The sequence below is a fragment of the Poeciliopsis prolifica genome, unplaced genomic scaffold, assembly GCF_027474105.1.
Source record: "Poeciliopsis prolifica strain line A6 unplaced genomic scaffold, Auburn_PproV2 SCAFFOLD008, whole genome shotgun sequence".
Lineage (NCBI taxonomy): Eukaryota > Metazoa > Chordata > Actinopteri > Cyprinodontiformes > Poeciliidae > Poeciliopsis > Poeciliopsis prolifica.
In genome coordinates, this window is record NW_026562383.1 from 13,336,106 (window position 1) to 13,397,053 (window position 60,948).

General features: G+C 37.4%; 3 protein-coding genes across 4 annotated transcripts; 1 reads left to right on the forward strand and 2 right to left on the reverse strand.

Moving 5' to 3' along the window:
- The first annotated feature begins 3,265 nt into the window (after nt 1-3,265).
- dsg2l (desmoglein 2 like) lies at nt 3,266-13,112 on the forward strand. The gene is made up of 14 exons (XM_055033448.1): nt 3,266-3,535; nt 4,637-4,759; nt 5,437-5,592; nt 5,682-5,823; nt 5,912-6,075; nt 6,178-6,312; nt 6,400-6,585; nt 7,203-7,480; nt 8,262-8,404; nt 8,502-8,723; nt 9,067-9,297; nt 9,603-9,724; nt 9,823-10,134; nt 11,028-13,112. Exons 1-14 carry the CDS (start codon nt 3,482-3,484, stop codon nt 12,030-12,032), a joined length of 3,273 nt encoding a protein of 1,090 aa, XP_054889423.1. The 5' UTR covers nt 3,266-3,481; the 3' UTR covers nt 12,033-13,112.
- A 2,661-nt stretch (nt 13,113-15,773) lies between these two features.
- Nucleotides 15,774-22,589, reverse strand: LOC129362158 (tubulin beta-2A chain-like). The gene is made up of 4 exons (XM_055033538.1): nt 22,404-22,589; nt 21,945-22,053; nt 20,480-20,590; nt 15,774-17,164 (listed from the first exon to the last, which is right to left on the reverse strand). The coding sequence occupies exons 1-4, from the start codon at nt 22,458-22,460 to the stop codon at nt 16,092-16,094; spliced, it is 1,350 nt and encodes a 449-aa protein (XP_054889513.1). The 5' UTR covers nt 22,461-22,589; the 3' UTR covers nt 15,774-16,091.
- Nucleotides 22,590-23,947: 1,358 nt separating this feature from the next.
- On the reverse strand, nt 23,948-58,889 carry LOC129361583 (solute carrier family 22 member 23-like). 2 transcript variants are annotated; one of them, XM_055032506.1, is made up of 11 exons: nt 58,813-58,886; nt 58,166-58,714; nt 50,500-50,603; nt 50,260-50,414; nt 37,407-37,575; nt 36,326-36,453; nt 32,830-32,932; nt 32,005-32,240; nt 30,833-30,865; nt 29,675-29,801; nt 23,948-29,020 (listed from the first exon to the last, which is right to left on the reverse strand). In XM_055032506.1, the coding sequence occupies exons 2-11, from the start codon at nt 58,577-58,579 to the stop codon at nt 27,568-27,570; spliced, it is 2,922 nt and encodes a 973-aa protein (XP_054888481.1). In that variant the 5' UTR covers nt 58,580-58,714; nt 58,813-58,886; the 3' UTR covers nt 23,948-27,567. The 2 variants fall into 2 exon arrangements, with proteins under 2 accessions (XP_054888481.1, XP_054888480.1); XM_055032505.1 differs by having other exon boundaries at nt 58,166-58,889.
- Nucleotides 58,890-60,948: the final 2,059 nt, after the last annotated feature.

Genomic DNA, 60,948 nt, shown 5'->3' on the forward strand with positions numbered 1-60,948 from the left:
AACCAAATAAATTAAGTTGAATCAACTGTCTTTATTTGCATTGTAAAGTGAAGCCAGATGGAATTTAGATGCAAGATTGTATACACACTGTGTATACAATCACATACACTGTGTAGAATGTTCAGTACAATAAGTCCCTAAATACACAAAGGCATTGTGTACATCTCCGCACAAACAGGCATGAACAAAAACAAATAGTGGAAATATTGACTTGCAGTACATTGATTGTGTTATGATTTAGAACATTCTCTGCCAGCTTTATTAAACCCTTTCCTCATTTTAATACGCATTTTGATTCTGCAATTGGATTGAAAGGTGACCTGCAAGTGACACCACACTTTCCAAATTTAATTTGAAAAATATAAAAAATAAAAAAATAGGGATTTTTTTTGTGTCATTTTACAATTATGTGCACTTCGAGTTGCTCCAGAGCATAAACTTTAAAAAACATATAAAAAAGTTTGCGGTTGTAACATGACAAAATACAAGAATGTCTATCAAGTATGAATACTTATTGAAGGAACTGTGGCATTCAAATCTTCTTCAGCTGTTATGTACTGCTTAAAAGATGTTTTGCAACAATCATAATGACATTTATCAACTTTTGCAATCAGTCATTGCTCAGTACATAGAGCACATGCCACAACACTGCATGCCATACCTAAATTTGTGTTGTGTTGCGCCACCTTGTTGATATGAGTTAACTGGAGTGAAGGCCTCTGCAAAATCTGCATTCACAAACCAAAAATGAAGAATAATGGATCCATCTCAAGCACAAAATAAAGTGGGCTTTTAAGGCAAACTAGTAACAGTTACTGAGTGTGTCTTTGGAATGCATTAAGTTTAGTTAAAAGCTTTTAGCATTGCAAAAAAATGTGGTTTGGTTCCTTCCTTTAACTTGAATGCCTTGAAACACACCTATTGCATATGATAGGTTTGCTCAGCTGGATTATAGTAGCAATGTGAAATGCCGTCCAATTAACCCGTTCTAAAAGGTATGCCTCATTACTATCTAATAAGTTTCTGTTTGCCACTTTTTTGTGACTTTGTCACACACTATGGCTCCACCAAAGCTATCCTTCTAATGGAGATTAACTTGATTGAGAAATACAATGAAAAACAAAATTTTCTTAGTGACTAAAATGATTAATTGTCTGAGGATTACACTGAAGCCATCTGCTCAATTAAGCAAGAAGAAACCGATTTTGTATTTCCCATAGCATACCTTTTGTCATGGGAGGGTGTGTTCTAAAGCATTATGAAATGCTCTGTGAGTAGTTTTCTTCTTCTTTTTATAAATCTCAGCTTGTACACTAAAATCAAGAACACTACAGCTGCACAAGCTCAAACGTGCATATAGCTTGGTCCAGCGCTGCCAAAATTGGTGACTCAACAATCTGTGAATCTCAGATTTAGAATTTCATGAACTCTGGTGACATTTAACAGTCTAGTGAGAAAATGTTGCTCAACCAAACTCAGTTCTTTTCTCCTTTTTGTTAGTCTAACCATGATCTGATAGTAAGTAAAAACTGAAAGGACATATTTCTACTTTCATTAAAAAAAAGAAGTAATTTTACACCATATGAGTAATGAGATCAATTTTAATCATGTACTTTAAAAAGATTTCCAAAAGAAGTTATGAATCCCTTCAGATTTTAGAGGACAATATTAAAACAATGCTTCATTGTCAAAACAGAGGTAGTTTAATATTCCACAATACTAAAAAGCTGTGTAATACATTTTATCAACAGAGGATTCCAGGAACGTCCTAAAGTAGCCCAAGGCACTCTGCTGGCAAGTTTGCGAAATGAATTCGTTCAACCGATGCTAAGGAAACTTTCACTATTTGAAAGATATGTTGATAGAGGTACGGTATAAAAATAGTTCAATCTACCACTTCTCAAATTGATCAAAATTTGTATCTACTTTAGAAAAGATTAAATAAAGTTGTGTCAGTGGAAAGGATCAAGCATGGACAATATCTTAAAATTCCTTTTGGTTTAACTAAAGAGTGGACAAAGGGGGCAACGGCAACATCCATCCATTTTCTGAGCACCCTTCTCCCTAACGGGGTCGGGAGATGCTGGTGCCTATCTCCAGCTGCGAGAGGTGAGGTACACCCTGGACAGGTCGCCAGTCTGTCGCAGGGCAACACAAAGAGACAAACAGGACAAACAACCATGCACACACACTCACACCTAGGGAGAATTTGGGAAGGCCAATTAACCTGAGAGTCATGTTTTTGGACTGTGGGAGGAAGCCGGAGAGAACCCATGCATGCACAGGGAGAACATGCAAACTCCGTGCAGAAAGACCCCGGGCCGGGAATTGAACCCAGGACCTTCTTGCTGCAAGGCAACAGCGCTACCCACTGCGCCACTGTGCAACCCAGCAACAGCAACATTTAAATATAAAACAATCAAAAGGTATCCAAGGACTAAAGTTCAAAAGGACCAGGAATTACTAAAAAAATTAAATATGCCACATTAAAAACAATCATCCATTCTTCAGTCCATCTATGCATTGTCCACACTGTTTATCCTTGCAAGGTGCAGAGTTATCAAAAGCGAAATGCAAAAACAAACAAACAACAACAACAACAACAACAAAAGAATTGAGTGTTCTAAATTTCAAAACAGAAATGTAAAATTAATACATGAAAAATACAACTGTTACATTTTTGACCCAGTTACTAAATCATCTAAATTTTTGACCTGGTGTTAAACAAGGGCGGTCATTTAACTTTAAGGTTTCAGGTTTTATTTGACAGCATTTCATTCTGAAGTCACTTCTTTTGATTTTGTAACATGGATTTGGCTATTTGTAGTAAGCTTTAAGTCTCACAAAGTAGAAATGGAAGTTCCGACCCTTAAAGCTATGATTGAAGGCTCCTTACAGACAAACTGAGAACAACCAGGGCAATTTAAAACCACTAAAAAACACAGGAACGGGCATTTTATTTCAGTTTTTACAGCGTTTCTATGCAGCTTTTCCCTTATTAATACGTACAGAAGTGGCAACATTACGGGATACTTGTGGGTAGCGGAAAAGCAGCATTCTGTCGCGTCTTACAGGCGGCAGAATGAAGAACCAACGCAAACGATACTTCAACTCTTTGGGTCAGTAGAGATGGAGCAGACGAGTCTTGACTCATTTCGTTACCTCGCCTAAAATGGTTTCCTCCCTCTTCCCCACCTTGATTTTCTATTTTTTTTAATTTTTTTTTTCCATTACCGTAGAAAAGAAAAATGCTGTCAAGCTCTCCACAGCAGTCTGGTGTCACTTCTTATCGAGAGCTTTCTAAAGAGAGAAGTCACGCCCAGAGCTGATATTCAGCTCATTCCTCCTCCACCGGGTCAAAGTCCACAGCAACTCACAAAAGGCACCACACCGGATCGCAAACTTCACTTCCATTCGAGGACAAAAAAGAAAAAAGAAAAAGAAAACCAAAGAAAGAAAACCCGTTGTATTTTGCTAACAGATGGATCCCCTGCTCAGATGCAGTCTTTCCTGTCTCCTCATATCCTTCCTCATAGTAAGTAGCGGCATTTGCTCTGTTTTTTTTTTTTTCCTTCACCCAAATATGTCTTAGTAAAAGTAATGGAGAGACGAGCTTTCAACAGGTGTGGCTCTGCTTAATGCGAAGGCTTCGGTAAAATCATTACAACGCGAAGTGTGTACGTGTGTGTTACGAAGAATTTCACTTTTTTTCCCTTTCCGATCGTTTTGGAAGAGAAACGAGGTTTTCTTTTCTTCCGTTTCTTTGTAACGCAGCCGTCGCTCATACATACTGGATGTTGAAAACCGAGAGCTAAGCAAAGTTTAATTAGGTTCTGGTGTCATATGTCAGCAAGTAAATAATTAAATAAAGAAAGAAAAAACAAGAAACAAAAAAGAAAGGATGAAAGAAAGGTAAATAAATAAATTCCTTTCATTGTTAAGAAAGAAAAACATGGATGAGTGGAGGTTTTATCAAGCTACCATTGTTTTCTTATAGAAAAGCACATTTAAATTTTGAGTTTAAATGTAATCCGATTAGACATTCTTATAGGAAGCTTGGTTAAATAAACGGAAACAAACAAAAGCCAATTCCATATCTTGGAAAAAGTCCATATATTTCTTGTCTTTGTGCTATTTCTCTGCATTATTTCACAGCAAGCGAGATTAACGGCTTTGTTTCACTGTACAACATACTGAACACAAATTACAATGTAATACCTATTTTATTTTGAGAATGCATTTGTGCAAAATGACAAGCGATTAAAATAACGTGAACGTGGTGTTTTCAAAGCTCCTGTAATGTTACAATAATTCATATAGTTTATATCTGGTGGAAGAGCCCATATTTGTTTTCACAATGTCTTTCACAATGCTGCTGGGTTAAAGCAATCACCCAACCAGTGACTCATAAAGTAGAATAATGTGTGCTTGTGCTGTAATTTGATAGATCTGAAATGGAATCGAATGGAATCGCAGTATTTTGCAGTACCGATTTTTTTCCAGAGCTGTATGTTTACAAATGGATGTAAAACAGCCGCTGTGGGGTTTTCTGTGACTTAGTAATTATTGTATGTGGATCTCTTGTTTTTATGCTGATTTTATTTTGTTTGTTTGTTGTTTTTTTGTTCTCCTGAAGTTTGGTCCAGCGTCGGTGGAAGGTTATGGCGGAGAACTGAGGAGGCAAAAAAGAGAATGGATCCTAGCTCCCAGAAACCTTACAGAGGGACATGACTACACCACTTTTGACTTTGTTGCTAAGGTGTGCACCTATTTGTACTCCCTTTTCACTCAAAATCTTGTTAATAATGCTACCCCATAAGCCAGACTTCGAAATCAACACAGAACACACAAATATATACCTGAAAAACTGAGAATCTTCAGATGTGTTTGGTTTGAGGCAATGAAAGTTTCCCTTGAACATTTTTGAAATTTTGCAGAGGCTATGTGGGGAATTGACTTGGCTAGCATCAGAAATGGGTGGGGCAGCCACTTTCCTCCCCATGTTAGAGCAAACTGAACAAGTTTTCTACTATATATATATATATACGTGTAGTGGAGCAAGTTTCCCTACTTCCTGCTGAATGCTGGGACATTACATTACCTATACTGTACACAAAATAAAGCAGATACTTGTATTTTAATTCGTTGGAGTGTGGGAGAAGGCGGGACTTGCCCAGAGCACCATACCTACCAGAAACCCATCTGCATGCATATCTATATTTCAAGCTGACAAAGTTAGGCGTAGTGATGTTTAACTGCAACAGTGCCAGAGTGTAATTAAAGTTTTTAGTCTATTGGCAGCCCTGTTATATATAATGTTGTTTATAATAATGTTGAAAAATAAGGGTGAAGGACATTCCAGTCACAAATGCTTAAAATGAGTTATGCTAAATCTATGTTGTTGTTTTCATCTTCATCTCTGCATCTGTGTGACAGATTCGCTCAGACAAGGAGACATCTCAGGAGATAATATATTCTTTAACTGGTCATGGTGTTGACAAACCCCCACAAGGCAGATTTTCTGTTAACCAGAAGACTGGCTTTGTTAGGGTCCACTCCATTCTGGACCGAGAGGAAATTGCACAGTATCGTGTAAGAACACCTAAAAATTGTTTTGTTGTCATTTTTGTAAATATAGCGAAAATGAATGAAATCACAAAATACATTCTCCTTTTTTTTAGCTTCTTGGTATAGCAAAATACCATGATGGGTCACGTGCGGAGAACGACATTACTCTCGTCATTAATGTTGTGGACATTAATGACTGCATTCCTGTCATAAAGATGGCGCAAGTTGGACAAGTCAGCGAACACAGCAAACCCGGTATTAAAGATCTGCAAAACATCTTTGATATGGGTTACAAAAATGGACCAGCTGTTGTGTTATAACTATGTTATATTTATTTTGTTAGGTACTGTTGTCATGAAAGTGATAGCAACAGATGATGATGATCCGAACACTAACCATGCCAGGATCTTCTACAGAATAGATGAGCGCACTAATGCTGCCGGGATGTTCACCATCAACTCGCGAACTGGAGAGGTCCTGGTTGCAAAGACCACTCTAGATAGAGAGGTGAGTCACTGTGCCATTTTCATTTGAGCTTTACAAGTAAATACAGATTCATGATTGATTTAAAACTCAGTTTCATTATGTTCAATGTCTTTTTTCTTTAAGATCAAAAGCACTTATAAGTTGACCATCCTTGCTTCTGACATGGATGGCAGAGCAGGAGGATTCACAGGAACTGGTGAAATTGAGATTAAACTCACAGACATAAATGACAATATACCAACTCTGGCACAGGAATCGGTATATTTAACACAACAAGCATCCAATTATTCTATTTAACACAGTATTGACAATGTCCCAATCTGAATGTTTTATTTTGTTTTTTAGTATGAAGGAAGAGTGGAGGAGAACATAATTGGTGTTGAAGTTATGAGGATACAAGCAGTTGACCTGGATATGATCCAAACGGAGAACTGGTGTGCTTTGTTTGAAATAGTTTCTGGAAATGAGGGAGGTTACTTTGAAATCAGAACTGACAAAACGACCAACGAAGGAGTCATCACGATTGTTAAGGTCTGTTTAAATGAAAAAAAAAAAAAAAAAATGTTTAATGTACATCGTATTATGTTTGTGGCACAAATATTACAGTTTTTTAGGATTAGTCTGATTCTGAGATAGATTTAATAACTCACCTCCTCAAGCCTCTCACACCCAGACAAAAAACCTCCCAAAACATTACACCTGTCTGTCACTATATTTTGAACTAGACTTTACTTTAGGATAGGAAGGTATGAAGCAGATACTAACGTTAATGCTATTAGTGGCTAACTCTTAGTTAGTTGTAGTATTCTTAGATTGCTAATAAATTATTCCAAATTGACTTGGTACACACAAACATTTTTGAAAATGCTGACAAATGAACAATTTAGTAGTTGTGGAAGCATATCTAAACATTTTTGTATGAGTGTGCATGAGTGTCTTAGCACAAACTGAGGAGAATTCTTATTTTTTGACACCATCAACACAAGATGGCAAGTTAAGAATCTCTTCAGGTCTTGCAAATATCCAAAATTCCCAAAAATGGCTTTAACCTCTCTTTCTGACAGCAGCTGGAATCTTACAGCACAACATTTTGTTGCTAAATATTGAAAGCTTGCATCTCTTGTTAATCATTTGGTTTATATCTTTAGGCTCTGGACTACGAGGAAATAAAAACATTAAGTCTCGGAATCAGAGTCAGAAATGAAGCAGAGTACAACTTCGGCAGCAGCACGGTGATCACAGGCGCTTCATCCAAATCGTATCCCATCAAAATAAACGTTGTCAATCAGAAAGAGGGGGCTCGATTCCAGCCAAGTGTAAAAGTGGTGACTGTCTCTGAGAAAATAACTTCCACGTCCCTGAACCAAGTTATAGCAACGTACGCCGCTATCGACAGTGACACTCTGCTGACTGCCACAAATGTGAGGTAATGTCTCTAACATAGAAGATATTCCTGTTTTACAATCTATGCTCTTCAAACCAACCTGCTTGTTCATGCAACAGCAAAGGGTTAATTATCTTTCAAACTATTTACACAAAGATCTGTCTTTGAAGTGCTGTATTTTTAAAAATGTTTATTCTTCCTCAGTTCACAAATAGTTGGTACAATTGCAGACAGTCATTTATTCATTATTTTATTCTAAGAACACCCTAAACTGGCTCTCCTGCCTTTTATTAATATTTCAGTGATGTGAACCAATCTTGACATAGAGAATTATGTAAACTATTATATCATATCCCATTGTTTTCAAATATATTTGAGTGAAAAACACAGAACTGTCTAGATCCCCATGTTCCTTCATTTAAAATTCTGAACATACAACATTATTAAGACAACAATAAACTCTGTAGCATATACCGTTTATGTAACAAAGAAGGCTATAAAATGTAGAACCTTTTATGAACTAGCCTTTTAAGTTACTTCCTCTCAAATAACATTATAAGATCAATTGAATTTGATGGTATTGTATTAATATTATAAGATAATGTCACAGTTATTGACTGTTCAGGTATTGGATCTAAATCCAAAAGCACATAATATGATTATTATGTACTGGAGTGATATAAATTTAATATAGATCCATTTTGATTTCATATAATTGAATGTGGATATGGGTCTGTTGGTCTTGTAAAGTTTCTTGAAATTAATTGGAACTACATAAATAAACCAAAATAATCTGAACTGAATCTTGCTCTTTTACTTGCAGGTATGCAAAGTTGTATGATGCAGACAACTGGTTTTCAATTGATGCAAAAACTGCAGAAATCAGGTTGAATAAATATCCCGACCGAGAGTCGATATATTTGGTCAATGGAACATACTATGCCAAAATTATTTGCATATCTGACGGTAAGTTGTTGAAAATATGGCACTGGTTAATTTTTTACCTAAAATCAATGTGTTTCACAAAAAAGCATGACTTATTTTTGCTTTATCTGGTTGTTAGACACTCCTGCAAAAACTGCAACAGGAACCATTGCTATTCAGGTGGAGGACTACAACGACCATTGTCCACAACTGACCTCGACGGCTCAAACCACGTGCTTTGGTGAAAATGTCATTTATGTCACGGCAAAGGACGGAGACATGTACCCCAACGCAGAACCATTTACATTTGATTTGATTCAAGAGGACAGCAAAGAGAAGTGGACTTTAGAGCCCTTTAATGGTATTATTTCCTTGTCTGCTTTTGTTGAATGGTGTTCTTAATTTTTTTACAGTAAAACAGACTTCCTTTTCAGGTTTGATTATTCCATAATAATTTAGATGAAATAAAACTCAAACTCAGTTTTCTTACAGCCAATGTCACCCAATGTATTTTTGTAAGGTTACGAGTGGAATGTTGCAGTATCAGGAATAAAACAGGAAAAATAGTTATTTTTCAAATAAATGTACTTTGGTGCTGAAATAAAATAGAACCTTTTCAGTTTGCTTTTATTAAATTAAGGTAGTAGAAAATAAGCTTCCCTTTCAGGTTACAAATCTTACAATCAGGTGTCGTCTTTCTTTAGAAACTACGGTCATTCTTCGAAACGAGAGAAAGTTATGGCATGGCAACTACAAAGTGACCCTGAATGTCAAGGACCAGCAAGGAAAGTCGTGCGATGATCTCCAGAAACTCGATATAACTGTGTGCACATGTGATGGAAACTCCAAGGCCTGCAGTTTACGCAGGAAAAGCGATGTAAAATTTGGAGTTGGCGGTATCTTGCTCTTGCTGCTGGGACTCTTGCTCCTTCTGTGTGAGTAGAGACTTTGGGATTTTTACACTCATGGAAAATTCTGATAAGAATCATTATTGTTCCATCACAACGTTACTTAACAGAACAAGTTGTTGCATGAACAGAAAGATTAAAACAAATGGGTTGGGTCTTAGGTGGCTTATGAAGAGATGTGTGACTTATGCCTATTTTCCACAACTATGACTTAATAAGTTGCTGTATTTTTGACTAGTTAAACCTGTTCATTGAAGAGAGGGAGTATCTTAATCAAAATTGTTTAGTAAGTATGATCACTGTTTAAACATTGTTGTCAATGTATTTTGTAGTGATTCCTCTTCTTCTGCTCTGCTGCCTGTGTGGAAATGCCGCAAGAGATTTTAAGGCTATTCCCTTTGAGGCGAGCGAACATCTCATCTCATATCACACTGAGGGGCAGGGGGAAGACAAGGTGCAGAGAGATTTCACCATCCAACGGCAATGCTAATATTTCTTGGGTTGTATAATGCATTGTCACTGACAGAAGTTTCTTTGTTTTCTAATTCACAGGACGTCTCTCATGTCCAAGTTCCAGTGTGTGTTGATGGTAGCACCATAAATACAAAGAACATCAACATGTCTGGGGGAGCTGCGTACCTTGATAATTTAGCTGGTGCAGGAATGGTTGGAGGTGGAACCCTAACAGGAGAGGAGATGTGGATGGACAACAAATACAACTATCACCATGCAAACCGAGATCAGATGGGTTTCATGGGCACAGGGACTATGACGGGGAAAGAGATGAGCTTTGCCAAGAAAAGATTGACAGCCTTCGATGGACTGGCCCTGCCAGACCATTATCTGGAGCAATACTATTCAGTTGTAAGTTTATCAACTCGTGATTGGGACACAAGCCCATCATCCAGACCCAGGTCAGACGTAACTAGCACAAACATAGATTTCAGACTTGACTCGGCAGCACGAGGTTTGGAGCTCAAGTTTCATGAGCAATGTTAATTTTATGTAAAGCACAAGTAAAGTAAAAGTATGTTTTTTAGTGTATATCATTCGATTAATTGAAAAAACTTCCCAGTAAAAAAATAAAAGGAAAAAAAGTAGTTTTTAGTTTGTCTTATTTTAAATAATTGCTAACATTTAACTAGCATTTACAAGTAAATGCAAACCTGGTGAAGAAAGAAAAAAATGTATCCAAGCACTGCTAAGGTAAACATTGCTCAGTCAGGTTTATTAATATTCTGTGCTGAATATGAGACCTTACAAAATCATACACTCTTGAACAGGTCAGTGTAAAGTTCAGTCAAAGGCAGACTACCTCAACTATAAAAGAAGGGTAAATAAAATCATAAACATTTTGCAGCTACAGAAGTGCTGAAGGTTATTACTCTAGGAAAACGCCTTCAAGCACTGCTAAGGTAAACGTCGCTCAGAAATTGCCTTTGCTGGCTCAGGCAATTTCATTGTGTGCAGTTTTATAAACCCTGGAATAACGACATAACATGAGTCATAAACTGTTAGCCTTTGATAAAATGTTCCCACCACAAGTGCACAGCGATATGATTCTGAGGTGGATGTAAATATTACTAAATTATTATCCAGAGATGGTTTAAAGTTAACTAATATTGTAATAATGGTTTATAGCCATCGGTTATTTTGGTGTGGCGACATCCTATCTCCTACAGATATCCCACTTTGGGTAATTGGGAAACTACATTACATCCGTGTAATTGATCTAATTTACTCTCATTTGTTTTCAGAAAACAAGACAAGCTCCACAGCAATATCTGGAGAAGGACAAGGAAGTGAACTATCAATACGAGGAAGAAGAGTCGAAGGGAGCTTCTGTGGGATGCTGCAGCCTCCTTGAAAATGATGACGATCTTGCATTCCTCAATGACCTGGGGCCAAAATTCAAAACCCTGGCTGAAATCTGCAATGGGAAGCCCCTGGAGAGTACTTCAGTGGATGTGGGACTTTCTAATCTCTCCAACCAAACCACATTCACCTCTATGCCAGCCACCTCGATTCACAAGCAGGTCCATACCCACACGGAAACAATTAGAGACAGAGAGCCAGTGAATGTCAACACCCTCAATGCCTTCAGTAAAGCATCTGGGTCTACTACCCTCATCCAAGAGGAGCACATTACTGAGCGCTCCAACAGTTCAGCAACTCTTCCTAAAGTCAAAGAGACAGTTGTCATCCCTAACCAAACACTTCTCATACAGCAGCCTACTATGTACTACGCAGCTGCTCCCATGTATGTAGTTGAGTCAAATCCCCAAATGGTGCTTGTGTCAGGAGGAACTCAGCAGGTGGTTGGTCAGGTGAGTCAACCTGGGCTCAGTCAAGGATTAATACAGGTTGGAGGCCTCCAAAGTTCTCAGGGTGTGGTGCTAGTCGAAGGGCAAGTGGGAATGAGTGGAGTGTCTGGGCAAGTGGCACAGGGCTCCTCACAGAAAGCCGTCTCAGGTACAAACACTCAAATGTTTGTAGTTGAGAATGGATCTTCTGGTGGAAAGCACAGTAAACATTATTTGCAGAGCTCTGGTCATGTGCAACAGAGGTCTTCACAGGCAGGATTTGAGGTGGGAGGAAAAGGAGTTCAGGCGAAGTCATTTTCTGCGGGCTCACGTGGTTCTGCAGGATCAAAGGAAGACTTTACACTAGCAACCACACCCAGGCTCCAAGGAGGCCAGAGAGTTGTTGTTCAGCATAAAAAAGTCTCTGTGACTGAGAGAAATATCGAGTCAAGCACATAAATTCCTGCCTTGTTTTGCGTATCCACTAAGGTCACACATGTATATGCTTGTTAAGAAATGCACTACAGCAGAGAGAGATTGAATAAGATGTTAAACTGCTTGGCCTATGGCTTTATTCAAGTACTGACTGCTTTCACACAAGAAAACATCTTGTTAGCTAATGTGAATGCATTAACTGACTTCTTTGATACATAATTTTCTTCACCCCATACTGAGTGAAAGTATGATATATACATGCCATACAATAGCACTGAAAAGCCTATATTTATTTTAGGTAAAGTAAAAGTCAAGAATTTTTTTTTAGAAAAGGTTTACATTTGTGACTTAATGTCTATTATAGCGGGCAGAGTTGCATCAGATTCTGTTTTCTCTGAAGGTGTAATTTTCCTGGAAAAAAAAATATATATACATATTTTCAATATTATTAAAAGGGAATAAATTCAGCTTACCAAAAATATCTATATTTTTTATTAATAATCTGTGTTTTGTTGTTGTTCCTTTGTATCACACATAGGTAGTTTTGCAATTATTTGTACATGAAAACTGATAAGTGCCAAAATGTTCATCGAGTAGTTGTTTGTTCCAAGGTGTTGTGCTTTTTAATTAAGGATCTCACATTTTGTAGGTTTTCTTTTTTTTTTTTTTTTTTTTTTGTATGTAACCAAATGATTTTGGATTTCTTAGAATAATCTAGAATTACAATGGAAAATAGTAACCTATGCCAGGGTGATTTGGTTTCTTACTTACTGCTCTTGCTGCTTGTATTTTTGTATTTTATCTTGGAATGTAGCATTGGAGCTAAACTGACCTGAAAATGAAGATTTGTTTCTGTTATTTGCACTTGTTGTCAGAATAAAATCAAACAATAAAGCAATACTTGTTTAGTCTAAAACTAAATTCTTACTTTATCTTAGATACGAATACATGCTTGTGTATATGTAGCTTATCTTTAACTTAACTTTAATTCTAAAGGTGTGAGTTAATTTGGGAATTTTACTAGATTGATGGGTATGGATCACATCTGACAGAATGTTATACTTTTAAAAATCTTGTTTTTAATAAAAACATTTTTGTCAATAAGGCTTTCTCTGTGTCTCTTCTATAAATTTGATTTTGATGCACTGCGATCAAAATGCAACAGGAATTATGCAGTTTGAGAAAATTCTTGCAAGCTCTCATACAGAACATTTTCATGTTCCGGGATTTTTATTATTATTATTTGTAATATTCAATTAAATTGAAAATAGGAAGCTTTAAAATATTTGAGTGCTCAAAGACTTAAATACAATGTATTTGCAATGTGTTTTGTGTGACAAATACAGTCAGGCTCTGGGGAGGAGCTGGGTAAATCCTCCTCCATTAAGCAGGGTTCACATTCAACCAAGCACACAGTAGCATTCTTGTGTAGAACAAAGGGTTGCCTTGTGAGACTGCTCATTCAAAAAGGTTCTCAGTGTAGGTTTCACAAAATGAGGATAATGCCAGATCTAGGTAAAGCCAAAAAAACTAAACAAAACAACAAAAAAAAAAAAAAAAAAAAAAAAAAAAACATTTATACCTGTTAAAAGCTTTGCATGCCCAACTTATGTATATGTTTTAATCAGTTAATTCCAAATTAAAAACGACTGCCTTCTTGAGTCACACGGTTCATATGGAGCCTGTCTGTGTGTAAGGTAATTCAATCTTACTCGTCTACAGATATTCTGTTAAGGCCTCACAGATTTGTTAGAGAGCATTAGTGAATAGACAGTTTAATGAAAACCAAAGACCAAAACAGACAGGGCACTGTGTGGAAAAAAAACTCTGGATAATGTTACAAAACGATATCCAAAGCTTATTTAATTATTTAATTCATAATCAGGAAATGGTTCATGTTTGAGGTATTTTGCAAGTAGGAGAAGGTGAACAACCTTTGTGTCTGAATATGCAGTTTGTGAGAAGAGGAAAGTTAGTAGAGACTAACATGAAATGAATTGCAGCTGCAAAGTACTGACTTCTTATTTATCTGTAAAATTGTTTAGTACAATTTTCATTTTCCTTCCTCTTTTAAATTATGCTCTCTTTTGTGTTGGTCCAGCATAATGAAATCTAATAAAATACAAATGAATATGTAGCTTATTATGTGACAAGATCTCTAAAAGCTTAGGGGAATACATACGTTTGAAAAACAATTTATTCAAAATGAATACAAGGACAATTTACGACAACTTATTTGTATGTTGAACAGTACTCCATTAAAACAGATAAAAAGCTGTTTTGTTTTGAGATGAAAAAAGATTGTCTCAAACTAAAATGCAAACTAAACAAGGACCTCCCAAGAAGCTGTTGTCTTTTCCTTTCTCAGAATTCGTCTTTACAGAATCATATCATCAGAAAACTGGATTCAGTTTTCCTTGGTAGATTTACATACTTCGGTCTTTTCTGGTTGGCTTTGTTTATTTAAAACCAACAAGATGAATTTTATAAGTACTTCTTCAAAAGGAAATACCAAAATGAAAGTTGTATTGCATTTGTTATCCTGGCCTATTGTAAGTAAACACTGCATTGCATCTGTGTTTTTAACCTTCCCACAAGTTATTTCCTCAGGCCATCATTCATCTTGAAGCATTTGTTTTCAGTCAAACTGTCAAATGAAAGAAAATGCTTGGTTTCCCCGCATATCTCTGGGTGTGACCTCATGTACAAAAACTGTTCTAGAGCCTGTTTGACTGTTTCTCTGTGCATGCTCTTGTTACTATGTTCCCATTCTGGGACGGACTGATCATATCAGTTTTATCTATCGTTATCTTTGGATTTGCATGGTTTATTTCACTTTCTCCACACTGCTACTCTCTAACAGTGTTTTACTGTGTGAAACATTGTTTCACACAGTAAAACAATGTGTGAAACCAGTAAAACACTAAGTGTTCGGGGAACACTGTTATTGTTATGTTCGGGGAACACTGTTATTGTTATGTTCTTCCCTGGTTGCTCAGATGAGTCAGTTCGATACCTTAATGCAAAATAAGGTGACACAATATCAGGAGGATGTTACAAGTGGTGTCTTTGTTTGAGATACAGTCTTCTAAAGAATTCCAACACATGGATGTTTCAAGTGTTTCTCAGAATGATTGTTATAAATCATCTAGAGATGACAAGCTTGTACACATCCTAAAAGGTGTGTATAGGTGTGAGAGAGAGAAAAAAAAAAGGTTAATTGTTTCTCAGAAAATAAATTTTGGCAAGGATTATTTGTATTTTGTATAGACAAAAAATAAAAGTCTAAATTATATGTCAACTTTTTTTATAAACTTACTTTCTACCATTGTATGTTGTTTAAGGTATACTTAAATAGGTGGCATTTGTCAAGGGAATATTCACATGGATGATAGGACAAACAAGTTTGTTACGATAACACAAATCATAATAGTGCCTCCATATGTTTGACTTGTTTCTATTATTTATCCCAATAATGTATCCTAGTTACAGTTTTTCTCAGTACCTTTGGTGCATGTCTTGAGTCATTTTCGCCATCTGTGAAACAGTAAGTACATTTCTCAAAACAATGTGTGAAACCAGTAAAACACTAAGGGCAAATCCAGTTTCTTTCTTAAAATCCTTAATTCAGGCCTTATTCTGCCAGTTGTCAACTATCACAACAGTAACAAAATATGGGAAAAAATACTTTAAAAATGTGCTTCAATGTATATGTTTAAACCTTTGCGCACACATTTTATTCATAAAGAAAAAGTAAACATGAGGTGAAGTTTAATTTGAATTGTTTATTGTACATTGTAGACCACAGATGCTTGATGAAGTGTTTGTTACAAAACTGTGTAAAGCAAATGTCTGAGCTTGTTCTTACATTGGCAAAGCATTATTGTGGAAACAAAATACATCATCTCTCACTTTTGTCAGGTCCTAACACCACTAATTAGCTTTGGCAATAGCAATGTGTTTCAGCAGCATTATTTAGAATAAGCATTTAGTTTTTAATCTGCACTCTGCAATATTAAATTAAACATTTGTATCTCAAGCATACTACATGTATTCTAAAACAAGTTCAATGCCGATGTCTAATCAGTGCCGCACATCTTCCTCATCTTCTATTTCGTCTTCCTCATATTCACCCATTTCATCAGCAGTGGCATCCTGGTACTGCTGATACTCTGACACTAAGTCGTTCATGTTGCTCTCAGCCTCAGTGAACTCCATCTCATCCATTCCCTCTCCAGTGTACCAGTGAAGGAAGGCCTTGCGACGGAACATGGCAGTGAACTGCTCCGAGATTCTCCTGAAGAGCTCTTGGATGGCTGTGCTGTTCCCGATAAAGGTGGCAGACATCTTGAGGCCACGAGGGGGAATGTCGCAAACGGCTGTCTTGACATTGTTGGGAATCCATTCCACAAAGTAGCTGCTGTTCTTGTTCTGGACGCTCAACATCTGCTCATCCACTTCTTTCATAGACATCCGCCCACGAAATATGGCTGCAACAGTAAGGTAGCGCCCGTGGCGGGGGTCGCACGCTGCCATCATATTCTTGGCATCAAACATTTGCTGAGTGAGCTCTGGAACAGAAAGGGCACGGTACTGCTGGCTGCCACGGCTCGTGAGGGGTGCAAAACCTGGCATGAAGAAATGTAAGCGAGGAAAGGGCACCATGTTGACTGCCAACTTGCGGAGGTCGGCATTGAGTTGGCCAGGGAAGCGGAGGCAGGTGGTCACCCCACTCATGGTGGCTGACACCAGGTGGTTTAGGTCTCCATAGGTTGGTGTGGTAAGCTTCAAGGTGCGGAAGCAAATGTCATACAGGGCCTCGTTGTCAATGCTGAACGTTTCGTCTGTGTTTTCCACAAGCTGGTGGACAGAAAGGGTGGCATTGTAAGGTTCCACCACGGTGTCAGACACTTTAGGGGAAGGCATGACACTGAAGGTGTTCATGATCCGGTCAGGGTACTCCTCACGGATTTTGCTGATGAGCAGTGTGCCCATCCCTGAACCTGTGCCTCCACCCAAGGAGTGTGTAAGCTGAAAGCCCTGAAGGCAGTCACAGTTTTCCGACTCCTTTCTCACCACATCCAGAACCGAGTCCACCAGCTCAGCTCCCTCTGTGTAGTGACCTTTGGCCCAGTTATTTCCAGCTCCACTTTGACCTGCGTGACAGAAAAGGTTAAAGACAGTTCTTGTTGAAACAATATTTAACAACAAACTATTTTGAACAAATGAGCATGATCTGCAGAGGGCTCTCTCCACACTGTTGCACTCAAATACTATAGTTTGCAGGCTCTCAATGTATTCCTTCTCTTAATAACAGAACATTGGTAAGTGCCCATACACAAAAAATCTATTTTAGAAATAAGGTTTATTACTTTATTTGAATTTTATTTGTGAAAATATGTGCCGGTGAAGCTTTTTTATGATTTATGGGAAAATCCTACCCCTTAAACTTTGCTACATTTCAATACTTACTCATTACAACTACACAAAATGTATAAATGGTCTTCAGTATTTGTATAAATAAACATCCCCCTTTAACTTGGAATCACTAAATGAAATTCAGTGCAATTAATTGGTTCAGAAACAACCTAATTAGTACATAGAGTATGTCTGTGATCAGCAAAGGCTATAGGCATTTTTGTTAAAGAACCTTCGTAAATAAACAGCATCATAAAAACCGAGGAACCCAACAGAGTTCATAAATTACACTTTTGAGAGTAAAAACCTAAAATAACAATCAGGTTATAGTCAGATGCGAAAAAGAAAAATAATAATTTAGACCTTCACACAAAATATTATATTTTGCAGAAAGCCAACACTGCATACCACCCCAACACTCTCTTGCCTCAGTAAAACAGGGTGGAGACAAAATTATGATATGGGGGCATGTTTTTCTGTGAGAACAGGGGAAATATTTAAAGTTGACAGGAGGATTTATGGAGCTAAATAAACCTGTTCGAGGCTGGAAAATACCTGTGGTTCACTTCCCAGTAGAACAATACCGCTTCACATACAGCCAATGCTACAATGGAATTGTTTCTTAGATTGGCCCAGTCAAAACCCCGATCTTAAATCAAACAGATAATCTGTGACAAGGTTTGAAAATCGCTATCCACATAAGCTGTAGAATCAATGAGTGAATAAAAATGTCATTCACTGGATGCTCAAATCACCAACACAAAAAGAAACAATTTTCAATCAGCTTTGGATTCTAAGGTTGACAGTTGGAGTTTACATTTAATTCTGTTTCTAAGTTCTATAATCCACAGTGTAAATAGATAAACTTTTTTTTTTCTCCATAGAAAGTTTTGGCTCTGTTCTCATGCATCTCATTCATAGACTCTTTCCTCCAATGTTGTGTTACTGGTTGCAGCAGAACTGCAGCTGTGCTCAAGATATCGGCACAATGTCTGCATTAGTTTCGCTTGGTCGTGCCACATTTTTACACCTCAAAATAAGATAGAGATCATGAACATAGCACAAAATTTACAATGGCTTAGTTATAGAGCACCTGATGGATGTTTCAGGGCTTTACATTCAAGTGACATAATCATCATTAAGTGTTTTTGCAATCTAAAGTTCCATACACCAAATTACAATCTCTAAAAATATGATACATATAAAAAACTGTATTATAGTCTCTTAGTTTATAAAAGCCTATAATATTTAGATAAATTTTGCTTTGATTTTATTTAATAAGCAACACCGCCTTGCAAAAAGAAGGTTTGAGGCTTGAATCTAGACTTTTCTACGAAGAGTTTGTATGTTCTCCACTTGTGCATGTGTGGATTTTCTCCACCTATTCCATTTTCAAAAACATGTCAAAAGACATGCCTGGATAATTGGTCTCTCTCAATTGGCCTCAGAAGTGCAAGGTTGTTTTTTCTGTGTGTCTCTGTGTCACCCTCTGATGGATGCGTGACTTGAGCAGTGTGTGCCCTGCCACTAACCCAAAGAGGGCTGGAGAAAGCACCTTCCTGCCACATTTGATGGATGGAAGTTCTAAATCTGTGAAAGGTGATTATACTGAAAAAACTGTGCGTTTGTTTTTGGTTTATGGTTACTTCAAAACCCACATTTTTATGTTTTATTTCTTTGACACATTTATCAAAGAGGATGACATGTTAGGTTCCATAGTTTGCTTTTCTCTCCCTCTTCATTAGGTACACATGTTCAATTGTATGTCAATAGGAATAGTAAATAAGCTAATCCCATTGCAGCAAATCAATGCATTTGAGCATCGAGACTTGGTTCAGCGAAAGTATGGTAAATATCATCTCTGATTACATTTGTCAAACCTTGAAGCAGATGGGCTACAGCAGCCAAGGACACACCAACTTCTACTCCTATCAGCAAAGAGCATGAAACTACATCTCACACAGGCTCACCATGCCTGTGTGAGACAGTAACAGATTGGAAAAACATTGCTTGGTCTAATAGGTCTTCAATCAGTTGTGACATTCAAATTGTAGGATCAGAATTTAGCGTAAGAAACATAAAAAGCATATAAAAACAAATCCTCCTTTGCATTAGTGTTTCAGGCTGGTGGGGCTGATGAAATGGTGTGGGAAGTTGTTTCCTTTGGACACGTTGGACCATTGTCTAAATGCTACAGTCTACCTGAACATTGTTTCTGAACATGTCTATCTCTTTACTGCAAATTACACATCTTCTCCTGGTTACTTCTAGCATGATAGTGCATCATGTCACAAAGCTTATACAATCTCAAACTACTTTCTTGACATAGAGTTTGCAATGCTCCAATGCCCTTCACAGTCACCAGATCACAATAAGATGGACCCCCTCCTGGAAATGTAGTGGAGCAAATCATGGCTGAGAAGCTGACAAATCTAGAGAAATTCCTATAATGTCAAATTGAAGCCAAATTTTACAACTTCTTGAATCTACACTTAATATCCTTTGAATCTACTGCTTGCAATGTGTGTCTAATAAAGTGGCCAGTGAGTGTCAGAAGATGATATTCTGATCATTTTTGGTAACTCATCCATCTTCTTCATTAAAGTGATTTAATTCTCACCTAAACACATCAATCACAGCAGTGTATTGATACTGTGACTAATGAAGTACTAGTACATAAGCAGTTCCCCATCCATCCTCTGTTGACTGTTAGTAATGAATGACTAGCTCCAAGAAAGGGGAAATGAAAAGCCCATCTGTGATGCATTGTTTCAGCTCCCGTAGCCCCATTTGTAACCAACAAAGTGCTTCCTATGTTCTGCCAAGTCACCAGAAGAGGTATCTGACTCTGACAATGACCAATACTTTCTGCACCACAAAGAGAAACTGCAGTTATATTGTGCTTGTGGTACGATGACAATAACACACCTGTGCATTGCTCTCTCATAAAACTCAGCACAGATTTCACAGAATAAGGAAGCAGTTTCTGACAAGTGTTCTATGTCCAGTTTGCCCAGATTAAGCTGCAGCATTTGAATTCAACATCCACTCACCAAAGACAAAGTTGTCAGGTCTGAAGAGCTGTCCAAATGGACCGGAGCGAACAGAATCCATGGTCCCAGGTTCCAGGTCCACCAAGATGGCACGTGGCACAAATTTGCTGCCTTTGAACACATGGGAGGTGAGAGAAGAAAGAGAAAATGAGAAGGCTTTACTAAGACTCTGCATGTAGGCAAAGTTTAAAATAACACAGGGTGATATAAGCCCCCTTAAAGAAGTTTTGCTTTGTTTTTTATTTTCTTTTTTTGTCACACTATTATTTCAGATCAGCTAACTTTGATATCAGACAAAGATGTCTGAGCAAAAACAATAATCTTATTCAGAAGTTTTGTAAAAAGATATTGCAGTCATAGGTACAACTGTTGTGTTGCAGTTCTGCTGCAACCAGTAACACAACATTGCAGAAAAGATTGGAACTAGCAGGGCAAGAGAACACAGCACATGCTCTCCGTGTATACCTTTTACTTTGAAAGGGAAGTTTTGGGTGTGACACCACAGCAAACACACAAGCAATCTTTAAGGGTGCAAATACCTGTTCACAAAACGGTACACATTTAATTAAAATGTATTAAACTGCAAAAGAGTCATTTGCTAAAGCCACAAGCATATCAGGATTATTATTGAGGTGCTTTATTTGTCCAGCCCCCTCTTTGTCTTGGGCTGTTCTCGACAGTAAAATACTGCAGTATGCTGCACAGCTTGCCAACTGAATTACTGCAGAGTCCACTCAGAAAAAAAAATAAAATCAGCAATGCCCTATGCATTTTTTTTCTTCTTTTTATGCTCAATACTCAAGTTCTAATGTTGTTTGACTAATCAAAAAAAAAACATGAGAATTATGTTATGCAGATATTCAAATGCAGTAGTCAGTGAGGCTACCAACAGCAGGCTACACTGGAACTAAAGGATCAATAATGTCACATTAATAGGAAATGGAAAAGCAGAGTTGCTCATGCTTCTTTCAGCTGTAGCAGATGAGACCACAGTTTGATCTTAATCCACCTGGAAAAGACATGCTGGCTAATAAAATGTTGTTCTGCTAAACAGACAGAAGCGTGCCGAGGACAAGCAGCAGATAGAGTGTGATTGGGACGAAGTTCAACATGCCACAACAGATACTTGAGAAAATTTGAAACAAGCCAGAGTGTTGAGGTCAGCAATGCAGACACTGCAGGTACCTGTTTTCCCTGCAGAGAGAAAAGGAAAGGATGGGTGGAGGACAGGGAGGGAACACAGAGAGACGTTTTAGCAAGATCACTGTCCTATTTTTTTTTTTTCATGCACCCATGGTGCAACCTATTTTCCCCTGCAGCTAAACCTGTGACGTGGACATCATGTGTTGTGGCATTCAAATGAGATCTGTGCAGCAGAAAGCCATGCACTGATGATGAGAAACAGACTGATGAGGCAGTAAAGTATTCAGAAGCATTCCACAAACAACAAATGTCCCTCTATTACCCGAGGCCTCATTGTAGTAGACGTTTATCCTCTCCAGCTGCAGGTCACTATCACCTTGGTAACTGCCGGTGGCGTCGATGCCGTGCTCGTCGCTGATCACCTCCCAAAACTAATGAAGACAAAATACTTTTCCGTTAGCGATTTGGAGCGTAAACACGCCGCGAAAATGGACTTTAAAGCGTGTGTGTCAGGTTTTCTTTTAGCGCTGCGCATCTGCAGGATGGCAGATTGAAAACTCAGCTGGTGGGGGTACTTTGCTGCAGCCACCGAACCCCACCCTCTGAGTCCAAATGTCACTAATAGTAGTCAATTTCAAGTATTTTTTTTTTCCAAAATTCAATAGATATTCTGTTTTATTTACTTGGCTACGAAACAAACGCGTCTATTTTGATAAGGCAAAACGCATGGCGTTCATGAACTTATTTTCAAAAGAGTCCAAACAGTTGAAACATGTAATACCTTCGCCCCGATCTGATTTCCACACTGTCCAGCCTGGATGTGAACGATTTCCCTCATGGTGAGCTGCGGATGCTGGGACAGGGGGGAAGAGCTTTTCTCGACTCGGGCTTCGTCCACTGTCCTGTCTGGCGTCTTTCTGCAAAATCACCCTTATTTCTATACTGTGCGTCGATCCGGCGAGATGGACCGACACGCTGCAGCTCGGATGACGTTAGACGCGGCGCAGCATCTTTCTCAGCCAATAGGAGCGGTCCGGCTTGATGCAGTGCACTAGGGGATGCTGCTGCATCATCCCTCCCTGACATCACCCTGTCCCGTGCATGGAAAAATTTTGCTTCTTTTTGCTGGATTTAGGCTGTTCTGTGCAAGCTCAGTTGGTTGCTAGTTCTCTGACAGGCAGTGTGGGTGGGGAGCTGCTATCAATGTACGAGTTTTGAGTGATGGTGGCAAAAACGTTAAGCCTGTTAAAAAAAAAAAAAGGAAATAGCCACCATGTCCACCAAGGATGCTATAAGATTCACATGACTAAGTACATATTGTGAAATAAACTGTTTCAGTTTAAAGAAGGGCCGCGTTGCTGTGTGTATAGCACTTCTTTACTGCAAAACTCCAGCTTCACAGCCGCTTCAGTGTTGGCTGGAATAATTGGCACGTAACCTTCTGACATAAATTGTACAAGAAGCAATTACTTTAAAATCTAATTTCTTGGGAAATAAACTAGATTGTATCTTAAATGGCATATTCAGGAAAGCTGAAGTTGTTATATGTGAACACACTGCTTCTTTAGAATGTCACCTCCAGCTTTTACTGCAATTAATTCCAGCTAATGGTGTAATGTGCAGTTCGGAAATAATTAAGAGACCACTGCAAAATTCTTCGTTTCTCTTATTTTACTCTCTACAGGTGTATTTTTGAGTAAAATTAACATTGTTCTTTTATTTTATGAACTACTGACAACATGTCTCTGAAATTCCAGGCAAAAAAATTATAATTTATTTGCAGAAAATGAGAAATTGTCAAAATAACAAAAGTTGCAGTGCTTTCAGACCTCAAATAATGGAAAGGAAACAAGTTCATATTTATTAAACAATATTAATGAACTCAGGAGTTCAGAAATCAATATTTTCAATGGGGTTCAGTACAGTTGTCTCTTAATCTTTTCAAGAGCTATATGGGCTAATTTGAGAAAATATTGTCTGATGTTGTCAAGGGTATTATACACTTATGTGACTGGGTTATCACCTCCACCATCCCTCCTCCTCTTCCAACTGTTTTTTTTTTTTTGTATTTCAGTAATTGTGCAGGATAAATGTTATTGTATGAAAACGATTTGGCAAGAACCTGGTTTTGCGACATTTAATTACAGATTAACACACTTCTGCTTTACTTGAATGTTCTTGTGTCTTGCCCATTTTTATGAGTGCTTGAGAAAAATAGGTCATGCAATATTTCTAGCTCGGTGAAAAGAAGAAGACATGTCTTATTTAAAAACTAAATAACCTAGTGAGCTTATCTAAATAAAAAGAAAAATATGAAACAAATGCTCAGATTTCATCAATAAATAGTGGTTTAATTCAACATGTATGGCTTATGTACAAGTGCATTATGTCAGTTAAAATAAAATGAAATCAGACAAGTGATACTTAAAAATGTACAATCCAAGGTTTTTTTTTTTTTTTTTTTTACATTCATTTGAATCTCTCAACAAAGAGATTTTGAGTCGCTCAACTGAGAGAAGCAAAACCTGAAATGTGTGCATTGGGTACTTCATCCCCCCCAAGGCTTATCAGCTGGATTCAAAATTTATTTACCACTCCTTTGATTTGCGATCCTTCATCTTATCTTTCCAACAATAAATGTCAGCCCTAAAGCCTTAGTCGCTGGTGCCGTCGTTGCTCTGCATTGCTTTCATTTCACATAAAGTTACATGTAAACAAAAAACCTAATAAGTTGGATTGGATGCAAATGCGAAAAATAGAAAAAAAAATCTCCTCTTTGCACTGAAATAGCTGAATGGAAGAAAGTGAAGTAACAGATGTCAGAGGAGACAGTACCAGTGTTGTGCTGTGTTGATTTTTTTTTTTTTTTTTTTTTTTTTTGTTTGGTTGTTTTTTTTACTCCAGATTTGCATTTAGATTTCAAGTATACAAACTTTAATTTGGCTGCACACCCAGATAAATACTAACACACACATTGAAGGCTCAGCCAACTGAGGCGTCCACCCACTCACAAACACGGAAATGTAATGTAAAAGTTATTGTGTGACAAGCAGTCCTTACGTCCTGTTCCACATCCAACTTCCCTTTCACTCTTAAGTACACCACTATTTTAAATGGTTGCAGTTACTTGTGCTCTGAAGTGTAGTAGAATTGAATGTGGCATACACTATTTGCATCTGAAATGAGAGAACCACATGGACATCTTAGTTACATCAATAATGAAACAATCAAAGACCACCCCTAATCAATCAGCAAGTGAGCTATTTTTCTCATATCAAACACACGTCTTAAGAGTTTGATCAGTCATTCAAACAATCAAAGATATGTAGCATTTTCAACAATTAGCAAAGTGTAAGGCTCTTCACAGGTCTTTCACATGATAACAGAGAATTTTATAGGTCTAGTGATTTTATGAATCCTGACAACACCTTAACAGATCACCTCAACACATCCCTGGATAAATGATCTACAGAGTTTTATCACATTTCAGATCACAAGACATCGTCTGTCTTTCAAGGTATACAGTACGGCACTATTATTGTTATTATTACTAATGGTCATTGTGAGGCTTGTTGTAAACAGTAACACATCCACAGTCACACATCCTCCTGTACACAAGTATAACAACTTCAAAAGCAAGAAGTATGAAACTACTACAACTGTTACACAAGTGACTACATCAAATAGGCTGCAGTCCGGAAGTGGACTTTTGGAAGCAAAAGTACTTCCATGAGAAAGAGCGTTTCATTTAGTTAAAATCAATATGTCAATTCAGAACATGTAATTTTGTGTAGTGTATTGCATTTTTTAAGAGTAAGTTGTGCATGTGTTTGTGCGAAAATGTATGTAAGGAAATAATGACATACTATGTTAATGATTTAGAAAACACACACACACACATTATAGGTTATCAATGCAGCAACGATTGGCATCGCATCAAACATTTTGGACAACTCATTTTTTTCTTTGATTTTTTTTTTTTCCCTAAAAGATTTAACAGTTTTGTTTACACTTTCACGATAGATTTCATGCTTTATCCCCACTGCACAAAAATAAAGTGCCACCATATGAAGGTGCCACAAATACTGTAATAAGGATGTATAGCTCTGTACATTAAGGGCACACCAAGGAGAGTTCTGAAAATAATACTTTGGAGATTATAAAAACAAAACTGAATCAAGCTCGAGAGTTAATTAACATACTTGGTCATAACTAAGGTTGAACAAAAGAGGATTTGCATACAATTATTTTCACTGGCTGAAACAACTCTCAAACAAAAGTTGCTCCTTAATCCACAAAAATCACCATGTGCTAGTTTACCTATTTTTTTGCTCACTTTAACAAAAAAAAACAAAAAAAAAATGCAACACATAAATAGTGGTATTCATTATGCAGTCTGAGAAGAATGTGAAAACAAAGAATGAAGTTATGCCACATTTGGTTTTGCATATTGAAATTGGAGTACCATCTATTTTTAAATGCCTTTCACTGATTGCTTTAACCAATAAGCTGGTTGTCAGCTGTTGGCAGAGAAGGGGAGAGGGTTTTTTCTTCAAAGAAAATACATTTCATAACAAAAAAAAAAAAAAAAAGAGCAAAAAACCTAAAATGACTATCAAAAGCAATAGCAATCGATATATGGAACCCAATGAATTTGAATTCTGTAAATCTCATAAGGATACCTCAAGAAAGAAGCCAGTGTCCCACTCATATCCCCTTGCCTTCAAGACCCAATTCTCTTGAACGTCTCATTAAAGAAAGCAAATCAACTGGAATTATTTCAAGGGAATATAGTTATCTGTTGATTTTATGGTGCAGCATATGGTTAAAAAAAAAAGGTTATTTTTAGACAGTAGTGGATAGGCATATTTGTCCTTTTCAATGCTGAGACGTAATTTTAGGCTCAAGAACTCCTTCTCTCATTCCCTGTGCCATAGCAACTGCCACACCAGCGTCTGTGCTGCTCGCTTCTCCTCTTAGGTCCACGCTTGTACATTTGATTTTTGATTTTTAGAAATCTAAAATTATGAAGCTGAAGAGAAATGTGTTGAGTTCCCAAATGGAAAACAGCCTTAGAGATGAGAACTCTAGAGAAATTGGCACATAAACAAACCGAGTCATCCAAAATTCAACATGGTGCAAGAGCAACTTCACATTCTCTTTATAAGTCTCCCATAAATGTCCCAAGACAGGAAAAAAAAACAAAAAAAAAAAACACTGTACTGCTATTTATGTTTTGGCACTACATCAATGTTTGTTTTGGTTAGGGCAGTATTTGGTATTTGTATTTGGTGAAAAAATAAATAAAACAAGGTGTCCAATTTAAATAATTTACATTTACAACAGCAAAAATACTTTGCAACATTCCAATTTCTTGTAAATATGTAAGGCCTTTTTGATGGACGCAAATTAAAAACATTTTATTTAAGCAAAAGCATTGGTGGTATCCATTGTTATCGTTGGCTTCTCATTTCTTCATCAGAGCTGATGACATCTCTGCAATCATTGGCATTCAAAATGACAGTGGTTTTCCCTTCTTTCGCTCACCCAAAGTTGTTGATTAATTAATTAATTTTAAAAAAGAAAGAAAAAGAGTACTTTATACGCTGGTGATTTCCAGTCATGTTCCTGAAGTGCAGATATTGACATTACATTGTTACAAACCAGCCAGTGCTGCAGTCTCTCACTTGTGTGGTCTTCAGTTATTGGCGAAATCCACAATGACACAAGGAAGGATGGAGAAGCACTGAAGAAAATAAAGCAGCTAGTGTATGACAAGTCTACCCAGATCCAGTTTGGACCAGTCTTCATGAAGGACCTGAAGTCTGGGCTAGGTAGTCTCCACTCCCACACCCCCAAAAGCTCCATGCTGTCTTATGGATGTAGGTGGCTGCCTCTTGGTGCGACACATAAAGCTTCACATTTTTTTTGGCTGCAACACATAATCATGTCGATGCTGTGCCATTGACAGAGTTGTTTTCTGTGCTGGAAGTCTCCCTGTCCATGGTGGCTATGACACCAGAGTCTATGGGGGAGGACACAGTGCTGTCCATTAAAGAGATGGGAGCTGCCTCAACAGGGACTACATCCACATTGGAATTTGACTGTACAGAATTTAAATCTAGAGAAATGACAGAATCTTGTACAATGTTTGTGGATGATTCTAGATGTATGGTATTCACAATGTCTGTGACAGGGAGGACAGTTGGACTTCTTGCTGTGGTGTAGACAGAGGAAGAGTCAGCAAAGGGCGTGGGATCTGAGTCAGTAGGTGGAGCACACGTGTGTTTTGGTGACACAGCTACTAAACTTGGAGGAGTGGAGGAATGAGAAGAGATATCTTTACCATTGAAGGGCATCAGATCTAAATGCGGTGGCTGTGAGTTTCTAATATCAGGAGTACATGCAGTTTCTAATATTTTTTCTACTTTAGGGGGGATATCAAACTGTGGGGTACTGGAGGTTGAAGTTTGGGCGGGTTGGTCCAGGTCTGATGTTGGAAGGAGGTTTTCTGAAATACTAGGAGCGTCTTCAGATACCAGCGGCTTGGATGTTGTAATGATTTCATCAATGTCATTTTCCAGTGGGTTCGGAGACTCTAGTATGGAACTAGGACGGGGCTCAATGACAGGGGTTGTACAAATCAACAAGGAGGCCGGCAATGTTTGGGGGATAATGGGAGGTGAAGAGACATGCAAATCAACAATCCCGGGGCCATCCTTAGTTTTGGGAGAAGGAGTCGTGTTATTCACTTCAAGATGGATATTGTCTGTAGATTCCTGAACTACCAAAAGTTCTTCTGCATCTGCTAAAAGTGGATCTGTAGCGCATGGGGCTTTGTGTAAAGGACTAGAAGACAGCAGGCATTCCTTGTTGGCTTGTATGATGACGTCTTTACCTCTGGACATTGCGGAGGCTGATAGTGGAAATGGAGAGGAGTGACCGCTAGGGTCTTGTGGCTCAAGCAGGTCTAGTCCTTCTTTCAAATTATTGGTAACAGACAAATCTCCAGCTGCCAAAGTAGGCAAATCAACTGCTGAAGAGGCAGTGGAGGCCATGGTTGACAATGCAACATTGGCTGTCTCATGAAGTGGTGTGTCTTGCACTCTGGAGTAGTCCCTGTTGGGCTCTAGCTGATGGAGCAAGAGGTCCTGTTCTCCCAGTTTCCTCTGGAGGAGAAGTGGCTGACGAGTGTAGTTCTCACCATCATCGATGGTCTCTGGGAGCGACTGGTTACGGGTCTCAGGCAAAAGAAGAATGCAAATGATGCAAATGAGAGTGCAACAGGCAAAAATTATGTGGTGAAGGAAGTAGCCTTTTTGATTGTGGAGGTCCATGATTGGTGCAGTAAGCATGCCAAAGCCAGCACTGGCCAGTACAAGGCCCACACCACCACCCCTACAAAGAAAGATATTAATAATGTTATTTAAAGAATGCTCATATATATATATATATATATATATATATATATATATATATATATATATATATATATATATATATATATATATATATATAAACAAGATATAAACAGTGACACCTTCTAGAAATAAAGCCAGGTTCTACCCTGGGTATACCCTAAAATCATTGCTGTTAAATAAATTCTGACATTATTTGATGTATGTATTCTTATGCTCTGTTATATTTTCAAACAGCAGCACCTGACTCTCAAATCTAAGTAGTCTTTGCCTTTTATGACATTACTCAAACACAGCACCAGATGGTGTTCTTGAGGCATTTTCATTGGAGCTCCTTTTAAATGACCATACTTAAGAGAGATCTGCAGGAGAACCGATTATTACTCTGAAAGTAGTTCAATCTTGTAATTCAAAGATTCACCAGGAGGTAGAGCCAGTAACATAACTGTGACTTTAGAAACAGTAAACATCAAGCCAGCAAAGTATTTAGGATGCAAATAAATAAACAAAACAAAAAAAAAAACCTTAAAAGTTAAATACAAAATGAAATTATGTAAAATGGGAACAAAACAACCCGTTTTACTCTTACACATTCTTCAAAACCCTAATGGGTGTTGACAATGGTATAGATTACCTGATTACAGTGGGAGTGATTTCAGCACAGAAGAAGATGCTTAGGTTGCTGACTGCGTGAGAGGAGAACATACCGATGATGGAGAAGGCAATAGAGAAATTCCTATTCAGCGTAGATTTTTTCTGTTCTGGAGAAGCAGCAGACACATTAATCAATTTAACTCAGCACCTCATATCGTTAGTAAATGCATTATAGTACTTTGTGGAACATTTCAAAACATTTTTAGAAACATCATTTTGTTTTTTATTTGTCAGAAGTGTAATTCTGTCAAGAAACAAATTATAGTTGTTACAGTTTACAGGCACATAAATAGAGGCTGATAAAAGCATCTATATGAGGGATATAAGACATAATCTGAAGTTATACAAAACAGTATTTCTTATACATTTTTAAGCATTAGATGGTGTAGTAGAATGTGTGGCAATGACATATTTTATTGGGCAAACATTTAACTAATTGAATATAAAAAAAGAGCTAAGCAAAAAGAAGAATATTATATGAACAAAAGACCGCAGTTACTTAACTTCCCCACCACAACCATGATAACAGCAGGGAAATAACCAGATGCATCAGGTTGTTTAACATTGCTTTAATGTGGACAGCTTAAATCCAATAAATGTGTTTTATTACATAAGGACAAGAGAATCTGAAGTTTTGGAGACTGAAATTGAAGGCCATAATTCAGTATTTTATGACATCTTATGTTGTGGTAAAAATCACATAAACTCTGAAATTGTTTGGGTAAACATGAAACTGACTACACAATAATCTATTTACAAAATGACACACTGAAGTGTTATGACTAGAAAATGTTTGATCTTCTGGTTTCCCACTGAGGTTCACAAAAGAAATCAAAACAAATAAGCCATAAGATGACCATAACTGCATCCAAGTCTTTTTTATGACCATCTTTCTGCAGCACTAATAGCAAAGAAAATGGCACATGACCTTGTTAAGAAAATGCATTAACTTGTGTAATATGTTTTAAATGTGACGCTGTTTCAAATGGGTTCAATATGATATGATCATATCAACAAATTAGGTAAAAAAAAAAAAAGTAATCAAAGCAGAGGCAGTTATTAAGTGATTAACATTTTATCAAAACTGTATCAGCATATGCAAGTAGTGATAATACAATAAACAACCAGCAGGACCTACCTATATTTAAATGATTGCTGTACTTCCAAAGTACTGAAATGACAAAGAGATGAATGAATATGGATTAGTGAGAAAGTGGGAACAATAATCACAAGCACTCAATCAAGAATTTAAAACCTGGTCAAATATTTAAAAAAAAAAACATTAGGTGCAGTTTGTTCCTGTAGAAACAGTGCTGTGCATTTTGGACCATCTGGAGGACATCAGACATAAAGTGACTAAAACAAGCAATTATATTTGTATTATGTAACTATTATCAGTTCTGATGTGTTTTAATACTTAGAATAAAGGTTTCACAAATCCTAAACTGTGCATAATGAATTTCTGAGCCGTGCACTAATGATTCAGTTCAGCTTTTAATCCCTAAAGTATTTTGGAATTAGAACCAGAGATGATCAATTTGTGGTTGAGATTTTTTGGGCAGCTGTGTTGTGCTGCCATATTGTTTTACAGTGCTCAGACAGCACAGAACAGTGGGGGGTGCTGCTGCTCCCTAGTGAGTGTACAGGAAAACAAGAGGCAGACAACAACCCCACTAGACCATCCCACTGGAGAGTTATGTTGTTCAGACCTACCACCACTACTAGCAAAAAGTAGGATTATATGGAAATGAGAATATAAAAACTATCAAAGGGTGAAACGCATCACATTCAACTCCAGTTTGTCTACACTTGTGACATAAATATTTTGGAAGAACATTCTATACATTTCAAAATGTGTTTATAATTATTTAAACTACATGTTGTGCAAAGCATTCCAACTCATAATAACGGCGTGACTGTAAGCTAAAACAGATAACTGTCTGCCAGAATTTATTTGTGAACAACAAAAATCACATTGATCATTAAAAAAACGTCTGCATTTTATTTCATTCGAAGTTTTTTAATTTTTCTGAACAAACGTAGGATTTGAAAAATGAAACACACAAAACTGCATTTCATTCATTAATTTACAGTTGTTTAAAAAAAAACAAAAACATTCCCACAGCATGATGCCAACACCTCCATATGTCACTGTGACAGGATGCTGTGCAGGGAGTTTTTTATCACTTATAGCCCTTTGCATGTTGGCAAAGAAAGTTTTTTTTTTTATACATGGCCTAATTCAGTGAACCACACTGGAGAAGGAGTCTCATTTTAAAAGAATTTTCTTTTTTTTCATGAACTACTCACAATTCAGCAAGCCCAGCTGCAGTAGTGATGCCAGAGCGGTGATGATCATGAACATCAGAAGTCCACCACGCCGGCCCATCAGGCCCACTGCTGGGCACAACGCAATGCACGATGCCACTGCTATACCAGCCTTGGTGTAATATTCTGCATAGAAGTCACGGAATATGGTTTTTTCCTCATTCTCTGGACTCACCATGCTCCGGGCAAAGCAGTGGTGGATCCCATAGCCTGTTAACCTGATAAAAAAAGTAAACAGAAAAGCAGGCTTTTAAGAGAATACACTGGGAAATAATGCATTTAATATCATCCTGTTGGCTCTCTTTTCAGCTTATGAAACAGAAAAAAAGAAAAACTCACAAATGTAAACATTGGCTTACTGGCACAAAAGAGCAAAGCTCATAGGCACACACATTAAAACCAAACATCCCCATTCTCTCTCCTGGCTGTCTAATGTTTCCCACAGGCAGAACTCATATAAAATTTATGCTAACTGAGGGAGTCGGGGCACCGCACTGAAGTATGGATAAAGCTACAGATGAGACCTCAGATGGAGAGATGAGAAGAGGGGCAATCCCATCAGGGATAAAAACAGAGAGAACCAGAAAAGCAGAAGATAGAGCTGAAGATCAATGTTGTATTGAACTTCCAGGTTTATATTGGCATTTTGAGTGCACCAAATGGCGGCTCTGACTGGCATTACCCCTGCCTATTTATTTATGTGAGCAGCAGCTCCTCCTGCCATTGTTCTCAAATCCTCACAAGCAGATACATTAGAACTCAGAGACATCGACGTTTTTCCAGCATCTGCATGAAATTAACACTTACGAGTTGACGCACAGGACGACGATGTTCTTCCACAAGTTCCTCGTACCAGCCATTTTCACGATGCATGTCCTTTTGGGTTTCTTCTGAAGAGCATTTTGTAGTTCTGGGAACAAACATACAAGGCAGTAAATAAAACAAATTAAAATATTTTGAGATTTTCTAATAAAAAAAACTGTTTGGTAGTTGGTATAAAGAAACCCAATAATTAATATTTTGGGTCAATATTGAAATCTCAGCTGTTTAATTACTTAATTCAAACTATTCTTCAGTGAATGTATTTCAAGAACAAATTAGTGGAATACTAATGTGACCCAATATTTTTTATTTATTTAATGTAATTGTTTTTTTTGTTTGTTTGTTTTTTTTTTTTTTATATATACATTGTTTTGATTACTTTTTTGAAACTGAAGCACAAATTAAATAAGCAGAAGGACAGGATATAATATTGCTGTAGCATAGTGTATTTTAAGACAATACATGTTCTTATAGTTCTCTAAAATTGCCTTGTTTTTTAAGATTTTGACAAATGTTGCAACTTTTGTCCTCCAAATTGCTGTGTATGCAGAGAAACCAATGACTGCAGCATGCAGCAGCTCTTGTGCTGAGCATGACTACTAAACAGGCCGAGTATCAGCAATGTTCAGCTCTGGTCACTGTTAGATAAAGCATCTGATCTGTTGAATAAGCCGGGCCACAAAAGTTTGATCAGAGATTTCTCTGCAGTTTTGTTTCAAACAATAGCACCAAGAGCAGTATTCATGGTGAGCCATTGAAAAGACAACACCCATTGGCTACTGATGAGCTGAAAAAAACTACCTTAGCTTTTCCTTGGATGCCAAATGAGTTTGAGAAATTTTACATACTACCTGTCTCATATGTTAAGTGATTAATATATAATTCACTTTCCATAGAGTCTAAATGTCACAGTGTCCATTTTTTTCCTTCAGACTTGCATACATGACAAATTAAGGTTTACTTTTGTTTGCTTCCAACTCAGTCTTGTCATATTTATTCATTTTAAATATTCATTTAAAAATAATAATAATAATAATTAAGTAGTGAGGGGTTAATTTATGTTTATTTTTGTAATGCTAGAAGATGCAGTTAAAATAGGTGAAAACATCTCTGACTAGAGTATATTTTAATCTGATGAGTTGAATGATTGCAGATTATTCAAAGAAAAAAAATACTTAAACCTAATTTATTTCTGTAGAAATGTTTTTTTTTTAAAGAAAAAAAAACACAAATATATAGGTAAATAACTAATAAAACTACTATAAAATAAATAGCTAATAGATCGTGGCAAATTTGGGAGTTGAAAGGGGAAACTTTCACATTGACCTAATAATGACGCCACAAAAAATTGAGCAAACAGGTTTCATGCGAGTCTTGGTTGACTGAATATAACAGGTTTGTGAAAAAGCAACACACCCTGAACAGCAGGGTGACACAGCACGCAGTGGATGTTTTGATATCAGATGTGAGGTTGCCACAGAAACACACCTCTGATATGTGGCATTGTACTTTCATGTTGACTCAGAAACTTCTCAGCATTCCACACAACCCCCTGAAATTCATCTTGGGCTGAAGCCCTGCAGTCTTTCTGGTGATTCCCTGGCCAAGACTCAAAACACTGAGTAAGGTTATTCTTGCACACATCATCGATTAAATTTTCCAAAGATGGAGTAATTAGCACCATTGTATGCATGGCATGCGACTATATGCAGGAACTCTTCTTGTACTGAGACAGCCTATAAGTCTGAGAGGGGGAAAAAATTTCAGCATACGGTAGCGGATTTTCTGCTTAACTGCTGCATCAGCTCACATCCACTGTGTCTAGCAAGAAAATAAATAAAATAAAAGTGCTACTTTAACAATCAGTGGTTCCCCTTTGGGCTTGTTTCCAAGAACAGATCCTTTTATGTTTCACAGTTGCTTGATTTTCACGCAGCTCATCACAGAGCAAAAACTACAAGAAGGCAGCATGTTGATCAGTGATTCAGTTTTACAGCTCGACACAAATGCAATGTGCCATGTCATCAACACAGATCAGTCTGCTTTGGCTCTGACTGGTCCCTTGAGAACAGAGAAATGTACACAGGGTCAAAGTGCCTGACCCGCCCCCCATCTGCCATCTGACCATTTGCTTCAGCTCATCCTCACTTATACAGGCTCTAATAAAATTAATAAACAATTGAGTGTGTCATAATGTAATGTTCAGCTCTCACTGCCACCTCTTTAGTGGAATGTTACTATGGTAACAAGACAGGAAATCCACATAACCTTGTCAATTTGTCTAATTTAGGAAAGCACAGCTGGAGAAACGAGTGTCTTTCAGACTGAGTGAACAGGCTTGGCATATGACAATAAATAAAATGCTTTCATTAAATGTTTAGTTGAATCTAACTTTTTAATATGCATGTGCATCTCAGTATATTAGAATAGCAATGAAAAGTTATTTGATTGCTATTTCTTGTACTACTTTATGTAGCTCAAAAAGTGAAACCCCGACACCAATTAAAAAAAAAAACAAAACTAAGTGATATGCTTTTTTTCTGATAATTTTAATCAATATAGTTTAATGAAAACCCATACTCCAGTTCAGGAAATTAATATCAATAGGTGAGATTTTTTATGACACAAATTGTATTTTACAGCCTACATAGTCACAGATAAGACCGCCGACTGGACACTTTTTCAGCAAACCATCATTTACACTCTCAAAGGGGGGATGGTAGGCCTTAGAATGTCATTGCTAAAAATGCTGGCTGTTTACAGCCCACTGTATCCAAGAACACCAATAAAATCTTAAGTGGAGGGAAAACATGTAGTAGAAAAGAGTGCATGAGCACCATGGAAAACAGAAGCCATTTTAAGAGTCTGAATGGTCCCTCTGACCTTAACCCCATAGACAAAATATGAGGTATTACTGGAGGGAGGGTAATAGATACTAGAACAAACACTGTAGATAAACCGAAGGTCTTTGTTAAAGCAACCTTGACTTCCATAGCCGTTGAAAACAAAAACAACAGGCCAATCCCTATGCCAAATGCCTTATTGTGTTAATACATGCAAGAAGAGCTTTACAAAAGCATCAAATGCATATACTGCACAGCATATTGACATATGTTTCAGTGGCCAACATTAGTGAAATAAAGAAACCAAAATGCATTTTTTTCCACTGAGTTTTCTATCAATATGCTTTAGACACTGACTTCTGTGATCAGTCAACTTGACTTTTTGTGATATATTTTAACTAAATTGGTTTTCATTGGTTGTAAGCCATAATCATTGAAATTCTCATAAATAAACTATAGATATAGTACTGTGTGTAATGTATGTATGCAACACGCAAGTTGCACTGTCTGGAATGAATTACAAAAAAAAAAAAAAAAAAAAAAAAACTTTTCTGTTTTTGATTTACTGAGATGTGCCTCCATGACATTACAAATTGAATCTGATATCTATAAATTAGAAAATGTGACTGGTATATTACCTGTGAGGATGTTATCGGCATCACGTTCCAGGTTCACTTTATTTTTCGTTTCTATGTGTCCCATGATCCATTTGGAGCGGCAGTACTGCTGGGTTGCCAGCAACCAGCGCAGCGACTCAGGGAAAATCCTGTAAAATAGGTGGGGGACATTTTTGTTATTACAGAGCATCAAAAAGGTCAATGCAATTAAAAGGTCCTTGCATTGAAAGACCGGTTGAAATGTCACTCTGTCATACACGTTGCCATTTAACCACAACCAGGTTTCTTCCAGCGAGACAGTATTATCTAACTTTAGGTGATACTCTCTCATACCTTTTGTTATAGCTACAGCTGCTGTCATTTGATATGCACCATTACCAGATATTTGAATTGCTTTAGGTTTCCCAAATGCATGTTGGAAGTTCAACTTCTTCAGTAGAATGATTGCATCTCAACACAAAAACAGCCAGTAGATTAAGCACAACGCCTTAAGTCCAAAACAATCACTGTTAGAAGTCCAGAACATGCTAATGAGGTGGTGAATGCTGCAATAAGTTGTTTTTGCTCGTGTCAAACCTTTCCTGCCTGTTTCACAAAAGATTTGGTTTGCACATTTTTGCAGTGTTGCATAACAATCCCCTCAAAATAGCAGAGGAACAAATCTTGGGAATGGTTGTTGCTGAATTTCTATGGGAGTCATCTACACTTAAGCTTAAATTTTTTTTTGGCCCTGTTTGATCAACTGTTTATAGAAATGCAGTGAGCTGCAATGGTCAATTTGTGGAGCTGGTGACTGGCAATAAAAGAAACACGTCTTTACAATAAAAGACCCTGTTCAACTGATTCCCCTACCTTTAAAAGTTTACTGCTTGCCATTTCTGCATTTACTTTACTGGGCTGCTTTTGAACATTTCTCAATTTTAATATTACTCTCCCAAACTGTTTCAGGTATTTAAATTTCAAAAAACGACATGACTTTTTCCATTTTGCTGGTTTGACCATATGATAAAACTTTGTTTTTTTAAACATACAAAAACAGAGAACTTTGAATTATCCCGGAGCAACTTGCTAAGTTTTTCCTTTTTTTCTTTTTTTTTCTTACCAAATGTAGGACAGCATAAGCAGGAGGGGACAGATGATGACAGCTTGAAGTACCTGCCAGTCGTGACAGAGGTATGCCACTCCGGGCATCAGGAGCTGACCACCCAAAACCACAAAGCTGGCCACCATGGTCATGGAAAACCTCCATGCTGGCAGGCACAGCTCAATCCCTGAAAGACAGAAAAGAGAGGTTAGGTAAAGAAACTTTTATTTTGGTATTGGAAGGCTGATTGCATTTTATGTGTATGCATGTCAGTTCACATAATTCTACTAGATACATAACTTTACCTAATTACAATGATGTACTGACATTGATATGTCAGTAAATCATCTGAAATATCAGATATTGCAAAGGTTACACTTCTATCCTTATCACACTGATGAACGTCTGCCTTTTTGATCTACACTTTTTGTTTCCCAACCACTTGACAATATAGCACACACTGACTCCATTGAAGTTATTATACGCAAGTACTGTAAAAGAGCACCTCATTTGTGCTAAAATAACAACAGTGCCCGTGGATTATACAACAGTACCTTAATATTCAAGATGCAAACACAAAGAGACCAGCCTTGATTAATCAAGCAACAAGATGGAACACACCCAACAAGGAGTGGCTGACAGGCTAGAACAAGATGCTTGACAGTGACAAACAAAGATGAGTCTGTACTTTTTTGAAACCACACAAGTTTTATATTTTATAACATCTACAGCTGTCCATGTAGGCACATTTAGACAGTAAGTCCCAGCAAAAATATTTGCTAAATTACTCATTTTTATGGGTGAATGAAGAACAAAATAGATGTTTAGTTTCAGCTCCAAATTTTTGATATTACAAAGTCATCACTTAAACAAAAACATTCTTAATATCCTAAGAAAATGAATATTTGCATCGTTCCTGTTCTGAAATTGCAGACCCCCCAAAAAAAATACACAAAAAAAAACTTTTGTGAGGGTGCAGTAAAAAGAAAAAGGCTTCCTTGTACTCACTTCACCACTATCAGAATGCCACTGATTCATTCAGTCAGTCATTAGCATGCAGACCACACAGATGGAAAGGAACCCAAGACAGTTCAGCCCTTTATTTACTGCAGTACAGAAGACAAGTTCACCCTAAACTATTGAAATGAGCACTGTAATGCTGCAATTCACTCTAAGTCCTGTCCTGCTTCATTTCTCCTATTTCTCGCAGAAACATGACTATTGTGTCTAATCGGTTTCCTGTGCTGCCAAGAAACACTCCTAAGATGGGCCTTTCAAGGTGACAGGGCCAGGACAATACAATTGGTGTTGTCGGGACCAACTTTATTCCAGTAGGAAAGACTGGAATTTCAATTAGGATGTGCCCCCCTCTGAGGACATGAATAATGCTCTCTGTTCACTGACACGATCACAGCTGGAATGACAAAGCCAGTGAGCGGAGGGCAGGGCAATGGGTGCGAGACCTGCTGGGTGTGAACCAAGTAACCTCAGAGCTCCCAGTTTGCATGCTGCTGTGAGGCACATCCCAGTCACTGCTTAAGGGACTTTGAATTTGTAACTCATGTATCACTGAATAGCCCCCCTGATTTCTGAGAAGTTCATCTTGTTCCAAACTGGGTAAAAATCTCCTGGTATCCTAGTAAAGCTCAATATCTTACTATGAACAATTTCTTATGATTTTCCTCATGTAATGTGTCACCTACAGATAACAATGAGTGGAAATGAATTAGTGAATTATGGGCAGAGCTTTTAAATGGAGCTTAGCGCTCCTTACTCCAGATGACCCTAATCTTCTAGCAAATGACTAGCTCAGCATTCCCTAACACACCACTGCTCATGCTTACCCAGTAACATAGATCCACCGATAACTTATCTGAAGCTACAGATAATAATGGTCCAAAGTTGCAAACAAAGGATGCTTGAAGACAAAAAACAAGATATTTAACCCAAATACATTTAGGTATGTTGAAAACTGACTGTGGATGTAAAAATGACATCATCAACGATAAGGCCAATAGCCAATTAGTAACAATAATAATCCCCAAAGAAGCTTAGGTTGGTTTGCTGATTTGTGCAATATATGAATATAAGGTGACACTCTGAGATGAATCCATGTAGACTATCAAACATGGCATTCTAAAGGAGGTTCATTACATTACAAGTGAAAGAGGCGACATTCCCAAGATAGCACGTGTATTGGGACCCACAATCTGTGTATTGCACCCACAGATTGATGAGCTCTTTTACTGGTCACGTGAAGTTTTTATAGATCCAAACCATGGTTTGTCTACCTTATCAAGCCACTGATTTTTGTAATGTGCTTGTCAATTCTGAAGAAGAAATTGTCAAGTGAAAGACAAAGATACATTTAGAATTCATTAATTTTAACAACTAATTTTATAGTTAGATTCTGGCAAATTCATGCAAATAACTAATAAAATTATACTTATAAATTTAAATGCAGATTGGTAAATGGCATTCTTTATATAATGTTTGAATGAGGGTATACTGATTAATTCAATCATGAAAGAAAATGCATCTTCTCTCTGTACTTGTGTAATGTTTGCTGAAGCTACATTATCTAGTGGCAAAGGCCAAACATCATATGCAACAGATTAGTCACCACAGAGCAAAACAAAATAACAATGTAATCCATGCACAAATCAATAAGCATTAACAAATAATGCAGGACGGTGTTATTTAGAGCCTACATGACATTCGAGTTTGCATTGAATACAATCCATCTTTACAATATTTCGAAACTCTGTTGTATCAACTGAGCTTCATACTCTCATTTGCAAACACTGTGGCAATAGAGATACTTTGGGGACAGCAGCCATGCTAAAATAACTTTAGAAACTTAAAACTGTCTCCAGTGCATTTAATCTCAACTCAACATATTGTTAAAATTAAAAAGTCTTCAGACTAAGTTCATGTGTGTATTAGTCTCCTTAAAATGACACCGTCACTAAACAGTATTTTTTCTCTGTGGGGACCTCCGAACTTTGGCCTTGGCCTGATGAGACTTTCAAGTGATGGCAAACAGAAACCCTGGGATCCATTTTACAAACAGAAAATGGTTTAAAATACTCTCAGGGTGACGACATAGCACAGTTTAGACCACTGTTAGTCATAAATGTCTGACAGTACAGGAGACATTGATTTTAATGTTAACCTTCTGTTCCCGGTGGAGTATAATCACCTGAGAGGTCCTGGCATAAAGCCAGTGCGTTGGTGGAGCATAGAAGTCCTGGTGCTGACAAGGTCAAAGTACTTTACCAGGTCAATTAAATAAGTCAAGGTTAATCACATTGTTTCAGGGTTGGTCCTGCAAATAAAACACATTGGATATACTGAACGGGCTTCTACTTTTTCTTTTACTATCTACATAGCGGTGTTTCTTTGTGTCTGATTATATGTGGAACTTTCTGTAAGTTAGAAATCGCTACTTCTTCTACCTTTATTTAACCAATATAAAACTCCTTGAGATCAAAAATCTACAAAGATCTCCTTTGTCCATTTTCATAATCACACATTTTACAGATATATCCTTATGAAGCTCCATTATTAGTTGTATTGTTCAAGGGACGTACAGTTTATTTTTGAATGTGTCTTTTTCCATTATGAAGCAAATATAGATGAAAATAGAAAATAACATGAATTGTTTTCAATTTATATTTGCACTCAACTGAAACATGGTTGGTTCTCCAATTGATTAGTCAGTTTCTCATCTGTTACTAGCAGATGAGAAATCAAGATTAATTCACCTGAAGAATCAAAATTTGAAGCGACCATTTCCATGGAGGAAAATCTTTACCTTGATTATTCCGAATCTCTGTGTAGACCCAGCTTGTGATAATAATTACCAGCAATAAGAAGAAAACACCAGGTATGTTTTTAGATTCCAGAAATAACTAACATTCTTTCATGGTTGGTGTAATGAATCATCAGTGCACAACATTCCAGTCTACACAGTCTTAATCTGCACCATAAAATTTGTCTTATAGTCAAATCTACAGTTATGTGCTCTAAGCTTGTTTAAAAACATTGCAAAAAAACTTCAATTCTAATTGTCTTTTTATGACCCAATTTTTTACCCATTCTAAAAGTGGAAATCCCATTCTCCCTCACACACAGATCAGAACAGCTCCATTAATTGTCTGGAAGTTTCCAACTTGGCGTTGAACAACTGATAAACTGCTGACATGAAAACTGGGCAAACAACATGCATCACATTCTTTCAACTGAAGAATAGAAACATTTTTTTTTTCTACACAAATAAAAGGAAGGGAAAAGTGGCTAGAATAATTTAACCAGTAACAGGTAGTCAATAAAACATGTATAGGGATGCATTGATCATTTGTGCATAAGTCATTATGCATTTTACTTACACAGGAAGTTTCCAATTTAAAACAAATTTCTTAGAATGTTAAAGGTAAAAGCCACAGAACTAAAACATGTGAATGTTTCAGCAAAGGAGATTTGGTGAGCAACATAAAATGCAAGCATTGCAACAAAAAAAAAAAAAAAAAAGGAACTTTACCCTGCCAAGTGTAAAAAAAAGAAAAAGACTAACTGCACCTTAACCCATTTGTCAGCAGTCGGCTGGAGCAATGAGGAAGAGGAAGTGTGCTTCATCGATGGAATTTATTTCACTGAGGAATAAAATTTGCATAGAGTTTGTTGTGCATGTATGTATGTGCCATGACCATTTGGATAATGCATCACTGTTTCACTCCTTTGAAGTATTTTTAACCACAATGTGTCCTGAAGTCACATTATCACAAACTGAATTAAGGTTGGAGAAAATATACAGCAACTATCAGCAGCATGCACGCAAGCCGTCTGAGCAGTATTTCAGACTACGAAAGAGGAACATGACTTTGAGTAGCTAAGCAGATGGAGGTTCTATTATTCCACAATGCCCCTTGAGCCTTACCTGTGTGCAGATAGATTTTGCCTGAGGTAAGTGGGCAGCACTCCTGAGAGAAAGCACCTTATTACAGCCCATAAAGACAAAAGTGAAAATAAACTGGCCTGGTTAAGCAGACCAGACAGCACTTCAGCAGGATATCTACATAAATAGCCATCGCTCTCTAAACTGGTACACAAAATAAATAAAGAAGAAGAGAAATTGTCTGAAAACAGCAACCTCTTATTCAACTGATCAAAATAATCCTACAACTAAGAGGTTAGATGTGTGTAAATTCATGGGCTTCTAAAAAGTCAGTGTTTATGTTTTCAACTTGTTGCCTGAGTGCTTAAATATGCAAAATTGGCCTTTAAAAAGGCCTCCAATTTTCAAAGCAAGACAATGGTAGATCTGTTTCTAAAGCAGCCTTTTCTGTCCTCTGATGCAGTAAGTCATTCTCCATGTATTTAGGGTAAAGCTGAACCATGTATACATTTTTATATAAAATAATGTTGAAATTATTCTGTCTTCTTTGATATTATTATATCAAAGAATATCAATTTCTTTGATATTTCTGCAAAGAAATTCTCTAATCGGACAAATCATCTAGCCTATTTTTTTACAGACCTACTTCAGTATTATTTCACAATAGAAACTTTACTGTTTTGGAATGTTCTAACAAATGGGGCTCTTCATACAGAGTCGTCTAACAAACAGACTGAAAATAATGCAAGTTAGTAAAGAAGATTCGTTCACACTGAGCAACATGTGAGCACACTGAGGAATCTCTGAATGTGAGTAGACACAACAGTGCCAGTGGTAGGGAGAAGCGGGTGACCAGTGAGCACATAGCCGACACCCCATGACAGAAACCAAAGATGTTTTCCTAATTTAGAAAGTGTAAAATAACACTAAAGAAAGTGCAAGGCTTTCTTTTTGCTGTTCTTAAAGTTCTGAGGAGTGATTTTTCAGATCAGTATCAGAGCTCTGTGTAAGGATATACTTCTGTCCAATGCTTTGATCACATTAGTACCTGCTGTGTTTTTGTGTGCAGAGAGGACAGCTACGACCTGACAAAAACACTGGCATTATGAAGTGGACCTGAGCACATTCATATAATCTTATGTACTTACCCTCCTCGACTCCACTAAGAAAAAAAAAACACTTTGCATTTGCACCTGTGTAAATAATTGTTATTTACACAGTCATTTATGTACTTTATGCTCATAAAGTACATGTACAAAAGGAGTGACAGCAGACAACATCTGCTTAACATGAAACCTTAAGGCGTGTCAGAAACTCTTTACATTCACCAATACTTCCATCTGGTATTACTTATCATTCTTTTATTTTGGCATTTTCCTCAACTGAGATTCAGGACGCTTCATATAATGTTACATTATATTATAGAGCTCAGATTAATAAAGTTTTTACTTTATAATTCTAATATCACATCTATTTATTTATGCATGCACAGAGGTGACGGTTTCCCAGTGTGTCTGAAGCTGGATGTGATGCTGAACGGTTCCAACTATGAACTTAATTTTGGAGGTACAGCAAGATAAAATGTTAACACTTGGTATCAGAATACGTCATCGGACATGATTATACATCTGAGAATTACTGTTGAAATAGGCTGACTAAGAGTAAATGTAAGACACATGATGATGTTTAACTAGTATCTTCTTTGTTTTATCAATGTTATTAAAGCTAACTGGAACTTCTTGGTGCACCTCCAATATTTGCAAAGTGCCACGTTAGCTCAATACAAGTACACAACTAACAGCACTCTTTTCCATTTGCAAGTAGTAGCATGTTCACCCTCAGGGGTGTAAACAGACAGAAATGGACTTCTGTCCAAAATAGAAAAATGTGTGTTTTTAATATAGTTTTACAAACTAGAGAGCACTTTAGATTTCAAGTTACATTCACCCATATGTTCATATAGAGACAATTTTTCTACTGCCCTTCACTACAATCACTTCTAGAAGAAGGCCAAGTAAAGTTAAGCCTCGGGTATACCTGCATGCAGCAGATGTCGGATACAAAGAACATCCTTTGTCTTGTATACCCTTGCTTGAGGCACGCTGCATTCACTGCACTGTTTATGTTAAACTCTGGATGCAACCCTTCGTCTGATGACACAATCCTCTACAATTTGCCTTGTGAGTTTATAGGCAGGGGTACTCTCTGTATAACATGAATCTGGGCTGCACCGTAAAACTGACTTACAGGCCCTCAGGTTTGTGATGATAAAAAAAGGTTAATTCAAACTGATGGTACCATGCTGTATAAATAGAAGTCTGGTGTCATATGACTTTCCAAGACTATTTGCTAAGCTATTACAACGCAGCAGTAAACACATTGCATGTCAGTATCAAACAGCATGCTGTTCAGGGGACTAACTGGCCTCTTTCAAATATGCAGTCAACTCTTGCCATTAAGCTTATTTTTAATTGTGGAATTGTACCTGTTGGTTTGCAGCAGCCTTATTATTCTTTACATCAAACATAGTTTGAAATATTTTTTTTAATTTATGTTCCATTCCTCCCTCCTCATCTGGCTACTTTATATGAAAGTACACAACTAACAGCACTCTTTTTCAGTTGCAAGTAGTAGCATGTTCACCCTCAGGGCTGTAAACAGACAGAAATGGACTTCTGTCCAAAATTGGAAAATATGTGTTTTTAATATAGTTTTACAAACTAGAAAGTACTTTAGATTTCAAGTAACATTCACCCATATGTTCATATAGAGACAATTTTTCTACTGCCCTTCACTACAATCATTTCTAGAAGAAGGCCAAGTAAAGTTAAGCCTTGGGTATACCTGCATGCAGCAGACGTCGGACACAAAGAACATCCTTTGACTTGTATACCCTTGCTTGAGGCATGCTGCATTCTCTGCACTGTTTATGTTAAACTCTGGATGGTGATGCAGAAAACTTGCCTGTATTCACTGATAATCACAGGACGAGACTATAGAGGAAATGCATCCCCAATGTAACTAGAAATGCAACATGCGGACTCATAACTAGTACTTCTTTGCCAATTTTAGAAGTCGAGGTAACATTTTGCAATATTCCCTCTATGTCTAATAAACAAGTTTGCAGACTTTACACTGGTACTGGAAAATGCAATGCAAGCTGCGTACACAATGCTATAAAAATAGGGATATACACAACTGTCTGAAACCACAAAAAATGCCACCTGCAGAGAATGCATGCACTTTAGTCACAAGACACCATTGGTGAGGTTAGAAGAAAGATATAAGCCACGTGTTAAACTGTCACATAAACTCATCATGGGCATAAAAACCAAAAAGCTCCTTGTTTTTTTTCGGTACAAGAATATTTTATTTATTTTGTTTTTTAAACAGTATTAAGCTAAACATTTATTGTGGATTTTTTCCAGTCCATACAAAGACAAAATTGTATCTCCCTAATAATAAGCCCAAATCCCAGATAATAGTTAATTAAATGTCTATCCATTTAACAAAGAAAAGTGTGCAGTTTATCTGCTGAAACTACTCAGGATCGGTGGAGACGTCAAACAACATCAAAACAAAAATACATTTTTTAAACTTTTTCTTTTTAGATAAAACTACAATAGAATAATCAAAAGACTTGATGACGTCAAACAACATCAGTTGTTTGACGTCTCCATCAGTTGTTTGACCGGTCCCAAATAACCTTGAAGATTATTTAAACGCTCCTCTATAACCTCAAACTGTTTTAAGTTTCTCAATAAAATCAAAGAAGAAAAAATCTTTTATGCCTCCATCTTAAATGAACTACTGATTAAACAGCTTTAAAATTTGGACAAAATTGTATGTAAAAATGCAATTTTCAGGGCTGATGATGTAAGACTTCATCCAACATAGACTGGAAAGAAAGAAAGGGATTAGGGTAATATTCTACAGTGCAAACACTGTTGAAGCAGGGATTTCGCTCTAGCTTTCCTTTATAAAAGGAGGCAAACAAAGCATTGCAAAAAAAAAAAAAAACTAATGTTTTCAACGTTCAAGACAACAGATACTTTTCTAAACCTCTGAGGCTTATTTCCAGGCAAATGTAAGAGTGATTGTTTCTAGTGAAGTCTTATTAGACCACAGTGTTCCTGTTTTCTTGGTTAAGTGCAGTTGCAGTTTTGTCAATACACGAAGCCTACAGGGAAAATATCATGTGACAAAGGCCGAAGTCATACTTGTTTGAAAATAAGGGTGATAGTATACCAGCATCAAACTCTTTGTGTACACATAATGAAAGCACAGTAGTTCATCTTTTTGAGTCATATGGTTTTATCATGTCAGTTCAAACTATATAAATATAATATAGAATTCAGTCCTGCTACAAATTCAAAGACGCACTGATCTGAATGCTGTTAATGATTTCCAAAATCAAGCTTTTGGAAAGCTCTCGCCTGGCAACTCTAACTTTGACCTATTTTAGCTTTTCATATCTATAATATAAAAATCCATATAAACTATATGCAGAATATGTAGATATAGCCACCCTGTCATAGTCATTAATTATTCACCTTACCAGAAGAGACTACATCACAGTGTTTGTGAGCGTTTGTGAGAGCCCAGTTCATGTCTTAAACAAAAGACAAAATTATTTTTGAATCCTAATTTTAAACTGTCTTTAGCCTCTCATCTTTGCAACTAGAACGGTTTGCTTGGCTAGCATTGTTAAAATCCCTGTGGACTGTGGATTCTTGCATTGAATTTTTCAAAAAGCTATCTACAGACAGAGGCTCACAGCTTAAAAGGGAAAAAAAATACTCACAGCAATTGTAGTCACCATTTGAGTATTTTTTTTTAATTGTTCAATTAAATAACTATTCCCTTTCAACCAACTGGAACGGTAACATTTTGCTAAACCATTTAGACATCTTTCATTACTTTGGAGCAGCCTGCACTTTAGACTGACAAAATAACAAGTAGAACTGCTGAATGAATGTGCAGTGAGCTGCTAAACAAACATTAGACAAGGAAAATGTACTTAGATAAGCTAACAAATATCATGCTGAGCACAGTCTATAAACCTGTAACTATGCTGACTAAAACACATTGTATCTTTTCAGTAAAAAATAATGAATATACTTGTTGAAAAGTATTGATAGCTGATTTCTCAGCACAGTCAAGTATCTCTGTCACCTTCTGGCTTGAAAATGACTTATTTGATGATTTATTCAACCATAAAGTAGTTTAATTTGAAAACAATGCATGCAGATGTCAGCATCACTTTACTGAAACCTTACACTTCACAATTCAACTCCATGTTTTCTCCCTCCATCTGGCCGCTCCTTTGTCCTGAGAGCAGGCTTAACAGTTAGTCTATTTCGGGTGAGCATGAAAGCCTTTCAAGGTATACAGTGAGGAGTAAATTAGAATGACAAGGACTCTGGGGGCCCCATGCTTCATCATATCGTCCTTACTGAACACCCCAGCCCCTCCTCGCTCTGCACTTTTTCCAACCTCGCTCTGCAATGGACATTTACTGTGGCCAAAGAGGCTTTTAAGGATCCATCGGCAGAACAAGAATGTTCATCAAATGCAACAGCGGTTACAAGGCTGCTATCAACAAGTCCTTTCGTCAACCCTTCTGTGCCACAGAACAAATCATCTAAACCTTTCTTGTCAGCAGAGAAGGTTATAAAGAGAGTAAGTTAATCTGGATCAACATTACAGATGGTTCATGCATTACATTCTGGTTACCACTTCATCCACAAGACATGCCTATTGTTTCACTATTAGACTACTGATTAGCAGTAAGAAGAAATATAATAGCAGTATGAGACATACTGGTGCACTCAAATGATAATAAATTTAATTAAAGTGTAAACCGATTGGCAACAGCCCTCAACATCAACAGGAATGAGAACACATAACAGAGGAATTCTGTCTATTAAGTGTTAGAAGGTCACAAGAACAAAATTACTTGTCACTGAGCGAAGTGCTACAGCCAGTCTCCAGAATTACTGCAGATTTTTTTTTCCGTTACGCCTGAATAGTTGACAAGAGTGATAACAGTGTGAGATTATAAATTAGGAATATGATGGAAAAAAAAAATAATCGCATGTCTGCAACATTTCGCGCTACCATCCATTTTATATAAAATTAGCTGTCTTCCTATTCAGGGCAATCTGTAAGCATCATTCTGTTCTTTTTTCTTTTCAGTATTCAGGCTTTTCTCAGAAAATGTATCAGTTTCTTTTGAACCCAAATATGTATTTTTTACTTTGATGTTATGGTTCTTTTATAGGGACTCATTAGTGATGTCCATCTTGAAACCTCCAAACAAATATCAATCAACAAGGAATCCCATCTTTTCCACCTTACAGTATACAGCTATTGGTCGTGTTCCAGAGCAATATGCAAGGCAGTGAAATGCAGCACTCTGTGGGCTCTAAAGAGAGACACATAATATTGTCTTTGGATAACAGTTTGAACACGTCTTAAGTGCTGCAGACATAAATGGAAATATACATCAAGGTGAATGAGGTTTGAAAGCTGGAAGATGAGCCTGGAGAAGTCTGGCTGTTCAACAGCTGGAGAAGGAAAGTGTTTGATGTTCAGCGCTCACCTAACTTCCATTAGCTAATAAGGAAACTAATGGGAGGCAGTCACTTGTATAAATTAGTCAAGCTAGTTTATTTATTAATGTAATCCTGTTTCATATTTGTTGTGTTTGATCTTTCATTTATATATTTATATTTATATTTAATAGGTTGTGTATTGTCAACCCTACCAGTGCGAGCTTGTGAGACAGGTAATTCTGTTCAAAGAAGTGAGAATGAATCATCTTTTGAAGTCAAGTACAGAGTTGAAAGCCTTTTTGACTTTGGATTTGACTGGGGCATCTCAGGCAACATGCTATCCCAGTGAGAAAATAATCTGAATCATCTGTCACTCACCCACTGCGAAACAATGCATGAAGATAACACATGAAGACAGTATAGGCATAGCACTACAATATAGTCCTAACATTCAGTACATGCCCATCTAGGAAATGCCCTGCTTGGACAAAGATGATAAGCAACACAATTTTAAAATTCATAAGAAACAGAAAGACTATTGAAATGTTGGGACTCCTTTTAATTCCTAACCTTTAGGGAAACTAACAACAGTTGCTCTAACATCTCCTGCAAATGTCAGTATACCCATCTAATCAATGCAATAAGAGAGGTAATCAAAGTGTTTAAAAGCTGTGGCAGTTTAGAAAATTCCCAATGATGTGAAATGCTATTTAAAAAAATATATTTTTGAGGGCCTCGGATTGAGATATTTAGTCAGTAGGGTTGAGGGTTTCTATGGCAAATTGTAACAAGAGTCCTCAATTAAAATCTTCTATGGCATCCACCACATTTTTTAGCGTCCCAGAAGAAAAACTTGTTCATATCTTCAAAAAAACATTTTGTTAATTGCAGCAGCATAATCTCAAACAAAACAATTAAATCATTAAAAACTAATCTTACCCTAGCAGCTTTTTTTTCTTCCCTGATATCCATCTCACATTGTTTAAAGGAAGCATAAGCTTGGGTTGTCAGTCTGCCTTGTTAGTCAAAGTTACAATCACAGAACACATTGAATAACTTTAATATAAGAGAGTACTGGTATTCATGTAAGTAGGCAAGCTGGTACACCTTCCATGGTAAATCAGCAAAAAACAGATTATACCCTGGACAGGTTGCAAGTCCAACAGTGAGTCAACACATTCAAGACAAAAATCAAACTCACTCACCCACTTTCATATCATACATATGTTCTGGTCTTGGGAGGAAACCAGAGTAAAGCCATGCAGGCACACTAAGAAAATGCAAACTCACAAAAAGGCCTTGGGCAGGTTTTGAATCCATGACGTTCTTGCTTTGAAAAATCAACACTAATCTCCTACCCCAACAATAAAAAAAAAGTCCACTTGTATATTAAGCCAAGATCTATTGAATTACTTACTCAGGACATAGAGAGAAAGAGTGATCCCTGCCAGGCAGAAGCCCTCAAAGAAACGCAAGGTGCTGAACATGGTGACGTTGACAGAAAAGGCCACAGTCAGACCAAACACCAGCATAAACAGCACTGATATGATCAGCACTGGATGTCGACCAAACCTAAAAGAGAAAGACAAATATTATTGTAAATATGGCTTCAATTGCAGAGATTGATATTTTAGAAGGAATGTAAAAAAAATATTACCAGTCTGCAAGTATCCCAAATACAAGGTATCCAAAGATTGACCCCACCAACAGAGAGAACTTTGCAATATGGACTCTCCATTTCAATTCACACACCAGACACCACTGCAGAAGAAAAAGTAGAAACACTACAGTCAATAAAAGTACAGTTGTAAAAGGAATTAAAGTAGTTGCTGATATTTTATGTGAAGTTAAAACAGAATATGGCAGTAAAATAATTTTCTCCACTAATTTACTAAACCAATAAAAATACTTATTGTTCGTTTAAGCTTCTTTAGCTTAGAAGCTCAAAAGAAAAAATATATATATATATATCTATAGAGCGAGTTTTTTTTTGTTCTTTTTTTACACATACACACACACATATATATATATATATATATATATATATATATATATATATATATATAATATATATATATATATATATATACACACACACACACACACACACACACACACACACACACATCAGCAGTGAGTAACACTTGCTAGAGATTTTATTATAACATATGCTCCACAGATGTCTGTGCTGGTAAAGACAGAATGAAACAAGGGTGTGACTGCTGCCACAACAGGTGCATTGAGTGTGTGGCTAACGAACAACAATCTCAGGCCTGCCTCGCAACCACTGCCACTTACGACAAAGATACAACATAAACAGAGATCATGTGCCAAGAACATTTGTGGATGTTTTGCAAAATAATCCCACAAGAAACTGACATACAAAGTGTGGTCGGTTTCATGGTTTCCATTGGAAACAACTTTCTACCACCTCCAGATACTGTGATAAGTACAGACTGGAATGCTTCGGGATTACCCACAGCAGCACTCACATGACACAGGCATGGTACTTACTCATGGTTTCAGTTTCAATGAAAAAGACAGACGCATGGGAAAGAAGCGCCTGTTTCGCAATCACAGGACAACCAAGCTTGCTGTAAAAAAAATAAAAATGAGAAAAAGAAGCAGAGATGCTTCCCTTCTCTCAGCCTGTAGTACAACGTACATAAAATGATGAGTGTGAATTCACGAGGATCCACCCTGTGTAACCCGAGAAGTTTACTGACTGTGCAAATCAGACATGATGTAGACCATGAACATATAACCGAAGGAGGCACAACAGTAATCCTCAGAGCAGCAGTGTTTCATCCCCTTGTACCTCCAAGTGTTAAGTGATCTTGAAATGTGTCACCGGATCAGCAGAGTATGGAAGGTTTTTACTGCAGAGCTTCATTAACTTTCTGTGTTTATAAGCATCAGCCAATTAGCGTGCACCATCAAAAATGTTTCTCTGCAAGCCCTTCATTTCAGATGCAAAACCTTAATGGGCTTCCAAACTGGGGGAAGAAAACTATGTAACCTACTTAGAAAGCCAGAAATCCGTAAAAGATTAATTGTTATGTTACAATATTGATTATTATTTTAACATTTATTATTATGGGAATAAATTAACAGAGGCAAAAGTCTTCAGTTGTTTTAATGCATATTAAACTCTAACCTGAAAGAAGATAAAGGAAAGCAGAGAAGAAAAAACTATGTAAATTCTCTCTTTTGACCCATCTCAAATGGCTGACCCTCTATGTGATGGTCAGTCTAGGCCAGCAATACTCAGCAGATATCCTTATGTCACTCTGCACATTTGTGCACTCGTTGAACTACACAGTGGTGGGTGGAGGTTTCTAGGGAGAGACAGAGCAGGCCTGGAGGGAAGGAAGGATAGAGAAAAGAGGAAAGCACAGCAACAAGGAGAACAAAAAGGGCCAAACAAACTTGTAAAAGGATGGGCGACTTGTAAAAAATGGTGCAAGTGTTTCGGAAATTCGAAAAAGAAACAATGAGGGGAAAAGAGATGCTTAAAATTAGTTGTGAGGAAAAGGCAGGAAACGAGGAGACTGCTGCATAGTTACTGCCTAGCAACAGGGGTAATCAATCTGCTTCCAAGTGCAAGTTTTAGCACAGCTGCCATGGAGGGACTGGAATCCCATAATATGGTGGTAGCATATGTGCAATGTAGAGATAGAAAAGTATTCATACACTTGACCTTGTCTACATCTTTCACATTAAAACTACAAAACTTCAATATATTCTATTCAAATTTCAGAATGGACAAATACAAAGTAGCACAATGTTGTGAAAGGATTTTTTTTTTTTTTTTGATGAAGAAGAAGAAATTGTGGTAAAAAGTAATCAGTATAACCTTCCTGGGTCACCACTTTACAAAACCATATCTCCACGGACATATGTCTCTACCCACCCAGATTATCTACAAATGATTTTGAGCAGTCAGATTGAACGTAGACTACTAAAACTGCCACTGTTTAAATGCGTCAAAGGCTTACTTTGGTCATTCTAGCCATCTAAAACAGGGGTCTTCAAATCTAGGCCTCAAGGGTTGGTGTCCTCAACGTTCTAGAAGTGCATCTGCTTGAACACAATAATGAGGTCTTTAGCAGGACTCTGAAGAGTTTGACTGCCCTCTGAGGTGGGTAATTAATTCAGTCATTTGACTCAGGTGTGCAGACAAGGGACACGTGGAACTTACAGAACACAACCCGTCAAGGCCTGGATTTGAGGATCCTTGATCTAAAGTATTCCATTGTAACTTTATTTGTATATTTAAAGTAATTGACCTTTTAGGAAATAAACCTTTATCACAGTCCCATGCATCTAAAATGGTTTCTTCTGGTATTTTTTTTTCTTTTGCTTTGTTCAACTTTCCTGTCCCATTATGACAAAAAACATCTACACAGCATGGTGATGCCACTACCATCCTCAGAGCATGTTTTTTTTTTTTTTTTCGTAATGCAAAGTGTTTATTTTATGTCACACTTGAGAGTCTGAAATGTAGGTCAGAACGTTCAGTTTTGGTCTTATCTGACCAGAGCACCTTCTGACACATATGTGCAGCGCCCTCAATATGGCAAATGTTAAACGGGACTTCATATGGATTTTTTTTTTTTTTAATGGCTTGTTTTCTGACAGCATCAAACATGCAAATAGATAATTATATTTCACTAATTTATACAATTTAGGAGTTTGTCTCTGAAGAGGGCTGGTTGCACTGAATTTATTTAGGGTAACAGAGTAAGATATTCTGAATACAAATGCATGGCAGAATTATCTTTCAATTTATTTGTAAAAAAAAAATATTTCTAGATTTTTTTTTTTATATTTTACAACCACGAGCACTATTTTGTTTTAATGACATAAAAGTGGAGGAAGTGGAGGAAAAAAGGAAAGTATATAATCACAAAACATGAGCATTTGATGAGGCACGTGTTTTAAAGAAGGTTGTCTGATGACAGCAAGATTTTCTTGCTATCAGCTGCGACAGATGGCAGAAAAAAAAAAGAAACTGTTGTCTGTTATTTTCACGCTCAGACCTTTCTGCTGATGGCTGTCGTGTTTAACAGATCACTGTTACAAGATTTATGAGAAATTAAACAATCTAAATTCCATTGCACAATCTTCAAAAACAGTCTTATACCATGATCAAGGGTCAGACCCCACAATGTTCATGCCTGCTTGTTACAAAACAGCACTAATCAGAACCAGGCCCACAACACACACTCTTGTTGTCACACACACACAGTGCCTGAACAGGGGTTTTATCTTCTGGTCACAAAAATGCTTTTTTCTGTTACAGCTGACACAGTGAGAGTCTGTCGTTGTGTGTTGGCTAGATAACTGCGGCGGGGTCATCACCTTTCTACGACTGAGGCCTTTGAAAAGGCCTCAGTCTCAGCCGAACCAGGGTCAGCAGAAGAAGTCAACCAGCTGGGTAAACAGCACCAGGGACACAGAGCAGAGAGGCCTCCAAGGGTGTTAACCTTCAGTATCATCTTTCAGATCCATGGGTGTGCAATCTACTGTTCAGCGATACTGGGGCCGGGTGTACCCACCAATGTGCTCCCACAGTTTATCTCCCCCGTCCTCTACATACAATGTTTGGAAGAAATAAGCCCATATATCCACAGGTTGATCTTCTCCATGTCACATCTAGTATTTGAATGCTTTTATTCAAAACACGTTCAAGAAAGGAACTTGTCAAGATTCTGTATAGTGGTTTTATATGTGAACGACAGCAATTGGGAAAATACTTTAAGGAATTATAGAAGTGCACCAACTAGAATTTTGTGGACACTTTTAGATATCCAGTTTTTGCAAAGATTTGACATTCCAAAGCCAATTTTGGCTGTCTGATTTTCTCCTTGAAAGTATTAAGACACAATCAAATTGTGTCTTAATGCAGAGTCTTCATCTTTGTGGTAATCAAATATTTGAATTCGATTTTAAAACTGCCTGTAGCATATTTGCTGTTACATAAAACTTAGTGTGGCTAGCATTGTCAAAACAGAAGTCTAAGTGCATTTCCCAGCAAGGTGCTTCTCAAAGTTTTAATAATGTATACCACCGAAATAAATACCAGGTGATCAAAAAATCATTGTTTTTAACAGAACCACAACAGAAGATGCAGTTTTCTGTTTTCTTAAAAGATTCATAGCTAATGACTAGAAAACTAACTGTTATTTAGTTTTACTTCCATTTCAGACCTGTAAGCACACTCTTTTGTGCTTTGCTTAATCGATTATATTTGCTTACTAGTCCTTACTAGTAACTATGTATTTTTGTATAAAATCACTCCTTTCTCTTTGTCACAGCAATAACATTGAGGTGTTGCTGTTAGCACAACCTTGCCAAGTGGTGCATTTATCACCCAACTTCTCTTTTCGTCTTTAGGGAAAGGCTAACATCTTCAAAATGCTTACATTCAGATAAATATAACAAAAAATAATAATATTTAACATACTTAACATGGCAGCTCATCAAGTTCATAAGTTGAAATTCAGCAAAATAATCAATACAAAATTGTCACAAACTTTAAGTTTAAAAAATTGCTAATCATTGCAGAATCGTCCCCAAAAATTACAACGGTTACTGTTAGATGTCTATCTGATACTTTCAATTTGAAAATTATTTCATTTTAGAGACTAAACTTAAATCTTTCACCCCCGCAATATCAGTCCTAACTTTAAAAAGTTGATAACTCTGCTTTGGCAACCAAACACATCTGATCATCTCGCAAATGCTTAATTCTAGGAAAGAGGTCAATATCTACTTCAAAGTGCACTATTTCCTGGCTTTCAGGAAATAGTGACTTTCTTGAATGTCACTATTTCAGGAAATTTGCAAACCATCCAAATGGGCGCTCAGCACCTGGGCTGTACAGAGACTGACTCTGGATAATGATACATTCTCATTTCTTAGCTGCAGTTCAATTAAGAGGGACTCCTAGGAGAGCTCCGACTCAATTAGGATGGGTTTCCACATTAACCACATTGGATCTGTCTCTGCTGCCTCCATGCCAACCTCATTTCTGTGTCACGCTTAGACCAAAAAAAGCTAACACAGAACTTTTAGTGTGGGATTAACATATCATTGTGAGGTTAGATGTAATGATTCACTTTAACAGAAACACTGACACATTTCATCAGCCACTATGCTTTTCAGGGATTGTGTGTCACTGAGAGCTGAGGCCACTCATGTGCAGTTAGGCCAATGCAGTCCAAACAGAAGGGGTAATGCCAGATCATCACTTCCTGCTGTAGTGTCACATCCTCGTTCCTATGCTGTGGTGGGCAAAAAAAGAGAATCTTGGAAGACAGCAGGAGGAAGGCAGGTTGTCCAAACAGACAAGGCCAGTATCATGTGCAACGGTCAGCTCTGCTTCCATGGAGGGTAATGCTATGGATTTTAGTTGCACATCATTCGAGTCCGTTTCTCACAAGCCCAAGCGAGCCATGTCAGAAAGTGGAGACGATGGGCCATGGAACTCTAGCAGTACCAGCCAATTTAACCAACCGTCCAGCCTTGTCATCTGTTTACAATTTTAATAATGTTAACATGACATTTTCAATATGAGTGCAACACAAACGTCAGTGCATACACGTTATGCATACACGTTATGAAGCCAGGGTTACAGTTCTGTTTCCATACCTCAGCCTTCATAGGGGAATCTTGTTTTGTGTTAGATACATAACAAAAAAAAAAAACTGTATGCTAATTATACAGATGACCTCTGTCATCTGGGGTAATGCAATCATTGAAGCAGGAGCTGTTGTGGTTCTGTTAATCAATTCACCTCAATCAATTTACCTGAACAGCTGACTTCATTACCAAGGAGAAATAAAACCTGTAAAGCTTTATAATCCTTATTAGTAATACATCCTTATCCAGCAAAAGTCCTCCTTAGATGGTAAATAAAATTAACTAATAAACTGTGTGAGTGCCTACAAGTAAATTAAAATATCAAAGCTGCATCTGCTATGCTTCATTTCAACAAAGATATTATCAGGTGTAGACAGATGGACTACAATAGGCTTTGTACTCAATGCAAACTAAGGTATCCTTCATATTTCCCAGAATGTGTAGTTCAAATTAAACATGATGTAATAATTCTTTTAAGTGTGGAAAATCTGCCATCCTCTTATTAGGTAAGAAATTAAAATATGACACGCCTCCATTTTATTATATCAACTGTATTGATTATTTATAAAGAAGCACAAACCAACTGGTTAGTTTGTAGTCAGATAATGTTGCTTTATTTAAACTGCTGCTCAAATACTGAGAAAAAGTTTATTTGTCCTAACCATTGGATGAGTTTAAACAGAAAACTTCTATTGTTTTGATATATGAAGACTTCAATCATAAATTTGTTCAATAAAAATTAAATTAGTCATATTTCTTTTTTTCACTTTGGCCACTGTTACCACAAGGCTTTACTGGACCAAAACAAACTTGAGAAAGCTAGAAGTTTTGACAGCAGCAGAAAATTAAAGGTATGAAAAGATTATACCAATGTGCAGATCAATATTAGTGCCAATAAAGGCAAACAAGATTGGTGCATCTCTAATAATGTATTGTCAAACTGTCAAGAAGAACAGTCATTCTATATTATTCTTATTTTTATATGTTGAATTAAAATTGCTGGATATTCCAGATCTAGTTGTATCCTATAATTGTCAAAAAGTAACACTGCTCCCAATCCAACCCATACTTCAAAATCAAGACGTATCCACCCGGAAATATGCAGGAATATCTAATTGTGTGGTTAGGTTAGCAGAAGGGTGGGTGATGTTTGGCGTGGGATGGAGCTCCATTACAGCATTACAGAGAATACTCACGACCTTTGCTCTAAAATAAAAAAATAAAAAAATAAAAAAACTTGTCTGATATTTCCATTACTACAATCACAAGGTTCAACCTTCCTTTGCAGTTTTCCTCAATAGTGGTACCATATCTATGCCTCAGGTTATTCATTGTGTCAGCTGTTTGGATGACTCAATGTCAGCAAAACACATGCCCCACAAATCCTTATACTTTGTGAATCGCATCGCATGGGAAATGCCTGATCCTACACGCTACAATATATGGAAATTATGCAATATGGTGACATGACCACTTGCACCACATCAAAAGTGTCAATAGCTGCTATGCTGCAGCTTGATGGTAAAAACGCATATTTATGATTAGAGTGAATAGGTGCTCGAATGTCGCTCTCTCGGCTTAATAGTATCAATCAATTACAGGAAAGAGGGTAGGACATCACTGAATCGTGGCATAACATCACAGAAAGGAATCCATGCTCAAAAAGAACAGCTTACCTTCGTAACCACGTTCTGTTCAAGCCCTGTGTGCAGCTCGAATGTCGACTCATTGTACTGACACTGCATGCTGTAATTGTGGCCGCTGGGACCCCCACCGGCATAAAGAGCTGGCCCGGTGCTTATGTCCATCTGGAGGTTCGCAGTGTGCCTCGTTCCGTTGGCCAGGGGCTGGCTGGTGCATGTGATGTTTGGCTCCGCGAGAAGAAAACTGTCGGAAAATTGGCTGAATCCAATAAATAACGCCGGGATCCATGTCAGCACGATCAGCTGTTTCTGGTATTTCCCAAACCCCCCGAGAGAAGGCAGGACAGACTCGTCGATGTGAGTCAGCAGCTCCGGGGACGCGGTTTCGGGGGTCACGAAGCCGTTCTCCGGCTGGCGGTCCCCCGTTTCGAGCTGCACCACGGCCATCGCGGTGGTTACGCCGGTAGATGCTTCCGATGTGTGGCGAAGCCGGGGGTTTGCAGTGCTCGCCCCCTCCCTGTTGACTCCACAATGCGTCAATGCCCGCAGCTCTTGGCGGTGGAAGCCGTACGCAGTCAATCACTGGGATGGAAATAAGACGCACCTCCTCATTATCAGGAAGCACTTCCCTCTTTCAGTCAGTCTGTCGCCTAAAATATATAGAGCCTATATATACACACGTTAGCAGACCGATAGGCTCCCAAATATAAAGCGGATTACAATTAGGTAATGACGATTTTCTTCCATCGTTCCGCCCGACGACTTTCTACTTCCCAGTTGCAGCAGACTGAGGGAAGCGAAGTGCTTCCTGTGGGTGTCACAGGTAACACACCTGACAAAGGTTGAGTCCTACTGACTCTGACTTGGCCACCTGTAACAACAGACAGCAAAAAACAGAAGTCGGTAATATTTCATTTGCTCTGTTTTATGGCCACATACAAATATGATTTTCACTTTGTTTTCATGATAGTTATTACATAAATATACTTACGACGTAAATACGCTGGTATTTTATTTAAAAAATTACCAGCGTTTTCAATAACACAGGCCTATATTTATTTAAATAGAATGTCGGTCAACTAAACAAATTTTTTTTTTTTCATCAGCCTTAATCACGTTAGCGCTCCAGAGAGAGGCTCACACGTCAAAATGATTCCATTAATCTGAACTTTGCAACAGTGGCAAGTTAAAATGTTCAGAATACTCGCATGCCAATAGGTATTGTGGGCCCTGAGCTCAGACGTATTCAAGGAACACTTGAGCGAGAGGGAGGGTGTTGTGATAACTCCGCCCATTCAGCATAATGGAGTAATAGAATAGTGCCTTCTTTAACAGTCAATGACAGAACTGAGTAATCACATCAGGAAAAACAATAGGCTACCACAAATAAACAGTCAATTATTAAGCTCACTTGTCAAATATATATATGTGTGTGTGGGGGGGGGTGTGTGGGGGGGTGGGGGTGTGTCTGTCCACATTTAACATGGATGTCCCCATGTTAAATGCACCCATATTATGTAATATGGGAATTTTTGATGGAGTGACTACAGGGACATGGGAGAAGAGTTAACAGAGCATTATTTTCTTTCTATTTTATATTTTATTTTATTTTTTTAAGAACTTGTGCTAACCCAAGTAAAAACAAATGAATTCAACATATATGCAAAAAAGAAGTCTTAATTTATTTTTGGGTTAATTTCTTCATTGTTCCACTTCCATGCTCTTGCTAATTGTGCCTTAAAAATTACATTACCCCAGAAAATGACACACAATTTCTGACAGTTTTAGAGAATTCTAACCTATTTAAAATATACTTAACTAGATCATTTTTTTGAGAATGTAAATTTTTTCCCATAAACTGACATTCTTAATGGCAAAGTCTATGGCTGCAAGTTTCTTATACATCACCATGTCATCACTCATCACATGATCACAAGCAGGCGGCGCAGGTGAAGCTCTGCAGTTGGCGGAGCAGCTGATCTATCCTATAGAACTCTTTCTGCACTGGAGAGACTTTAATGGCATCCATAAAATATAAATTAGCTGTTATCAGATCAATTATCTATATGATACTTCTCTAAAGTGTGGTTATTGTGATTTATGAGAATATATAACATAACTGAATACCCTTTTTCTGTTCTTTGTGTTGTCAAATGGTTTTACCAGCAAGTCCTACTGAGAGCTAGGCCACAAAGGATCATTGCTAAAGGAGCTGGTTGTTGACAGAGTGCTGAATTCAAGCATATTTTTGGAAAAGTTGAATGGAGGAAAAATATGTTGTCAAAGCACATCATGTATAGCCACAGCTGTGTGGAAAGACTATAGCAAAGTCAATATAAAGCTTGGGTGGATGCTGTGTGTGCTCAAGCACCTGATTGCCTCCATCCAAATGTGCTCAGTTACATACCAGGAGTGAGTGTAACTAGACCCCCATGTGAAAACACAATCCCACTCCTGACAAGTTTAGAGAAATTTCCCCAATGTGGGTAGTGCATAGAGACACTAAAGAGGCATGGCCAAGTACAGGAAAGAAGATCCTTTCACTGACTAATCAGTATTCATGTTTGCCACCGCCTGAAGGCAAAAGAACACTCTAAGCAAAACAGAGAAAAAGTTATCGAAAAGTGCAAGTCAGAGGATGGATACAAGAACATCTCACATTTCATTAGGTTGGAGTACACAGAGAAAAGGAATCTTTGACCATTTCTCTTTGCACAACCTCGATAGTCAGAGTTCTCATATGTACTCCTCTTATCAGTTAAGTCTGCAGGTTTTCTACAGGGCTTAAAGTCTAGTGGCAGAAATGAGAAACGAAG

Bases quoted from the DNA above. Each gene is read 5' to 3' on its own strand.
- dsg2l (XM_055033448.1), top strand. From the start codon at position 3,482: ATGGATCCCCTGCTCAGATGCAGTCTTTCCTGTCTCCTCATATCCTTC. The intron at 5,824-5,911 runs GTATTAAAGATC...TTATTTTGTTAG, and splicing joins CAGCGAACACAGCAAACCCG to GTACTGTTGTCATGAAAGTG. The intron at 6,586-7,202 runs GTCTGTTTAAAT...TTATATCTTTAG, and splicing joins GAGTCATCACGATTGTTAAG to GCTCTGGACTACGAGGAAAT.
- LOC129362158 (XM_055033538.1), bottom strand. From the start codon at position 22,460: ATGAGGGAAATCGTTCACATCCAGGCTGGACAGTGTGGAAATCAGATC. The intron at 22,054-22,403 runs GTATTACATGTT...TGTCTTCATTAG, and splicing joins GAAATCAGATCGGGGCGAAG to TTTTGGGAGGTGATCAGCGA. The intron at 20,591-21,944 runs GTAATAGAGGGA...ATGTGTTCAAAG, and splicing joins CTACTACAATGAGGCCTCGG to GCAGCAAATTTGTGCCACGT.
- LOC129361583 (XM_055032505.1), bottom strand. From the start codon at position 58,579: ATGGCCGTGGTGCAGCTCGAAACGGGGGACCGCCAGCCGGAGAACGGC. The intron at 30,866-32,004 runs GTGAGTAGTTCA...TTGTCATTTCAG, and splicing joins GCAGCTGGGCTTGCTGAATT to TACTTTGGAAGTACAGCAAT. The intron at 29,802-30,832 runs GTAGGTCCTGCT...CTGCTTCTCCAG, and splicing joins CAGCAATCATTTAAATATAG to AACAGAAAAAATCTACGCTG.